We start from the raw sequence: 72,089 nt of genomic DNA on the forward strand, positions 1-72,089 counted from the left end.
TTCTTGCATCATGGAGTTTGCACTAAAATAGAGTAAGGGGAAGAGGGACATGGTGTGAGAAGTGAAAAACCTGCTTTTAAACTGTTGTTAGAGTTGCACAAAATGCCAGGGCACTAAGGCAGCATAGGATTTTGGAACAAGGTAAGAAACACGTGACAGGTGAGGTGCAGTAAGAGGAAATAATTGGGGACAAAGTCTTCTTGTAATGAAGTGTGGAAAAAACCATGACCACAAAGCCAACAAGTCACAGTATCACAGAATCTTGGAATGGCCTGGGTTGGAAGGGATCTTAAAGTTCATCCAATTCAAATCCCCTGCCATGGGCAGGGATACCTTCCATTGTCCCAGGTTGCTCCAAGCCCTGTCCAACCTGGCCTTGGACACTTCCAGGGATCCAGGGGCAGCCACAGCTTCTCTGGGCAACCAACATTTGCTGCCAGTATTGTTCATGTAATTTTAACAATTAACCTCTTGTTTCGCAGTTATGGAAGAATCCTAATTGGAACAGCGAAGATTTGCCACGTCATTTCAAGGTTTTAATGTCAACCTGCTGGTATTTCAGCAGTGTGAGACAAAGCTCACCCAGGCGTGGGGTGTAAATGGAAGTGATCATTTATTTTTGCTGCACAAAGGCCAGTGAAAAACTAACTTCAGATTTCCACGTTTGCTGGGAGCGGGGAACATCTCTGCATGAGCAGGTTCTCGTCTTCTCTGTCGCACGCCAGAATTTCGCTGCCTGCTTCATCATCACGCTGGCTTGTCTGACTCATCTCGGACCAATAGGAGCTTGAAATTATCCCCAGGTCCATTATGAAATCCGTAATAGGGCTGGGAAGATGCACTGAGGAGCAGGATGGGGGGGCAAAGCTTTTGTTCCACCCTGGCTCGGCGCAGCCCACCCTAAATTGCACCGTCACACCAAGCAAATAAACAAGAAGCAGCATTTCTGTGCTTCCTGCTTCTTGGGAATTTTTGTATTTCACATGTTTTGCTGCAGCAGAAAACACAGAGCTTAATCAGGCTTTTTTGTCTGAAATGTAATTGGAGTTTGGCTGTTTGCACCAGTTTTAACCACTTCAAACATGATATTGCAGACTCCTGCATTCACATGGACCCTGAGCTCAGAGGGCAGATGTGTTGCCTTTATTTGTGCTACAGACCCACTTTGGACTCAGAAATGCCTTCATTCAGTGAGGTGCTGTCCAGCAGGAGTAAAGAGATTGGAACGTGGCACTCCTGAAACAAGTTGTTTCTGTGGGTTGCTGCTGGCTCCCGGGGTTAACAGGGCACTGGAATGAAACGCTGAGAAGCCTCGTGTCTGTCCTCTGATCTGCCATCGCCCAGGGATGGTCATGCCAGGCTCATCCTCTCTGCTCCCTCAATACTAAAGAGAAATAAAATATTATTTACCATTGCAACTACTCTAAATGCAACAGAAAGTGGTACACTATGCACATAATTACTGTCTGGGGGCTCTAAGGCACAGTTTTTTTCCCAGAGAGGAGAGGAATAAAGTGTGTATTACTGCAAGAGATCAAAACCAGGGAGGACAGAACTATGGCAGAAAAAGAAATGCACACAAATAATTGGACTTAGCAGAAATGTGATATCTCAGACAAACAGATAGAGGAAGCACTTTGTGCAAAATAAATGAAATGGAGATACAAGGGAAACAAACACAAATAAAAATAGATGGCATCAGTGTAACAGGCTTAGACTTACCTAAGCTTATATGTATTGACTGTAATGGGGGGCTCTGACTTCACTCTGCATTTAAAACTGCAGGACTGGAACCTGTGTGTTCCAAATCATAACCTTGTAGGTCCTCACTGAGTCACAATATCCCCACAGGCACCAGATGATTCTGTTACCAGGTTTAGAGTCTCTCTGTAGTCTGGACAGTTTTGGGTTGCTTTGAGTCTGTTTTGAGCACAGAGATTTCCTCTTGTACCATCACAGCACCAGGAAAGGATGTATTGAAAATGAAGTGAGAGCTCCAAAACTTTTCAAACTCCTGTGGAAGACAATATATAGGGTAAGAATAGATAGAGCTTAGCAAGGAATGCTTAGCAACAATGGGAAGTTTGTCTTCTGAAAAAACCCACAACATTGATAATATGCGTCTATTTATAACACTTGGGAAGACACAAAGATTAAAAACCAGTTCTAAAAATACATTTCTAAAGAAAGTTCAGATTTCGGTTTCCTCCTGATTCTAGGAAAGATAAAAGTTTGTGAGTGTTACCAACCTCTATAAAGTTGGTTTTGGAGACTTTTTCTCTTTGTGTAGGAAGTGAAAGCTGAGAAACATTGAAGTGATCAGTGAAAGGGGAAGGGCTCATTCATTCTTCACACAAAACACTGGGAATGAACCCACTCAGGTGGATTCCTGCTCCCTGCTGTCCCTGCTTTGGGAAAACATTCATTACATCCTTTCATTCCAAAATTTTGAGCTTTTCTCCTCAGCGAGTCAAGGTTGCTCAGACATCAGGGATGCAGTCTGGGAAATAGCTCTGGAATACAAAGGAGTCAAACTTGCCCCTGGCTTTGCTTTCTCTGGGTGTCCAGAGAAAGAAGAACCTGGATTAATCCTGACTCCCGAGTCACCCGCAGCAGGAAGGTGACTCACCAGCACAGACGTACATCACCACTAATGCAGCCCCAAAAACGGGGTGATCCTCTGGGTCTACTTCAGCTTTGCTTCTGGGTGTAAATGGAATTTCCAAAGCCTCACAGTGAGCTTGATGCCAAAATCAGAGTTCCTCGGTCCTCTCCTACTGCTATAACCAGTCAGACAGAAGAACACTGCCATGGAGACACTCCCCTCCAAATCAGCCAAGTACACCAGCATTTTTGCTGGGAATATCCCAACAGATCCCCAGTTAACCAGCAGCCTCCTCAGGGAAGGCTTTTACCCCCAGAACCTTTTACCTCTTATGTTTTTGAAGCTCTTTAGATACTTCCTGCTGTCTTTCCTTATCTCTTTGTCTCTGGTCCAGCTTTCATCCTCCCACTCTCCCTGCAGTGTCCATGGCACTCTCTGGCCCAGAAGCTCCCTGCTTTGCCATGCCCTAGACTCCCAACAGATCCAGCAAACTGGCTGTGCTGGGATTCAGCTCTTTGGCACAGACACCTTGCAGCCTCCATCAAACAAATGAGGGATCCTGCTTTTCCACAGAAATATTCCCCAGCACAGCAGTGCTCTCCATAACAACCTCATCATGTTCAGAGGCAGATGCTCTAAATTAGCTGTGCTCTACAGACGGGAGCAGCATTGAGGTGGAGGAATGGAAAGAGAATGAGAAAAACTGAAACATTTTGCCAAAGGTCACATTTCAAACAACTTAATTTAGCTTCATTTTTAAGGGCTTCTTGCCACAAGACTCTGTAAGAGTCTTTTTTTCCTCTCTCTCTCTGTGTTTTTTGGTTTTTATTGGGGTTTTTTTGTATCATAGCAAGACAATGGAAGCATCAACAAATAGGCACTTAGGCTTGTAATTTCAGCTCTTCTCTCTTTTCCTTTTTTTCAGTGAGAAAAAGAAAGCAAGAAAACCTGGAAACAAGGCAAGTCTTCACAGCCCTGAGAACTGCTGAGACTGTTTAAACTCTACAAGCATTTAGCTTGCTTAGTTCTTTGTTTTGTTCATCAAGGATTAATTTTTGATTAAAGTTTTTCAAAAATAAGTTTAATTGAAATCAATCCTCCAAGCAATTTGTTGGAACTGTTTCCTGATCAAAACGAAATCAGAATAAATGACATCTGATCTAAAAATAATTACATCCAGCGATAATAAGTGTGTTCCCAGGAAAGTTTAACAATTTTCATGTAGTAAAAGACCAGGAACAAAGTCAACATGCTTTGAGCTAGTGTGAACACAGCCTTTTCAGACAGACACCACATAGATATGAAACTGGGGAAAATAGGATGTCTCTGAAATGAAAGACAGGTGCAAGAGAGAAGTCTGGCTGAAAGGAAATAGAGAATATGCATCACACGTGTTAAAAAATGGATAAAAAATCCATACCAGGATGGATGCCCTGGTTTGAAGATGCATTTATCTTGCACTTCCCCAGCATGGGGTGTTATTTACTCCTAAGACTGTCTAGTTTGTAAGAAAGAGGAAGAAGTAACCTCAGCTTCATTGAAACTCATAACTAAAACACCTCTCCACTTTCACCAAGCTGCTGTGCTGAAGCACCACTGAAACCTCACCTAAAAAATGCTTTCAAATATTACAAGAGACAGCTTTGTTTTCTTGCAGTGTTTCCCATGTTTTATGCACTTCCTTCAGCTGCTGGGGAGAGCTGAAAGCTGCCAGGTGAAATCACAACATGAAGTTAAAGGGAGCCAAGGCACTCCGTGAGAGGGAGCTCAGTGTGACTATTGCAAAGCAGCCCGTGAGGAGAAGTGTCACTGACTGTCAGAGGCATTCCAGCTCTTTGGGGCCCTGCACGTCTTTCTGCAACATGGATTGGCCATTTCCTACTTACTCCTTCCTTCAAGGCTCAGTCTGAAATGTATTCAATTCTGGCTGTGCTCACAATTTCACCTGACCAGGTTTTTAAGGGGGTTAAAAAAAAAGGAGAGAATTTTAATTTAAAAACTGCAAAGGCTTTCTCTCATGTAAAAAATACTTCAGAAAGCTTCAGTGAGGACTGAAAATCAATAGTGTTTTCTTTTTGCTAGGAATAATGGTTATTTCTGAGTAAAGCCCTGGTGCTGGAGAAGGCAGCTGTGGGAGACGTGCACATCTATCCCGTGGATTCACGAGGGCTTTGTCTTTGGCTCCCATTTACACAGCATTAAATTCTGCTGTGTTGACTTTGAGCTTGACACACCACTAAATCTTCAGTCCCCAAGCAGAACCCTCTCCAAATCATGGTGTTTCACTGGCTGCCTCAGACCACAAGTGTCACCTTCATTTGAAATTATCTTGTCCCAAGTGTGCTTAAAACATTCTCACAGTTTTTGATGAGGTTGGCCCTCGTTCCAAGGCCATGGCCAAGCCAAAGCCCCTGCAAGGGAGGGTTTTTTTTCCTGGCTGCTTCCAGGAGGGCCCTTTTCAGGTCTGCTCAGTCCCAAAGTAGGTCTGTTTTTATGCAAAAGCAATTTAACAGGATATGAGTTATGACTGAGAGGACCCATGCAGGTGTTCATGGGGTTTAATTAATGTGTTCACTTCACACCTTTAATTAATTTGTGACAACAGTCTCGAGTGTCACCGAGGCAAAGAAAGACAACTTTGCTGTCCAAGGCTCACAGGAAATATAAAGGATTTTGTGCCTTCTGGAGTGATGAGTCTGGGGGAACCGGGAGCACCTGGCCCAGGATGGTGTCTGGGAGCAGGAGTGACTGCACAGCAGTCTGCAGAGTTAGAATAAGTACAGAAATGATCAAAAATTAAATTAGAACCACTGTTTATCCAAAAAGTGACTCTTAAATATTCCCTGAAAGTGGGAATGGATCCTGTGGTATCAGTGAACCACCTCTGATAGATCATAGAATCAGGGGATTCCAGAATGGTTTGGGTTGGAAGGGAACTTAAAAATCATCTTTCCAATTCCCTGCCACGGGCAGGGACACCTTCCACTAGCCCAGGATGCTCCAAGCCCCATCCAACCCGGCCTTGGGCAATTCCAGGGATCCAGGGGCAGCCAGAGCTTCTCTGGGCACCCTGTGCCAGGGCCTCCCCACCCTCCCAGGGGACAATTCCTTCCCAATATCCCATCTCAGTGGGAAGCCATTCTCTTGTCCTGTCCCTCCAGGCCCTTGTAAACAGTCCCTCTCTTGCAGATCTCTACACCTTCATCTATTTGATGAAATGTGAGAGTGAATTCATTCTTTTTTTATCAACAGGCTCATTTTGCAGATTCCGCCTCAAACGCCTTTTTAATCTCTTCAGTTCAGTCTAGCAGTAAACTCAGTAAACTTCCAGAGCTGTGTGTCAGCATTTGTCTCCACACACAAATATGTGATTTGCTGATAAGGCAGATCGGAAGCTGGTTAATTGCATCGGATTTCTCCCTGAAAAGCCTTTTTAACTACCCTCAAATATCATCGAGGCTGAGGCTAAGTACATGTTTGAATATTTTCTTCAGTTCTCTGCTGACAAAACTGCTGATGTGGTTGTTCTAACATCTTATGATTGATCAAAAAAAAAAAAAAAAAAAGAAAGAAAAAAAAAGAGAATAGGCAAAATTTTAATCCTAACACAAACACACAGATGAGAGACGCTCCAAAGAAGGCAATTTCATACAGAACTGATTTTCATAAAGATTTTCAAGCATTTCCTCCTTCATCAGTGTTTGTTCCTAAGCATCAGACGCTAAAGTAAATTGAAGTCTCTCTTACTGACGTAATTCAACTTTATTTTGGTGGCTTTTGACCATCTTTTACCTTGTGATTTGTTCCCAGCAGTAAATATTTGGTGAACAGTTGTTCACTCAAAGATATTTTTTGTCTGTGGGATATCAGATTTGTCTTGCTTATTAATTTGCCCTGACACCTTAATCCTGAATAATTTCAGGGATTATCTTTGTTCACCAATCATAGAATCCCAGAATCCCAGAGTGGTTTGGGTTGGAAAGGACCTTAAAGCCCATCCAGTGCCACCCCCTGCCATGGGCAGGGACACCTTCCACCAGCCCAGGTTGCTCCAAACCCTGTCCAACCTGGCCTTGGACATTTCCAGGGATCCGGGGCAGATCATTTGGTCCATCCTTTCCCCTTTTCAAACACTCTCATAAAAGTTTCTGTTTTGTTGAACACAAAAGAGAACCAAATTTCATACAGAAGCCCTCAGACCCTCAGCTTCCATCACAGATTTGACTTCCTGGCTCTCATCAGTTTCTTTTGACATTGCAGACTTTTTTGGGTAAACAAAACAAGGACTAATTAACACTTTAGACTTTTTTCTGTCTTCTCTTCTGCCAGCATTTACCACCTCAGCACCAGACTGACAGCAAGGAAAACTTGCTTATTTGTGATGCATTCCATCTCTCATCCTGTAATCCTGGTGCAAAACTGCATTCCCTGGTGGAAAGGAGCACCGAAGGCACAAGAGAGAGTCCTCTTTGGCAGCTCTGCCCCCCCTTGAATGTCCTACACAAAAATCCCCAGTTTCCTCCCTTTCTCTGACATTTGATTTCCCTGTAACACAACTTTGAGACAGTAAATCTCATCAGCTCCGAAACCCACAGGATCAGGATCTACAGTGGCATCGATTGCTGCAGCTTTGTCACAATTCTGAATGTCTTTGTCCCCAAAAGCAGAGTTGTCAGCCTGTCTTGCACTGCCATAACATCTTCTCTCACCTGCTGGGATTCAGTACTCTCCATTTTATTTGCTGTGCCAACAGAGAGTTGAATTTGTGCTGCAAATAAGACCCCTACTTGACACAAAACTCATAAAAAGACGTGCAGACGGTTTAGCTCAGGAATATGTAGCTGGGAATGGAGAAATCCCAGTGGAAATGAGAGTCCAATGGGAGAGGGATGGGGTGAAGGACACGGGAACCTCACGAGCCAAGTCCCTGGCGTGGCTGGAGAGGAAGGACCCAGGGATGCAGAGTGCAGGAGAGCAAGCTGAGAGTAAAATGAATCTGTAATTAATTTATGGCCTTGGATTAATGGTGATGGATCAGCTGTGACACAGAATTAGAGCTGGAGATGCAAACTGAGATGGATCAGGATGCAGGGGGAATGTGACACAACAGAAGTGGGTGAATCATCCAACGAGACACAGGCCAGGAGGGGGTGGAAGCAGGGTAGGACTAGAAAACAAACTCCTGGAGAATACTAAGCTGCCAGTGTGAGAAAAGGAGTGGGAGACTGGAAGGAAGTGCTCAAGGTGGAAGAAAATGAGACATACAGAGCTTAGGAGACAAAATAAAAACAGAGAGGAATCATGGAAAACTTATTGTGTCACTCCCGTTTTTCCACTACTCTCATCCCACCAAAGAACTGGGTGAACATACATTTATGTGCTGAATTTAGCTTAATATTCAGCTTGTAATCTCACCAAGCAGATTGAAGACAGCTCAAACTCTACTTTCTTTAATGTTTTTTAACATTTTTTATTTGCTTTTCCTTTTATTTTTTTCCTTCATTTAAAACTTTTTCTCCTTTTCTTTGACCCAAAGACAAAAATTGCCACCCATCAGTACTGAGCAATCCACCCTCCATCTGGAGCAGAAAATTATGATTATTCACAAAAGTCACATGGTTGTTGTTCTGCTTGAATGTTCTGTTTGAATCCCAGTGGGAAAGATAGAAATAATTCTCTTATGGCTTTGGCTGGAATTGATCACTTCCTACTCCTAAATACGAGTCATACCCTGCAGTGACAATGATGGGAATGTTCACAACTTGTTCCCCAACTCTTTGCACACAGACTTTGTGTATACTCTTGACAGTACACAAATAAAATGTCCTTTCTTTCCTAATCTCCTTCCTAATAGCAGTAACAAGGATTTACTGTGGCATAAAACAAGAAAAAATGAAAATGTAACCTTCACCCCACCAGTTTGGCTGTCCAGGACCCAAAATTCATGTTGGTTGTGGGCACAGTGGGATTTTAAGCTGTGCAAATATATTGGAATCCATGCCACACAAGATAAGAAAAATCCAAATACAGGAAAGAAATATTTCAAATGGCAATGCTTAGCAACTCAGGAGAAAAATACTCATATTTAGAGGGTTTAAAACCTTTTCAAAAAGTTTTTAAACCTTAAGGAAAAGAATGAAAGCAAAGAATAAGACAAGAAGTCAAGCATTGGCTCATTCTGAAAAGCGACAGAGGCCAACATTTCCCTACCATGGGGGTAATGAAAAATCAGCCTAATTACATGGTAATTAGATACTATGTGTGTAATGCTGAGTACTCATGGGTTATGTATTTTGTGAACCCCCTCCAGCAGAATCTCCCAGCACCCAGGACAAGATACCCAAGAAAAAGTAAATGAGTAGAGGGGGAGTCACAAGATTTCCCTCTGTGTCACAGGAGATGCGTCACAGTCACCCACTGATCGACCAAAAATGCACTTGCCCTGTCACAGGGACAGCTGGAAAATAAACCTGCCCCAATATTTTTATTGCATGTTGTCATTGAACAGGAGCAGGGGACCTTGGGGGACAGGCAAATGGATCATTTTAATTAACACCTAATTGTGCTTGACACCTGAAATTCTGCTAAGCTTCTCCCCTGCCAGACCCAATAAGTGAAGGATGTCTGTGCAGCACTGTACTAACAGGCAGGAACTGGGAATTACTCCCAGCTGCAGGATGAAACTTTCTTGCCTCATTTTCCTGTGCAGAAAGCACGGGATTTTGGTTTTAAATCCTAAAATCAGGAAGACAGAGGACCAGATTTTCAGCTACCAAAACCCAGGAATGATTTCCACGGAAGTGAGGGTTTTCTCTGTGGCTAGAACAATCTAAAAGTTTCATAGGGAGCAAATCAGTCACTGATTAAAAAATACACATGCACCCCTATCTTCCTCTGTGGTGAGGAATTCAGCACAAATACCAAACCATTTTTTAAAATACGTCAATGTAACCTTGAGATGATGGGGGGAAAACCCACATTGCGAGGTTGAAAACTTGAGGAAGGTTTATTTCTATGTTCTCAGAAAGGTATAACATTAGCATTGTCCCACCTTCTATTGTTCTACTTGTATCATTAGCTTTTATTAGCACTGGATTGAGCACACCCTGCTTTATGACACTGCAATGTAAATCAAGGCAGAGCCTCCCCAGTGACTCATATAAGCCAGGAAGCTCCATATAAAAGAAAGCCTTGACAGATGGGAAGGCAACAGAAACTGCAGAAGGCTGTTAAACTTCTCTTTTCCCATTTTATACCAAAGTATACAGCTGGAGATGACAGCATTTTTATAGGTTAAATGCCAGTGAAAGAAAACTGGGGAGCATTGTGAGTTCTCCATCACCTGTTGGCCCCCTGAACTGCTCTTGACACAACAATCACACCACTTTAGTGATACCACCATCCCCAAAACCCCAGCTTCCCGTGCATCCCCATGTCCCAGTAATGCTGCTGTGAACCATCCTGATATCCATGTTGTCTGTTCCCTGGTGGGAACAGGGTTAAAGCAGGGATCCTACGACCTCTTCTGGAAGAAGCTGAGCTGAGGTGATGTCCCCGTGCCTTCCTCAGCTGAGAGGGGCTACAGGCACCCAATCCCACAAAAGGGCTCTGGCTCTCAGCACTCATGGGCACCCCTGTCCTTCCCCAGATATTTTAGCCAGCAGGGAAAGCTCAGAGCTGACAAAACCTCTGCAGATCGCCTTCATCCCAAGCCTAATGTGCCTCCTTTGCCCAAAATCAGAGTGAGAGGCACACAAGAAACACTGTCCCTCAGCAGAGCTCCAGCACAAGAAGCTCACCCTGGCTTTTCCTCCTCCAAGGGAAGACACCAAGGATATTTTAGGAAATGTTGCCTCAGCTGTGGTGGACCAAAGGTGCAAAATCCTTTAAAATGGCTTTGCCACCTACAGCTGTAGGTGGCAGCCTGAGTTTAACTTAATTACATTAATTAGTTTGACAATCCGAGAAGAAATGGTGGTTAGCAACTTTGGAGCAGAGGGGGATGTTAGCAAGGAAAGCAGTGATAAAATCGAATTCCCTTATGGAGAGAGCCTTGCAAGTAATTATCTGAGGTGTTGGCTGGCTGTGGGTAGTGCTGAAGAGCTAAATGTCTCTACTGGGTCCATGTTTCCTGAGGTAAAAGAGTTATTTTGGTGCCCAAACTCTCTTGAAGTCGTTTTACAGGGCTCAGCTTGTTCCAATCAGAGATGCTTTGCAAAAGTGCCCTCATATCAGGAAGGTTTGCTCCCAAAATGTGATTTTTTTTTCAGAGTTAGAGTTATTTTTAAGTATATATTTATATTATTTAAATATAAATTTTAAATTTATACTGAAAGGTTTAAAAGAAAACAAAAAAGCACCTAAGAGATAAGAGTCTGAATTTCAGCTGTGATGGGCCTGCTAACAATCCAAACGAGATTTGCAATAAACAAGCAATTTCTTGATGCTGTTTAAGCCTCATAAGCAGAAATCCTGCTGTTCTCCTGGGTAATTCCCAGAGAAGTGGTTCTTGAGATATTTTGTCTCCCTCAGTTACCCATCCCTAAGTTCTAATCACTGTCAGAGACAATGATTAAATTAGAAATAAATGGAGAGGCACATTGATATAACTAATTTTGTTTAAAATACCAGTTGGCTAAATTGTACAGTCCCCTCATGCTTGGACACTTCAATTGTTAGAAACCTCATGGACATGAATGAAAGACTATTTACAAGGGTCTGGAGTGACAGGACACAGGGAATGGCTTCCCACTGCCAGAGGGCAGGGATAGATGGGATATTGGGAAGGAATTGTTCCCTGGGAGGGTGCTGAGGCCCTGGCACAGGGTGCCCAGAGAAGCTCTGGCTGCCCCTGGATCCCTGGAAGTGTCCAAGACCAGGTTGGACAGGACGTGGAGCACCGTGGGCTAGTGGAAGGTGTCCCTGCCCGTGGCAGGGGGTGGATTTAGATTATCTTTAAGGTCCCTTCCATCCTACACCATTCTGGGATTCTAGGATATAACACCAAGCATCTAGGAGAAGTAATCAAAGACTAAAGAATATGAAAGCTGATCATAAAGTTATCAGCTTGATGCAAAATAGGAGACATTTAAATTTGCATTATTTTATCATGGCTGGAAAAGCCACGCAAGCTGGAAAATCAGCCAAGTTTTTTTCAGCTGTTTTGGTCTTCTCCCATCCCTAATTCTGTCCCTGAAATGCTCCACATGCACAGGGAATCAGGAGCCTTGAGGGCCCTGTGTTGTTCTGTTTGTGGTGAGCAGTGATTTCATGGGTATTATGCTCCCAGTGATGTGCCTGACTTTGGCTGCACAGGTTGATTTAAATAAATTATTTTTTTTACAGAAAATCTGTTTTCCCACATACCAGTCATTTAGATCACATACTTCCCAAACATTTTACCACCTCACTCACTGTGGTGTTTTAAAATACACAGTCAATAAGAAAAATAGTGGCTTCTTTTAAATTAAAAAAAAAAAAAAAAAAAAGGACAATCTAGTTAATTTCATTCAAATAGAGACACATGCAGGATTTTCCTCACCAGAACCACCCCGATAATTGTATTTCATCAGCCCCACCTGATGTTATAGAGCAAAAAGAGCTGGCACCAAGCATTTTGAAAATTCTCAGCTTCATGACAACAGATGCAGCAGATTTTCAGCAAGAACCAGGCCTGGGCTGGCCGTGCTGGGGGAACAGGAAGGTTTTATCTCCCTGAGGTTTTATCAGCTACAGAAGATCTTTGAGCCCCAGCTGAAAACTAACTGGAATCCTACCATGAAATTTAGTGAAAACTCAGCAGAATGAAAACTCCACTGAATGGAGCCTTTTCCCATTCCATGGTGAGGAGGCCTCAAGCGGGGTAGGATTTTTCTGGTCACGAAAATGCTGGGGGCTCAGGTCTGTTGGGCTTGTTTAGGGAAGGAGAGAGAAGCTAATAAAGAACCAGTTGCCAAGATGACAAGGAAATAATAGAGTTTCCAAAGAAATAGAATTTAGAACATCTGCTGCTCCCTCTGCAAATCCTCTGAAACAATCATTTAATCTGGGGACCATCTGAGGTTAGAACATTATTAAATAGAGCATGGCAAAAACACATCACAAGCTCTACAAAACTTTGGGAGGAAAATCTACCCTGAATTGGGACAAAAGGCAGAAGTTGAGATATTTCACACTTAAAGTTCCCCCAGGTTGTATTGGATCCTCTGAAACATTTAATTGCAACTGAATTAAAAAGATTTTGTTGGTATTATGTTTTATTTTTCTTATTGCTTTCCACTAAGAATTGGGTTTACGTCTTGAAAGAATTTGTTGAACAAATCAAAGAAACCTGAACACAGAACAGGAAATTCATCAAAAGAAAGTTTCAGTTTTTAACACAAAAAAAACAGTGATGAGCTTTAAACATTATCAAGATCCACATTGTCTCCATGAGGCTTCCAGCACCAAATAATTCAGCTTCCATACATTTTATTTTCATGGCACAGCAGAGGGCAAAACCTGTGCAGTTCATTGCCTGGATGCCTTGGGTCTGTTAAAACACAGATTATTAAATATTCAATTCCTGTTCCATAGAGAAACTAATTTTTGTGTAAATGAGGAGCCCAAATTACAGCAATTCGTGTGCATTTTCCCCCCAGTTTTACCAAGGCTCTGTTTTGTTCCAGTAACTCAATGGGAGTGGCAAACTGCTCCGAAACATCTTCCAGTTTAAGGAAGTTCTGCTGTGTCCTAGAAATCAAGGAGACAGCCCTTGGAGGGATTACCTTGTCCAAGACACAGTTAATCATCAAAAGGACAGACTTCTGCAATACCTCAAAGTCTTCCCAAAATGCACTGGCTGGGCTCCAGCTGGATCCCAAGATATTCCTGACTTTTCACTGGATCTGATGACTTTGCTACCCAACCACTCACTACGGTAGGAATTCCTGTTTTCACAACTCAACAGGAGTTTCCCATGTGCAGAAAGGTGTTTCCTGCTGCTCAATCTGACCCTGTGGAATACTCATTCACCAGGACCACCACCAGCAGCAGCATTTCCACCTTTCATTTGTATTTTTTGTGATATAAATGCATGGAAATCTGCTACAATATATTTAATTCAAAATTCCCACAGTGGGAAGAACAAGCTGGAACAAGGAAGGAAGAAGGTGGAAGAATGAACCCTGGAAGTTTCCAAGGCCAGGTTGGATGGGGTTTGGAGCAACTTGGGATAGTGGAAGGTGTCTCTGCCCATGGCAGGGGTGGAATTGATGGGCTTTAAGGTCCCTCCCAACTCAACCCAATCCGTAATTCCATTGGCTCCATCACCACACTCTGGAAGATCCATACTTTCCAAATAACTGAGGCTATCAAAAAGCTGAGTATCCAAAAGCAATGCTGACAAATTACATTTACAACTTCCTGGGAAGCAGCTTAAGTGCCCAGCTGAGACAACGAGAGGGGACATGTGGAAACTCCAATAAAAGAAAAGTCAGTGAAATGTCTCATTCTTTCTGGTAAGTGGATTACGAGTTCTGGTAAGAAAGCTGAGGTCAAGCTTGATGACTTTCAAAGGGAAAACATCACATTCTAGAAGCTTCTATGAAAGCTGAAGCCAATTTTTTTTAATTCTATAAACCTTTTTCTAATTCTTGTGAAATTAAAATAGAAACAAAGGGGGAAATATCAGTGAAAGTAGGAAAAGAATGAGTGTGATGAGATAATTAAGTGATTAAGCCCCAAGCTGTTCTTGGAACTGATCAGAAATTACTTGGAAAATATCGTTCCATAAATCCAGCTTCTCTTCACACCCTGTTGCACTCTGAAATTGTAATTTTCATTTTTTCCTATTATCTGCATTTTCATGGATAAGTTTTATTTGGCCTTTGGTTCTGAAAGCATTTGGTAAAATGCACGTGGTTTTCCATAATATTTTGTTAAGGAGGGAAAAAATCCACAACAACCAACCAAACACAGAAAAATCCCAAAGGAAGGGGTAAGGGGAATGGAGAAGGCGAAGGCGAAGGCGAAGGCGAAGAGAAGAGAAGAGAAGAGAAGAGAAGAGAAGAGAAGAGAAGAGAAGAGAAGAGAAGAGAAGAGAAGAGAAGAGAAGAGAAGAGAAGAGAAGAGAAGAGAAGAGAAGAGAAGAGAAGAGAAGAGAAGAGAAGAGAAGAGAAGAGAAGAGGAGAGAAGAGGAGAAGACCATCAAAGGAATGCATTAATTTTTCATTACTATGCCATTTTTCCAACTTTCTATAAATAAACTGTATAAAACATCAAAGGAAACACGGAGGAACTTATTCACTGTAATTTTATTCAAAGTGAACATATTTTAAAATTAAATTTGACAATTCCAAATTCCATCTTGAATGAAATTACAAATAGCAGCCCTTACAATATTATTCCAGACTCTGGACACTGTATTATGCAACCAGGCTAATTATGTGCTGGGCTACCATGATCCACGATTCCACAGTTTGGGATCCAAGAGACAACCTGTGATACAGTTCCCTGAAAATCTAATTTCCACTGTGCTGAATGAATGTCTTCAATGTGCTGGTCCAAGATTAGTATTAAATGAAAATTATATTGTTCAACTCAAGCTTTAGTGATTTCAAATTGCTGTTCCAAACAGAGAGAGTGTTCTCAGATAAATGGGGGCTTTAATTAAACATGTATGTATTAAGTTATTTCCTTAATTATAGTATCACCGTTGCCTCATATTGTTTTCCTGTGTATTAAATTCAGTTTCTCACATTACTGCATTATTAGATCAAACTGGTAATTGTCAGTTTTTCCTTTCTTCAGGCTTATCTAAGCTTGCAATGCTAAGTCTCACTTCACTTATCTCGTTCAACAAGGCAGTGATGAAAGCCTTGCAAAGGAACTTTGGGTTAATCAGGGCTTCCCTCCTATCTCTCAAGCTTGCAGAAACCTGGAGAGCTCCTGGCACATTCTCAGGGTCTGAAGGTATGGCTGATGCTAGAGCAGAATCCAAAATCTCCTCTCCTGGGTGTCCTGGCTGCTGCTCTGGGCTGGGAATGATGACAGAACAGAGAGGGGCTGAGCAGGGGATGCTCAGAACCCAGGCACAGCCTCCAGCTCACTGCAGGCTTTACAATTTCATTACTATTGCCAAGCTTCTTTTATCTTTTTTTTCCTGTTTTTACCCTCTTTGGGAAACTTTCAGAACTCTAATTTTTCGTTCAAAAATGCAGGAATGACCTCTCCCCCTTTTTTGTCAAATCACAGATATCCCATGGACAGAAAATCTCACCTTTGATCTGTTCTACCTCAGACAGAGCCAAAGCTACTGCAAAAAAATCAGTTTCATCTGGTTTAAGTATAAAATATTTAAAGGAGAGGAGAAGCTGTGGTTTTATTTAGCTCAAAGGTGGTCTGCTGAGATTCATTGATTTAGCTTCAGTAGTAAATAAGCCAAAGATTTCAGCAATCACTGAAGCCATTTCGACACTCATGTCTAGTGAAACCCCTTTCCCCCTGTCTCCAGTGGGACTCCTTAGGAGCCCTAACAAGCCTGAGCTGGCATTTTTCCATGCAGGAACAGTAAATCCAGCTTGTCAGGGGTGCTGACCTCGCCTTGCACAGCCCAGCATCCCATTACAGGGTATGCTGAAGGCTCAGTGTACACACAGTCCCGTGTGTAACCCTGATGGAGGCAGGGATTGGGATCTCCTGACTGAGGGAAAGCTCTGGAACAGCTCACGTGAGCTCTTCAGGCATGAGGGAGAACTTGGCCTTTCCAGGCACCTTCGTCGGGTTGATCAGAATGACTGAGAGTTTGTAAAGAAAGGAAGAATGCCCCTAATTTTAAATTAAGGAAGAATTTACCTGGTTTACTGAGCAGTAATTCTGTCACCTTGTATGAGAACAGAGGGTGTAACACCATGAGAGATTTATCTCTGCTGTGACTGTTAAGTATAAAAATCATGGAAGAGCCCAGGGTAGGATGAGCACCAAATTCTCCGGGTGAGATTCCACCCTTCCCCTCTCCTGGATAACTGGATGGCCCAGAGCTTGCAGGAAGGGATAATCCAAAGCAGCAGATAAGGAACTCGACAGGAATTACACTGGCAGGAGATGGCTGGAAGGACTAAAATTCACCTGATAGGGTGTCCAGAGCTGCTCTGAGCTCTCCTTGCAGCACCTGAGGTGTTCCTGCTTCCCAAAGTGCTGCTGATGGTGATTTCCAAAGCATTTAAATTCTCCGTGTAAAGGGGATGAGGAAAAACTGCACAGAATTGGAAGAGTAAAGTCTGCTTCACGACTGATTGACAGAACCAAAAAAAAACCCCAGCTTTTTTCTCACTTATTTACAAATCACCAAATTAGAGAGAAAAGGAGATTTATTGCCCTACTTGTTTTGATAATTTTACTCTCCTAGATACGTGAATTTACTAGAACATTTTCCTTCTTTCTCTTTTTTACATTAAAAAAAATTGAAGGGAATGACAGAGAATCTAAAAATATGTCAATGTCTTTCCTTCATCAAGCAACCGTGAATATACATGACCATATTATATTACTATTTCCAGCTTCTTTGATTTATGTTATGGATAACATGTTTATAGAAAGCTAATCTCCACAAGCAGCAGAAAAAAAGAGAAACTGAAGAAAAACAAAAAATCACACCACCAGCAGCAGGAAAATCAAATATCACCTAAATTAAACTAATCTCCAAAGTAGGCCAGACAAAAACTGTAAAGCATCCAGGATTTCTGAGGCACTTTATTACAAAACAGATTTTTTAAATATCAAGATTGGTGAAAACACAATTTATAAAGAAACGCAGACAAAACATTATCAAGGGTGAGGTCTTCAAATCAGGGTGAACGGAATTAAGCTGTCCTAGGAAAACTGATCCAACATCCAATTATTGATATTTATCACATTTGATTTCATGTCAGTGACTCCTAATCACATCCCCAAAAAATTAATTCAATCAGAGCGAGCTGTTTCCAGCATGACAGACATGGCACTCGACAAATTGCTGCTCATAAAGGTTTGCTGATGATGCTGAATTGTTTTTGACTGCCTTTGAATTGGGGCTTTGTTTGTTCTGGTTTGTGCCACGAGACTCAGCTGAGCCCAGGCTGTCAGTGCTGCTGGCTTTGGCAGACCCACCAGAAGTGCTGTAGGTAAAAGAGTCTAAATGGCCCAAATGTTGCAGGTACAGATTTTTGGGGTGGATCAGACCTCAGTCCAGTCCTCGGTGCAATCTAAAGAACATTCTTGCCCTCGGCTCACTGATCCCAAAGACAGACAGCATCATTAGTGCTGTCTAATGAACCTTAGTCCCAATGATTAGCACAGACCTAATGACCCCCAAGCAAGCAGGCATGAAGCATGGCAGTTATTGTGTCCCTTTTAATGACTTTGCTTCCTGTTTTCCCAGCCCTTCTCCTTTTTAGAATGGCCATGAAGTTCTGATCTGCCATAGCCACTTCCAACCCAAAAATTCCAGCTTTGCATTCCTGTCTCTTCCACAGCTGATAAAGGACAACAGGAATTGTCAGTGCAGTGAGGTTTGGCCTTGTCACTTCTCCCCTGACTCAAGGCACATCCTCATGCTATGAGGACCCCTCTGCTCTATGATCACTGGAGTTTGTTGTTACACCACCATGTCTTTAAGAGTGAAAACAAACCCAGCCATCAGCAGGTTCCCAGAAGTGGCATAACCTTCTCAGACTCTGAAGTGAAGCTGGGGCTGCCCCTGGATCCCTGGAAGTGTCCAAGGCCAGATTGGACAGAGCCTGGAGCAGCCTGGGCTAGTGGAAGGTGTCCCTGCCCGTGGCAGGGGGATGGTTCCATGACTCCTCAGAGTTCAAAGGGACTATTCGGTGTTTCTGTGAGCCCTGTACCAAGCAGAGACTTTGCCCTGACAGTGGCACTTCACTGAGGGCAGTGGCTTGTCAGGATTTGTTTACCCCATTGTTGATACACTTGTGTAACACTATATTCCATTGCAGAAACCAAAATTATTGCCAGCAATTATTCACTGAATCTTCACCAACTATTCACAGCATCAATTTGATTCAATCAATCACTTCAATTACTCTCATAATCTCTTTGAGGGGATATCTCCCTGTCCCCATTATTCTCCCAAGCCCCTGAATCATGACACGTAGTTTTTTCCTAATGCAATAGATGCCTTATTTATTCCACTGCCTCTGTATATATGACATGCACACTGTTCAGAGAATTGCATTGTTGTCACTGCAAATAATGATCTAAATGCATTCCAGGACTTCATCTATATTTCCCTGAGTGTTTTATAATGTGCAGGAGGCAGGGGGAAAGATCTTCAAGTTATTTTTGAGGAAATATATATCACTGTGTGGTGGGGATGTCTTCAGGCAGCACTTGTTCCCAGAATTCTTTCATTTATATTTTCTGCTGTGTTTATGTGCTCTGTCTTAATGCTTCTTCACCTACTTTGGATATTAGCAAGTGGAGTAAGAGATGTTTTTATGAGCCTTATCCTGTGAAACAAATACAAGTTAAAAATTGATACACAATATTTATTTATATTTCAGTGCACAAAGAACAAAGTCTGATTTCCAGAGCGCTCAGAAATGAAACCTTTAGAAATATAGACTGAGTCCTCATGGCCACACAAAGAGCAATTTCTGTTTGTTAGGATTATGAGGAAATTTCAGCTCCTCCAAATAAATATATTACGGTGGGAAACTGAGCAATTTTCTCATTCATTTTTTTAAAAATAATATTGTTATTCTGGAAATATCTCTTTTTATGGCTTTGTAAGAGATAACATCAAAGCAGATGGAACGCGTGCCATAATCATTGATTATTAACATGAAATATTCTGTAAAGAAGAAACTACTGGCTTTAAAAATGTTTCAACAAATACTTTTAACTGCAGTTTTCACTGGGAAAAGAGCCATGAGCCACTGTTGAGAGAGGAAATTTTCCCCACCTGCACCAGTCTGGAAATGTGGTGTTGTTTCTCCTCCCAAACCTTCCATAAACCTCAGCTGGACCCTAAAACACTCTCTGGGTCCAATCTGAAATAAATGAGCAACACATGCTATTGGTTCCTTCACAGCATATTTTGCTGACAGCTCTGTAAAATTAAGTATAAATTAATACCAACATTCCCAGATTCAAATCATAAAACCTAATTAAATAGATAATTTCAGGCCTACCCATACTGATTAGGCTGTTTAAACTTGCTTACTTCCTGTAGCAGATATTCCAGAAAGATTAGGGAAGTACATATAATTTTTTTTTTTAAAGGAAAATTTCAGAACGTTCCTACACTTCTTCCTTTCGCTGTGAGGGTGGGCAGGCCCTGGCACAGGGTGCCCAGAGCAGCTGTGGCTGCCCCTGGATCCCTGGAAGTGTTCAAAGCCAGGTTGGAGCAACCTGGGCTAGTGGAAGGTGTCCCTGTCCATGGCAGGGGGTGGCACTGGATGAGCTTTAATGATCCTTCCAATCATTAATCAAATCCTATGCTGGGATTCTATGAAATTTAAATCACAGCATTGCTCCCAAGACCTTTCTTCCCCAAATTCTATCCTGTTTACTCCCCACTGGGCAATGTCAGGATTTTTTCCTGTTCCCTTTGTTTGCTACCCACTGAGAAAGAGTCCTTTCTCCTCTCCCATTGCCACTGGCTCAGGATGAATGTTTCAGATTTTATCACCTCCAGTACTGAAGGAACTAGGTGAATGAAAATGTGCTTTTGTTCTCGTTTTTTAGGCATTATATCAGGGAAGAAGGGAGCTGCTTGTCTACTGACAGAAACTAAGTGCTCCTATCTGTTGTAGCCTGCTCTCTTATCTGCTGCCTTCTATTGTTTCCAGAAAAACCCTCTTGTAATGGGCAAGGAACTCGATAAAAAGCACAGAACAAGGGCTGGCCTAATTCAAAAGGACATTTTTCTGTCCCTGGATGTTAAAGCCATGACCCTGTTTGTGAACGATGAGACATGAATGAGGTGTGTAGATGTTCATTGTGTCGCCACAGTGCAGAGAATATCCGTAATTTTGTCAGATAGCCTGAGGGATAAGAGCCACGGACATGCTCCCGGCATGTCTAGTCCTAAAGAGAACAGAAGCTGCTGCACCTTCCACTTTCATACATGAAATCCCTAATGCCAAGGCTGAAACAATTCTTTCTTCCCCCTACATCTCCCCCGGATGCAGCTTGTTCACATTTGAACTCCTTCTGCCCAGGTGTGCTGAGCTGGAAAAACAAACCCATCTGGAAAGATCACAGACTGCAGGTTGGGCAGGGTTCAGTGCCCTGTTCATTGCAGGTTGCTTGTGTCTAGGGAGGAAACATATCCAAGCCTGGAGGAAAAGAAGCTGCAGATCAGAGTTATATTTGGGGAAATACCCCCACATCCTGGCTGCCCCTGGATCCCTGGAAGTGTCCAAGGCCAGGTGGACAGGGCTTGAAGCACCCTGGGCTAGTGGAAGGTGTCCCTGCCCATGGCAGGGGGTGGCACTGGATGACATTGAAGGTCCCTTCAACCCAAACTGTTCTGTCATTCCATGATTCGATAAAAGGAGAGAAAACAGAAATCCCTCCAGAAGCAGAACAGGTACTTGGGGTTTTTAATTGTCTTATCATATATTATATTTAACATCTAGTATTGCATAACACAGTATTAAATTATAGTAAGCATAATAATTATACATGTTATCATTTAAAATGGCTTTATTAAAGTCATTATTTGTCATTAATCATTCTAGTGGTACCTAGAGTCAATCTCACTGCTGCCAAAGATAGGATATCATAAATTGAGGTGTTTCAGGCCAGTCCATTGAGCTCAAACCCCCAGGACCAGCTGCACCATCCCTTGCTGAGCGACTTTAATCACAGTGTGCAGACAGACACCTCTAGAGCTGCAAAAAGGTCTCCAACAGATCCCTGACACCTTGGTGGGCAGGGGACCAAACCTCTCCATGCCTCAGCCTCCTGCAAAGTGCCATAATATTCTTTTCCCCCCTGTTTTATGAAGTTGTTGCTGTTTGTGAGCAAAGCCAACTTCCTGCAGCTGGTCTTCAGCAGTTGGTTGTGACCGGGGTGGGTGAGTGGTGCTGCCAACACCTCAAATGACAAGTGAAAGTTCAGACATCTGGCACTGGCTGCTCACAGGCACATTTCCTTCCTGAAATGATAACACACAGGTGATAGAAATAAAACAAAAGGAAGCAAAACTGACGCTTGCTATTGTACTTCCAAATGAAAGCATTACTTCAGGGAAGGGACTCTGCTCTGAGGCAGCAGCTCCTGAAAATGGCTGTTGGAAAAGAACTTTCCATTTGAAACAATAATCACATCTCTACCTGTGACTGAACTGACAATGAAACAAACGGCCTTGAGACAGTCATAAACCTAAGACAGATTAATTTGTCTGGAGATGATACTGTTTTCCTACACTGCCCTTGCAGCACTGAATTATGCATCATTTCATTTATCAGATTTCCTCCCTCTCGCTGCCATCCCTGCAGCACAACCACAGTGCCTAAACTGCACTGATTTCCAGCAGGATGGAAAACACACAATGGATTTTCTTATCACGCCTCTCGCTGTCCCAAACCCAACAAAGCCCTGCTTTCCCACTCATTTCTTACCACTTTTACTGTTTTCCTGCCGCAGCTCTGCTCTGTATTTGTCCTGCATGATAAAATTTCCTAATTGCAAGGAGCAAGTCAACCATAATTATTACGTTTTTGCTAAGATTATTTTCCAGAGGTGTTCCAGCTCTTATGAAAATGAGAAACTTGGGCTGCCTGGTTATATATTTGCACGGTTGCCTCCAATGACAGGGATTCTGCTGAGCTGTGCAGAAAGAAAGAGAATGCTGTCAGTGCCAATGTGCCTTCAAATTATCAGGAGCCGCCAGGCTCAGGGGCATGCACAAGGGACAGGACACAAGGATGTGCCATTTCCTGCTGGTATTTGTCCTTCCCCTCCTCCAAAACCCCCTCTGTCAACCCAAAAGAGGGTGCTGCCATAGCAGAGAGGGACCAAGAGAGGCTTTTTTTGGAACCACACACTGCTGGGTCCTTCTGCTTTACTCTCCTGTCCTGATGCACATGAAGTCAAGGGGAGGGCTTAGAGAGCTCTTGGAACAAAAAAGAAGCCATTTCTTCACTCAAAGGGTTGTCAACCCCCCCAGGGCAGTGGTGGAGTCCCCATGCCTGGAAGTGCCCACAAAATGTGTAGAGGTGTCACTTAGTGCTGTGGGTTACCGGGGGCATGGGGGATTTGAGCAGAGGTTGGACTTGAAGGTCTTGAGGTCTTTTCCAACATTAATGATTCCCTGACTCACTGAGATGAGCTCCCAAGGCCCCAGTATGTGGCACAGACTGGGATTGTTGGCCAAAGAGTTTTACCCCAAATTCGATGGCATTTCTGATGGAGATGCTGCAGCACACCAAATCTTCAGTTAAAGAACATTAAAAAATCATAATTAAGCAGAGTAACCATATTTAAAGCTCCCATTCAACCATCTGAGAGAAGAGTTGTCAATGCAAGGACATTGGTTTTACCCTTCTCTCTGGATGTCTCAGATGGAATTGGTGCCCGGAAAAAACAGGAGCAACTTTCTGCTGAAAGAAAGGATTTAGTGAATCCCCTAGAAAAAATTAACCTGATGCTTTCAGCACACAAAACATAGATATTATACCCCTTAGGAATAAAAACCTTCAATGAAGAAAGACTTCAATGAATATTTGTAGGAATTTTTATCTGTTTTCCCGATAAAAAGAGCTTTTCCCTCTTTAACATTCCCAAATATGTAGGTTTGCAAATAAAGCCAACAAAATGGAACCTATTCAGAATGAAAATGTTCACTGGGAGTTCATCTGTGGAATGATAAGGCATAAAACTCAGCATCTGTATATTTGGATGCATCTTATTTACACTCAGGGAAGACACTGGGAATGTCATAAAATCCTGGGAAAAAAAAAAAAAAAAAAAAAAAAAAGAGCCCTAAATGGCCTTAGAGTCGTGTGAAATTTAGAAGAAAACTGCCCAAAATTTAGTACCTGGAATGCAAATTCATTGCAAAAATATGCAACATCCTTTTCCAGTCACATCAAATATGCAAAAATATGGTTGCAAATTGAAAGTAAAGCAAAACACAGATGCACCATAAATTTCATTTTGGTACCATTATGAGGAGCAAAAGCCTGAGAAGATTTTTGCATTTTTATTTTCTCCATTCAATTTATTCACCTCTTTTTACTATGAATGAGAGACCCATTAAAATATTAAAAGATATTTAGTAGGTGATCTAAAATGATTAAAAACAGGATTTAAAAAAGCATTTCCAGTGCTTGTCAGCATCAGGTTTTTTATCAAATTTAATACAAAATAGCTAATGAGGGCAACTCAGCCCCAGTAACGTTGTTCAAAATGCAAACTTGATTTTCAAAATCCTCCCCTCCATATTTAATAGGGTGATGATTACAAGAAAAGTGATGCTCCAATATGTTAATTCCCTCTCTGTTTTTCTGCTGATGTTACTCTTCATTTGAAGAAAACTGTCACCCTCTCTTCCCCAGCAGATCAAAGAGAGGCATCCAGTTTGTACCAGATGCCATCATACAAAATTACATTTAAGAAATCTCCAAAGTAATTAAAAACCTCTGTATAAAACTTCTCAAAGAGGAAGACACACTGTACCAATTCACCCCTCTAAACAACTTCTGGGGAGGTGACAAAATGTGACTTAAAGCTTATGCCACACATGCCACCTCCTTCCTTTGAAGTCCTAATTAATTATCTTTCCTGAGGAGCACAATAAACAGGAGGCTGCTTTTGCATACTGAGATATCTGGGTTCCTCATCCCACTGAGGCCAAGCAAGACCATGGAATTCTAGTGAGCAGGTGGATCTTGGACAAAGAATTCCAGGAGGAGAATGAGACTGGCTCAGGTCCACGATGCTGGATTTATTTTGGGGACATTTCTCTTTGTGTACCTTTGCAATCAACAAAACGGGACTTGCTGCCCCCAGCCTGGAAAGAAATCAGGGAAAGAGTGGGGGCCTTTGTCTGTGCTGGGAATGTGTGGATGCCAAAGGCCAGAGGAGATGGGAAATAGATGGACCAGCCCTTGTTGTGATCCCCAAATCCAGCCCAAAACAGCAGAAAGAAGAAACCTGGGTGCTGGAGAAAAAAAGCTTCTGTCCCAGAATGGAATCCTGGTGAATTTACCTTGTAATACTGTGGGGTTTTCCTATAACTTTATTTAGGTTTTGAACAAACCCATTTTTGTGTGGTGCTAAAGCACAGAGTTCATGCAGAGGGCAAGGGGTGGTCCAGTACCAGCCAGGCCACACCAGTACCTGAAAGATAGCAAAGGCTGGTCCGTACCTCAGAGTCCAGTTATCATCCTCATCTTCCTTCCCCACTTCCCAAACTCCAGTTATCATCCCTACCTTCCTTTCCCACACCTCAGAGTGCAATTACCCTCCTTACCTTCCTTCCCCACCCCTCAGAGTCCAGCCATCATCCATCATCCTTGCCTGTCCCACCTCTCAGAGTCCAGCCATCATCCTTACCTTCACTCTTGGAATTGCTCCAAATTTCCCTCCCCTGGGCACCCAGGAGGCCAGGAGCAGGTGCAGGCACCCTGAGCCCCTGACATGAACAGCCCTGTGTGTGTTGTGTCCCAGTTCCACGGGACATCAGCTGTCACCAGCGTGTCACCACAACCTCAATCAAGCCCCAGGAGCTGCCTGCCAAGGTGAGGTTCTCTCCACTGCCTGCTTTTATTAAACAATTCACGAAGGTAGGAATTCGCTCCAGAGCACAAAAGACACGAATTGAAATGCATCCAGCTGCTCCTGGTGCCAGGAATATGACTCTGAGCAGCTTCCACTGTTTATAGACTTGAAAAAGATGAAAACATCCGGTCTGACACGGAAAGAGGCTGCCAAATCCGTCCTGGAGAGCAAGTAATGGAGATGGTATTCATTAACCCTTCTCAGCTGGCTTTTTTAATAAAATGAGAGAGATCTCGGTCCAGCCTCCAAGCAAGATTTATCTATTTCTAAATGACAAAGAAATGGAAAACACAAGGAACTTGGCAAACTATTTCTTTGAGTACCTTGGCAGCTTGTCATTGATAATGGAATTGTTGTGTGATCTTCAGTCATTTGCAATTTAATTTACCCACAAAACCTACCACTTCTCCTTGCACATATTTCTCCACAATGTGCCTATTTACCTTCCCAAACCAGGAAGAAATACATTAGATGATTTAAAGGGTAGCCCTTAATGCAATTTAAAGCCTTGCAAATTGATTTTCCTTAATGAACTTTATATCCTGACATCCTGTCGTTTTTCCTCTAGTACATTCAATTAGGCTATAATCAGTTATTAAGGGTTAGATAATGGGAACGTGACATCATCCACACGAGGCAGAAATTTTTGTGAGAGATTAATTAAAATCTAATTTTCATGCAAGGCTAGACCATCTGGGCCAAAAGGTGCCTATGATAATTGCAAGGGGGGGAAAAATAAAAAAGGAGAAAAAAATTCCTGGAAAATCCAAAATGGGGAAAGGAAGAACACTTGGCTTGGGTCGATGATGAGATGAGAGGGAAGTTGAGAGAGAAGATGTTCCTCTTGGGGGTATAAGAGAGAGAACCTTTGTGCTGTCTTCATCGAAACCACGGCAGCATCGTGAATCGAAGCGTTTCAGCAAAGGAGCTGAACACATTTCTTTGGGGATGAAAAGCCAGAGCCATTCATGTTCTCCTTTCAGGTAGAAACACTCTTTAATAGCAGTAGTAGCAGTGCTTAAAGCAGAGAGGCTTTTGTGGCTTTGTTAATATTAACTTGTGATAGAGGGGAGCTTTGGGCTCCAAATACATCTCTAATCTCAGCGGAGAACACAGCTCAGCAGTTCCATTTGCCCCATATCAAAGAAGGAAAAATGTTGTTATTCTGCCAAGAAAATGGATCTATTTATCTGATGCAATGTTCTCTGCAGCACAGGGTTTGTTTCTTCTTGCCTCTGGTTTTTGGGTTTTTTTTTTGAAATGGGCATACTGTAACCATTCTTAAAACAAACTGGAATAGAAGGGTTATATCAACCACGAAGAACTTTCTAGCAACAATATCCAAACTGCTGCAGTAATTTTGGAGGCTCTCATATTTCAGAACTAAAAAAGCCCTGCAGCTCAAGAAAAACAGCCAACATAATACTTCTTCACACCCATTATTGCTTTTCAAAGCAGCACCTCCAAAGCAATCCAGCCCATGAGCAATTTTGGGACACTGCCTCTAGGAAAGGTGAAAAGACGTTTCAAAGCCTACAAATCCCCTCTGCTCATGCAGCTTATCCTGGAGTGACACACCTCGTGTGCCTCCCTGGCCTCATCTGCTCATTCTGGTGGAGTTTGTCTCCATTGATGGCCAGGAAAACAAGAGCCAAACCTGAGGGTCAGAATGTGCCTCTTTTTGGGGTGTGAGGGTTGAGTTGGTTCTTTTTTGGTCTTTCAGCTCTTTGTTGGTTCTTTTTTTGAAGGATTAAAAGCAAAACTCAAACTTTTGTCCAGGTTTTCTCTTATCAGATGGCTTTGAGTGTGCTGGAAAACTCCTGTTCTCAAAACAATTCAGAGAAGCTACAGCTTTCATTTGATTTAAAAAATGTATTCTCGACATTATATTTTTTCCCCTTTAACTTTCCAGGCTTTCTCTTCTCCCCAAACCTTCCAAGCATCCCAGTAACCATCTATAACCATAGTCTTAATTAAGAAAGAACGTGGCTTGGATCATTATTCCAAGTCTGTTTGGAGGAATTGTTACCCGGTTGTAAGTGAGGTTTTCAATGACTATATTTTTTCCCCAGAGATAAGGCAATTAACGCTGTTTCCCATAAAATCCACCTTCCCCCCACTGCCTCGGTGGAGGTGTGCAGAAGTGAGAACAAATCAATACCAGAATCTATTCCCAGGAAAAGGGAACAAATATATCTTTATAATTACAATATGTAACACATTCCACAGCTGCATGCCTCTTGTGGATACTTCTGATCTGAATGTAAATACATGTTTTATGCCGAGGATAATTTCAAAGAGGAGCTGGGAGCACACATGGAACGATCCAGTGCTTTCTGTGTGCTTTTATATCTATGAGCCAAGCTATTCATATTTTCTATGCATTCCCATGATATACAGAAGAGCAGCCTGTGCTGTAATGTATGGTGCAATGGAAATATAAAATAAAAACCACTTAACTGGCCAAGAACCTGCACTTTCTCCTTAAATCCATGCTCTTTATAGACCTATCTCAGTTACTGGTTAGGACAGACAAAGAATAGATCACCTAGGGGAGACATCAAGATTTAATGTGAGGTTGTCCCAAGTGCCACAGAAAAAAAACCCCAGATTTCTTTACTGATTTCACGTTTACTCTGAACTGAACCCATGATTCAGCAGTGGGTGTGCTTGGATATTTTTAGGACAAGCCTGAGAAACTTGTTCAATATTCACTTAGGTGTGCAAACATTGCTCCTGTCCATTCCCCCAAAACTGAATTCTCTCAATCCATGTAAACACCAAATGAGCAAAATCTGTCTTTGCTGTTTCCGAGTTTCCTTGCCTGACAGTTCCACTCATTTACAAGTTTGCTTAGCCTCTTCCCAACCTCTCCTAAGTCACACCACCTGGAAAACTCCCCTTCCAGACCAGTTCATGCTTGCCAGCCAGAGGGGTCATGGACCGTGGGCACAGGCGTTAAATACCCCCAGACCAACTCCCAGACCTTTCTATTTCATCTACAGAATGAAAATAACTCTGGGGTAAATATGCAAGGCATTTAACACTTTGAGAGAAATTGCTGTTCTCTATAATTATTTTTTAATTTACCCTCTGCTGGATGGGAACTGAGGCCCTTGTCTCCTCGTCAGCACAAACTTTGCATTTCTTGATCTGCATCTGGGGCTTGCTAAAAAATGAGCATCTTGATTACAGCTCTGCCCTTCCCCTGCTCATCTCCAGCTGCTGCCTCTCCTTGTGCATTTCCAAAAACTGAAAGGCAGAACCATTTACTTCCTTATTTCTATGATTTATTTTGCTCATGTGGGTTGTCTCACTTCCTTTTGCAGCTCCCTGAATATCTCTGAAAGGAGGGAGAAGTGCCCGGCTGTGCCCCAGGGCAGGTGCAGGACCAGGGAGGGAGCGACAGCTGGGGCAGTGCCACCACCACAGTGACAGCAACGAGCTCCAAAGTGCAGCTTTTATAGTTCTCCACTCCTACCTCTTGCTCAGAGAAGTGAAGTTTGTAGAATCCATGAGGGGTGGAAATTGGGGATGAGGAAATAATGGCAAACAGCTTTTTGTGTGGTCTCAGTGATCCTAATCCTTCACGAATACATCCTCTGTTGGGTGAAACACACTTCAGGGAGTTGTGGCTCCCAGAGGTATTCCTGATTGCTTTTCCCAGCTCTCCCAAGAAGAGCTTGGCTGCCTTCCACAAACCCATCTTTTCCTTTTCAGTCAAAACACTGGGATGTGCCCCCTCTCCACTCACAAGAAGATGGATCTTATGTTTCCTCTTCCTTTCACTTCTATTCCTGAGCTACAGCCACAGCAAAGCCCAGGCAGGGAGCCACTTTTGTGATCTGCAGAAAACCATTCCACCATGCAAGGCTGACCCAGCTTCTGGCTGAAGTAGGTTGACAAAGAACAAAAGTGGCTCAAACCAAACAAAAATCCAGAATGAAACCTTGCTGCTCCTCTCTTTATCTTACCCTTTCATCTCACCTTATTCTAGTAACCTTGAAGCTTTGTGAGAGCCTCTGGAACACAAATAAACACAAAAATAGCAGAGTGCTACCTGGTAGAGAAATTCAAATAACGATGTTGGGTTTTCTGTGGAAAATTTAATTCGAGGCTGCAAGTGAGAGCAAACCCCTGCTCAAAGATCATTCACCTTCAGCCAGGAAGTTTTGCACATCAAACAGCATCAGCCAAAAGACATTTTTTGCATGGCCAAACTCCCCACTTTGTGAATCACCCTGCAGCGGCTCAGCTGAAGCTGGTGCTCCCACGGTGTTATCACCATTTGCCTCTCTCCACCCCCAGAGCACACCAGAAGTTCACAAACCGCCATAAAAAACACTATTCCCACATCCTTAAGTCCTACCTGTTCTCCCACATATCAGCTTTGTACTTGTGCAGAACCCTTTTTTTTGCTCTTTCAGTGTCACTTTTCCTCTCACAACAAAAAAGTTGCTCTCTCCAGAGTTGGATTCTGGTAGATGTTTCCATCCCAGGGATCCCGGTTTTCCCTGGTGCTGTTCCAAGGCTCGGCAGGATGGCTGGTTTTTAATCAGCCCAGCAAGTCACTTGGGTCCCTTAGAGCCTAGCCCAGATTTACTTTAGGATTTTCAGTGTTGATGAAAGCACAAGTGGGAAGGAGCAAAGCTTCTGCTGCCTTTGTAATTAATCACAGGTTAAAGTGCTGTATGAATTATACAGGCCCCGGGAGAGCCATCACTTTTGGAATTTCCAGCAAAGCACACAACTTGAGACATACTTCGCTTTGTGTATTTGGCTAATAGAAGCATTAGTCACTGAGCATTTTTATTATTTTTTTCAAAGTTTTGAAATAACCTCGCTAATGTGGGGAGGATGATTGTGTAACACGAGCTCTACCTTTAGAGCTTGGAGAAAATTTGGTGCTGTGTGAATTTAGACATACTGGCAACAGCTACAACAGAAAATTCAGACATCATGTTTTTCAAACCAAGCACTCAGAGGGTTTTTGACAGGGGGTGGGTGGGAGAGTCAGTCACTCAGCGCTGAATTTGCAGTGAGGGGTGTGGGGGAGGGAAGCAGTACAGCCAACTGCAACTCCTACAAATTTATCAACAAATATCCCCACAGCCTTTAACATCCTTCCTGCTCTGACTCCAGAGCCATCCCATTGTTCACAGCACAGGGAGAGACAACAGCTTCATGCACATCACCCTCACAAGCAATCCTTCCAAAAGTGTTAAATCCCCCGTACATGCCAGTTCACAGATCCTAGGGAGATTGTTTTGCTTCTTATGAAGTACTTTGAGATTCAAAAAAAAAGAAATAGTAAAAAAAAAACGATTCAGAAAGGTAATTTCACTTAAATAGAAATTTATTTTATTATAACTAATAGGAACTGAAGAGGAATCATAGAACAGCCTGAGTTGGAAGGGATCTTAAATCTTTTAATTCTACCCCCTGCCATGGTCAGGGACACCTTCCACTAGCCCAGACTCCTCCAAGCCCCATCCAGCCTGGCCTTGGACACTTCCAGGGATCCAGGGGCAGCCACAGCTTCTCTGGGCACCCTGTGCCAGGGCCTCCCCACCCTCACAGGGATTCCTGCATTATGTTTTTATTAACAGTACAGAAGAATTGTTGTCATTCTTTCTTTTCTCTTTCTTATGACCAGCAGCTTTTTGCTTTAATTAGACTTTCTTCTTAAATTGTTTTAAAGCACAGGGAAGGTAAAAACATTGGCAATAATATTTCAATGGGATTTCAAATAGTAAAGCATGAAAAGAAGACATATGGAATTACTTTGTCTTTCAATTGCCTTTAACAAAATGCTGCTTCTTCAGTGGATTGGTTCATGTGTGGGTTACAAAAGGAATTCAAGAGATAATCGTGAGTCAGTAATACCAGGTCTGGTCCCATGGCTTTAAGGTTGCTTAATGAGTTTAAAGAAAAGAGGATGTAAAAGAGATGTGACTACAGCTGAAATTTCCAAGTAGCTCCAGACATACTTAATGGAGGAACTTGGGCCCCAGTGAATGCCAATAAATCTATTTTCTTTTAAAGAAAAAATTACGAAACATTTAAAGGACATCAATCACACTTTTCTTAGCAGTGTTAGAGAGTGACAATTAAAGATGCCCTGTTGTGCTGTAGCACACCTTAAATCATATTTCAGAGCCTGAGCCACTATCTGAATTTTTTACTAAAACTACTACTTCATTGCAGGATGTCTTGGGGTCACCTTATGATGTGGAATTAAAACCTAAGGTTAGAAATAAATTTTGTTTTACACTAGTGAAATGATCAAATATTCTTTTTCAAAGCTTGTTTTCATATTTACTGTAAATGCTCTTAGAATAAGTTAAAATTTTAAACTAAAAAGCTACTAAATGAGGTTTTTAATTTACAGGAAGAGAGTAATGGAAATTTCCAAGCTTGACCATTTCAATAACTGTACAAACAAACAAGGACAAAAAAGAAAGGAAGACTGAATAAGACCAGATTTTGCAGCAGACAGCTTAGACTTAAAAAAAAAAAAATCATGTTTTTCATCCACATTTCATGACATCAGCATCAGTTGATGCTGTGAGTGGGGGTGCGGGAATGCATCTCCTCCTCACCAAAATCTAACAGTGACACTTTCTTCAGCTTCTGACAAAAAGATAAATATTGTCCAAGTCACTCTCTTTCGGGCAGTGTGGTTATCCCAGTTCTCAGCTTCTTTGCTTTTTGTATAAACACATCTCTCCCATTTATCTGCCTATAAATACCAGATTCCTACCCAGTGAAGAGCATCTGGAGGCACCTTTCCTGCAAGACTTGCAGAAAAAAGGGATTAATTCCAGTTCATTTCCATTCATGGCACCGAGCCATGCCCCTGGTTGAAAAGCTTTTTGTCTATTTGTCTTCTTTCTTTTTCCAAAACCTTAAAACCTAAATCCAATTTGTTGCTTTGTGCATTCCTGAAAAGGTGGGAGTTGTGCAAAACCCCCTGGAGATTCCTGTGGGGCCAGAGCACACCTCAAGACTGGTTTGTGTGGCCCAGGCAGAGGAGAGGGCACCTGGAAGTGCCCAAGGCCAGGTTGGACGGGGCTTGGAGCAACCCAGGATAGTGGAAGGTGTCCCTGCCCACGGCAGGGGTGGCACTGGATGGGCTTTGAGGTCCCTTCCAACCCAAACCACTCTGGGATTCTGGGTCCTAGGGACATTGTAGACACCCCCACAGTCTCATTTGATGCCCAAATGCCATTTGGATGAATGGCAGCTCTTTTATGATGAATATTTCTTTGCCACACGGAGCTGAAAGATTAATGCAAGTCCTGAAGGTCATCTTGCAAAGGCAGTCACTGCATTTCTTCTCTTTATTGTGGGCAATTCCATGGACAATTCTCTTTGATGAGCCTATTTTTTTCCAGAAGGAATAAATGAGATACTTCTGGTGCATCCCTAGCAAACAGCAAGGCCACAACGAGGAAATGTCAGACCCAAACTTTCAGCTACAAACCACAGCTATTTCCCTTTCCCAAAGTACCCATAGACAGAATAAATCCAGTTGCTGCTGCTCACCCATCTCCCAAGGGCCACATGTGAACCATGCTTCCTAAAGATTGACAGGAAAAGGGGGTTGGAGGCTCAGTGATCTTCCAGAGAGGGAGCTTGGGAAACTGAGGTTGTCATTCAGGCTTTTCCAATATACCCTATGTCTTCAGCTGCTTAATATGCCCAGGAAAATGAGCTTCCTGCTGCTCTGCATTTCCAGTACAACTTGGACTTGGTGCTTAGCAGAGAAACACAAATTAATGGAATTCTTAAAAGTGTGTTTTATCTCTTTAAGATGCCCAGCGAGATTTTTAAAAAGCCAAATATCCCAGCAAGTTAAATCATTATTTGTCTTCTGGAGTAATTTGCTGTAGTTTTCCAAAGCAAGTCTGTAAAACTTTCTCTAATCATTGCTTTTTTTCTTTAGAAGCTGCTCTTTTCCACCTGCTTCCATTTTAACATGTCCTCAATATCAGTTATTTTTACTTTGGTTCTAAGAGGCAAATAACGAGGATGAACAATAAGTCTTCCTTTCACAAACAAAAATATGATATTGCTAGTGGAAGAAAACACAGAAAATTGCCAGAGAAATAAAATCCCAGTAAGTGTTTTCATTTGTCAAATTTGCTCAGCGAGAAGGTCCTCAGTAAAGAAAATACAATCCATAAAGCCAGCATCAATTATCGTGGAGTGGAGGCATTCGGCTGCTTTTGCTCCTAATTTTTGCATATTGGAAAAGGATGATTACACACTCTCCATCACCAGGGAACAGGCCAATCCATACAAACATCACCAATCCCCAGCTCCTTCTGGGCATTGTGGAAATCTGTAAATTCTGCAAACTTGTAAACCTGCTGAAACAAGAAACTGAATTAATCTAAAGCACTGCCTCAGTGCAGCTGATGTTCCTGGAAAACATAAGATGACTTGTTAGCTGTGTATTAGTTCCTAGTAAAGATATGGGGAAAATTGGGATTTATTTGGAGTTCTTCAGTTCCCATTGTGGCAAACCACTGCCAGTCTGTGCCAATGAATACAGGAAATAAAGGAAATCAGGAAGGAAGCTGATGGCAAGGATCTAACTCAAAGGAAGACAACATAAAGTGATGACTAGGGGTGGAAATCACAAGAACTAGGGATTTGTTTATATAAATTCATGGAAATCACTAAAAAAAAACCAAAAAGACCAAGACCAAAACCAAACTGAGCAAAAAAGTAAACCAGTAAAAAAAACCCCAAGCAAACAAACCCAAAACCCAAAACATATTATAAAGAACAAGCAAAACAAACAAACAAAGGAAAAAATCCCTAAAGAGGAAGCAAGGGGAAAGCAGTAAACATGTTGATGGAGAGCCACAAAAAATCTTAAGAAAGCTCAGAAGTTTGGTAGATTTTGATCACTTCTTGCTTAAAATTAAGCTAAAAATTAGGGGCTTTAGCTATGCCATACTTGGTCTTTCAGAATGCACCTTCATTCTCACCCTCTTTCCTTTAAATTTGTGATGCTGAGCTCAACCCCTTTCTTAAAATACACACATGTGGCTTCTGGATGCCATCAAGTGCTGGAAGCCAATCTGCTCACAGAATCCCAGAACCACTGAGGTTGGGAAAGCCCTCCGAGACCATCGAGTCCAACCTGCGCCCAATCCCCACCTTGTCACCAGCCCAGAGTGCCACTTCCAGTCCTTCCTTGGACATCTCCAGGGATGGGGACTCCAACACCTCCCTGGGCAGCCCCTTCCAAGGCCTGAGCACCCTTTCCATGGAGAAATTCCTCGTGGTGTCCAACCTGAGCCTCCCCTGGCCCAGCCTGAGGCCGTTCCCTCTCCTCCTGTCCCTGTTCCCTGGAGCAGAGCCCGACCCCCCCGGCTGCCCCCTCCTGTCAGGGAGTTGTGCAGAGCCACCAGGTCCCCCCTGAGCCTCCTTTGCTCCAGGCTGAGCCCCTTTCCCAGCTCCCTCAGCCACTCCTGGGGCTCCAGCCCCTTCCCCAGCTCCGTTCCCTTCCCTGGACACGCTCCAGCCCCTCAAGGTCTCTCTGGCCATGAGGGCCCAGAACTGGACACAGCACTCAAGGGGCCTCAGCAGTGCCAGCACAGGGGACAGGCACTGCCCTGGGGCTGTGGCCACAGCAGGGCTGGAACAAGCCTGGTTTCCTTCTTGGCCATCTGGACATACTCTGGCACTCACTCTGAACTCAAGAGTTTATTATTATCTAAAATAGAATAGGAATCTCTCCAGTAGATGTACAGGACAATGAAAAGCAATTTGCAATTGTTCCCAGCATCTCTTTATCACTGCTGGAGGCACAGGCTACTATTGAAATCCTAAGACTCACAAGATGAATCCTGTGTGGAAATATTCCAAAGATTGTTCCCGGAGAGGTTTTCTAATGTACTACAAATGTGCGGCGTTGCTCACCACTTTCCTCCACTGTAGTAATCCACTTCCCACTGACCTACAGATCCAATTAATTTGCAGCTAATGGAACTCTGTGTTCAAAGGAATTCTGAGTACTACTCGAAATTCCCAGATGAGGCTGACAGCCAACTATCTTGGAAGGGCTGATAAGCAGCAGGAACACAGGGGCTACTCGTGGTGCATAATTTTGCTTCTCACATATGCTGCTGGTGTTTGGCACACAAGTTGTATTTTAAGTTCCTTAAAAGGATTCGGTGCTGGGTTTCATTCCTTTGTTCCATCTCATGGAATTTCAGTGGCTCAACCCTGAAATGACCCTGAGCACCTTATTTGATCCAGATCCAACTCCATCTCTGAGCTTGCTCCAGATCTTGCTCTTTCTCTGAGTTTTCTCCCGATCTAACTCCCCTGTTTGCCCCCCTGCTGAGAGCAGTGAAGCTGGAGTCCATTGCAGGGCAGACTTCCTCAAGACCTACTTTGAGGGAAAACTTGGTGTAAATTAGGTGGTTCCTCCTCTGGCTGCACAGTTTGAGCCAGGTCCTTGGTTTAGTCTCTTGTTTTGTGGCTGGGATCCCAAGGTAAGGATGGAAACATCCTTTTTTTTCTGGCTGCATCTCTTCTTGGGCTGCCTGAGAGGGAGTGTGTGGTGTGCCACAGGGCAACTGATGGGCACTTCCCAGTCCGCCCCAAGCGATTGAATTGGTGGGGCTGGTTCATGCCTGGTTTAAGGCAACAAGCAGCAATAGAACCTGCATTCCCTGTAGGGATCAGGCAGGACCACTGGGCAGGTTTGGGGAGTCTGACTGGATCCCCTGGAGCCACCACTGCACCAGCTCTGTCACCACCTGGGAAGTGACGGCCTGTCCTGAGAAAAGATTCCACACAGAAGCATTTAGCTACTCAAAAAATTCCAGCAAAATCGTTTCGGGGGTTTTGCCTGCAAAGTACCCCCAGCAAAGACTGTGGCCATGGGCTCCCCTTCCCATCCATCTACGCCAGCTCCTCCCTTGCAGCAGCAGATGGGAACAATTGGTGTCTTCAGACAAGGCAGCAGCGATGGAGCTGCACTGCAGACATAAAATAAATCTCTGCCACAGCACCAGAGCAGGTAAGGCAGAAAGATATCCATAGAAACTGCTGTTCCCTGCACAGAGCTGTCCCCCACACGCTGGTGCTCAGAAGATCTTCCTAAGCCACACTGGCCATAAATGCAGCAGCTCTGACAGGTCCAGTATGAACCATTCCTCGTTTTTTCCCGGTGAAAGGGTTGAGGTGTTTCATCTTCTGGTGTGAGATTTGCCCAAAGGAAAACTTTTCCGACTAAGGAAGCATTGCAGTTCTGTAGCTGCATATTTTAAGCCTGGTTCCTAAGTATTCAAGTCATTATAAATCCCCTGACTTCAGCAGAGCTGTGCAGAGTTATGCCAGCTATGAATCTGCCTGTTCCCCCCTTAAGTACTTCCCAAGCATTAAAATCCTTTCAGAAATAAGTCATGCAGGTGATGTTTGCCCACACATAAATCAATTAAGACGTGGAAGGTTGTCTGCAGGCATGGGGATGGGAGGGGAACATGGGGGAAGAGAAAGGGATATTTCCCTTTTTAATTTTCCAGGTAGTTTTTTCCCTTCAGGGCATCCTGTCTTTGGTGAACAGCATTCTGTGTGCCCAGAGCTATTCATTCTGTAACACTCACACTGCCAAAGGTTCATCAGGATTTATAGCACATATCCTTAAGGTTGGATTAATTGTGTATTGCTTCATGGAATGGGAGCTTTGCAACCTGGGGTCCTTACATGATAAATGACCTTTTTTAGGCTGTGGTCAAACCACAGTTTGAACCACCACTCTCTAATCTTCCCAATGAACTGACTGGTTTATTTTTATTTTAATTTTTTTTTTCCTGAAATAGGCTGCCAATGAAAGTCATCAGCCTTTCAAAAATCCACCCTCCACATTCAGATTTTGAAAAAATAATTAGAACTATGAATTCTTACAACTCACTGATGTCCTCCCGAATCTGCTCTTAAGTGTTTATTGTCAAGTGATGGCTTTGGTACTAATAATTCTTAAATATGCCCAAGACTTCAGCAAAATGAGCTCTTTACCAGTAAAATATCAGTGGGTGCACTGATTTCACAGCCAAAAGCTGAAAATCAAAGGGTTATTTTAGGATTATTATTTTCTATGCCAAAACAATTATAAAGATTAACAGTTCATATCTAATCAAAGTTTAAAATGCATTGAAATGTAGAAAAAATGTAAGAAAAAAGTAGATGCCAGTTAGGCCCAGAGAAATCTGAGTTAACAGGGGGCAGAGTTTCATAAGAAGGCAGTTTCCCTGCCAGGCATGGACTACTCCTGACCAATATCCAAAATGAAGGAAACGAGATCTCAAAGCTTAATTTATAACTAAACTGCACCCAGCTGCTCACTCACTACAGTCAAATAAAATGACTTTAAATGGGAATAAATATTTGCTTTGCATCACATGAATCTGCCTTACAGCTCTTTCACTGACAGTGTAAGAATAAGAGAGATTTTCCATTATTATTTGCTTCCAGTTTTACATATCCATCATAAATTTGCTACCGAGCCCATAAATCTCTCACCTGATAATAACGTTTTTCAGTAGATACTCCTCTGAGCTCATATTTGGTGAGATATCATACACAAACACTGCAAGTAGACAAAAATAAATCCACAACAGGTGTAAAACTTGGGAAAAAATAGCACTGTGCTCAAGAAAGGCATTTAGGTAGAAGTTACAGATTTCCTTGTTGAGGAAATTGCTCCTATAGGTCAGTGGCTGAAAATTCACAGAGCCTTAATTAAAATTTCAGGTTGAAATTTTTCCATGGCTTCCTCTCCCTTGCACCTTAAACATGAGCATAAGGACACAAGGAACAAGAGTAAAGGTGAAGGAAGAATTCTAAAAGTATTTTTGGTCTAGAGGCACTTGTACCACAAATGAAGCCTTCTCTTTTCCTCTGTCACACTTTTAACCTGGTTCTGAAAAACTTGAGACTAAAGGAGGGCTGGATAAAGGAAAAAATTTCTGAGGCTTCAGTTTTATCTCGCAGAGAACTTAACCAACCAAAAAGACAGAGGCATAAAATCACAGTCCTCAGCTCCATGCCCTTGATATTGATTCAGTTCACACGAATCTGCAGTGAGCTCCTTCATTCCTCAGCATTCTTGTGAATGTGTGAATAGCTCAGGCCTGTTTTGATAAAATGGCCCTGCTAACCCTGATAGCTGCAGAGAAAAGCTCTGAAATGTTACCCAAGTGAATCCTAAATTTTTCAGAATCTAATGATGAATAAAAGAGCCCGGCATGTTTATTAGATTTCGTCATTCTCCAACACTTGGGCTCAGCAGTAGCATGACCATAAAAACAGCATTTACCAAGCTTATGGAAAGAGAAATAAATTATTTGTGAAAAGGTGAGGCCCCTTCTAGGCTCAGGTGCCACCTCAGCCATCTTTGACCGTGCCCCTTGCACGTGCTCTGGCCAGGTACGTGACCCAGTTCTGTCAGTGTGAGTCAAACACAAGGAGAGATTCCAGGGTGTTGCCCAAAATCCCAAAGCTCTCTGCCCCAGTGGACGTTCCTGCCAGCGTGAGTGACCTTCCTGATGGTTGTGACAGTCCCAAGATTCTTGCACTGGTTTGTGGCTCATGTATCAGGACAATCATTGCCTGTGCAGTTCATCAAACACAACCTTGGCTTCCCTTCGAGCTCTGGGCAAAGACACAGTTCTCATTCTGCTGAGGGCAACTTGCCACTAAGAATGTCACACTTCACATTCAAAAGGCCAAAATCTCCTTTTCCCACTGTTCATAAACTCATATTCAACAGTAATCCTGAGCAAGGGCTGTGTTTTACTGCAGCCTGGACATGGCCAATGAGGCCTGGAGTGTGGCGAGCACCTCGAAGTGATTCCATAAAGCAGCATGTGATTAAAGCCCAGCAGAGAGCTATTCTGCCCCTCAGAAACAGCAATCCTGCAACAATTCCTGCTTTGGTTTTACCTCTGCACCTCCCAGATACGTCTGGAAAACTGAAATTCACACACCACAAATCCCACAAGATTTTCTGCTCAGGGTTGTAGCCAGGGGAGGTTTGAGCAGCTCATACACACCCAGAGGTGCACGTGAAGCTGCTGATGCTCCTCCAAACCCACAACTCCCACAAATCATAACAATGCTGCTTTAAATTCTGGAAGCATCTCCATCCAGAACGATGCCTGCTAATCTCAGAGGAGTTCTGAGAGCCATCGTTATTGCAATTGTCTGTGGGGGTCTGTCTGAGGAGTTCGGCAGCTCTGCAGCACCGTTCCTTGGCCAACAGCACCATCTGCCTCCAAGAACTGCACACAGGAGCACACTGTGCTTCTTCTGTGTTCCCTGGCACTCTCTGCTCCTTTCTGCAAACCTATTCACTCACGGCTGTGTTACCACAAGGTCTCTGCTGGGTGTGAACCAGAGTTTGGAAACCTGGAGCCGAGGTTTTCAACCTCCAAAGCTCACAAAGCACCCTGAAATGTCCAGCACAGTCCGAGCTGTCACTGGGAAACCAGCAGCACAAATCAGGCACTGCAGAAGCCAGGGCTTTGTCCCTGTATGTGCCTGGCTGGAAACAAGATAAGTCCTGCCTAGTAAACACGAGTCCTGGTTATCCTTTTCTGTGCCACAGAACTGTCTGAGTTGGAAGGGAGCTTTTAAATGTCGTGTGACCCAGCTCCCCTGCAATGAGCAGGGGCATCTTCAGCTCCAACAGGTTGCTCACATCAGTGTGAAATGTAGTTCTTGCGAAGTATTCAATCAGCTTTAGAGCACTGAACTGAAAAATCCTGCATTTCTCTTCCCATTAATTTGCAGTGAAATCTTGGTTACTCAAACGAGTGGTTTGGGGGTGGTTTCAGGGTTTGCCCTAGCTAGGAGCACAGAAGGATGTTTGTGCTAGAAGATGCAAACTTGTGTCAGAAGGCACAAATATATAGCTTGTTAATTGTTTGGATTAATTTGCTGGATTTGGTGGATTAATTTGTTAATTAATTTGCTGGACTTTCTGCAGAATATATCTGTTCACAGCAACAAGCAAAGGTAATTCCTTGGGGGAAACTCTCAGGTTGATCTTTAGGAAGTGCTCCAACAAAACAGTTGCAAAACGGCTGCAGCACCATAACCACAGTAATGAAAAATGCAGCAGCATCTCTGGGTGGAGTAATGACCCCCAGAGACCTGGGATTTCAGCTGGAGTGTCAGAGTGTGCTGCAGCCTGAGGTGACCATTCCCACCTCTTGAGAAGAAGTGCAGATGATCCCTGCTTTAAATTCAGCTATGCCAGACCTCCCTCCATAGGTTGACATGGGAACAAGTACAGACAATAATTTCTTGACATCCTTTAATATTGCCCATGGAAATGGGAAGAGGGGAAAGCCTGAACCAAAGCATGTGTGAGGACATTCAGCAGGGGCCTGAACTCCTGTCCAAAATTCAGTGCAGTGTCTGTAAATAAATAAATTAACATGTAAAGTTGAACTCTTATCAATCTCATTAGGAGTCACTTATTCATACAGCTCCACCACCTGCACTGCAGTCATGGCTTAGTGATACACAAAATAAGACACAAAATACAGACCTATCCCTTGCCCTCTGATTAGATTTTAGATATTTTTGCACTTTCCAGCCTGCAAAAAGAGCAAATGGAAAATGGACATAATCAAAATCTCTTCATGTTCACAAGTGTGACAAGATGCTGAATCCTGTCAAAGCTCTGAAGTGCCACAGCCCTTCTGGAAGTCTACCCTTAGAACCAGAAAGAGGCCTTTTAACCTCAAAATGAGATTAAAAGTTGTCACAGTTAACCTTTCTTGAAACACAGACAGCACAAAGGGGACACAAAGCAACTAAAAGGGCTCACAGAAAACTGTCTCCACCTCCTGTTGTCCCCTGTTGCTGGGTGAGCCCTTCCCTTCAGGGTCACCATCATCCCACCAACCTTGCAGCATCCCCCTGATACTGAGGAAAATCTTTTGTTCCTTCTTTTCTCAAGTCTGGCTTTGCAACTGCTCCCAAGTCTCTTCTGGAAAGCACGAGGAATTCAAAGCCTAAATATTCTTATATTTAAAGAATATTCTTTAAAAATATAAAAAGGTGCTTAGGGTCATTTTTGCAAAGCAGATTTTACAATATAAATTAACAAGTAGGGGATTATAACAGGGTGAAGCATAATCTCTGAATGCCTTTAGAATATTGGCCTGGCTGTGTGTAACCAGGAGCACCCAGCACCTCTCAGGACTGGACTCAGCTCTCACCCAGGTGTTTTCAGAAAGCTGAGATTTGTTTCTTGGTGACAGGAAGAATTTAAAATGCACTCCTGGGTCGCCTCAGAGAATGGGGTCCAGCCCCTTTTCTCCATCACAATTATTGCATATTGTAAGGAAATGTTGGGAAACCTGATTAAATATTTTATAGCTCAGTCCATTTAGCAGTCTGAGTGTCTGAACCACTGCAAATGAATAAGGAGGGCTTGCCTGTACGAGGGGGTTGAGCAGAGCCTAACTTGGATTCTTTCACCTTCAGTTCTCACCTGGCGTTTTCTTTTTAAACCACCACAACCTTATTTAAATCCATGCTCTCCCTCCTCCACTGCTATGGCCTTAGACTGCAGGTAATTCCCTGATTCCAGCCCCAGGTGAGAGGTTCAAATGATGGTCTTGACCCTCTGTGGTAGGAGCAGGGGAGACCTGAGGGAGGGGAAACCTTCTGCACCCCCCTGCTGCCTCCTGGTGTGATGAGATCAGGGTAAGGCAGAGTCTCCTTCCTCCAGTGCTTGGTTTTGTGGCACTGAAGCACATAACACATTTCTGTGCCAGGTGTTCCTGTTCTCCTGAATCACAGCCCACTTAGAATCATGGAATTGTTATGCTTGGAAAAGCCCTCTAAGATCATCGAGTCCAACCCGTTAACCCAGCATTGCCATGTTCCCACTAAACCACGTCCCCAAGTACCACATCCATGTGTTTATTGAACACCTCCAAGGATGACATGGGGACTTCATCCTGTTCCCATTGAGGTCCCTGAAGATCTCCCACCTGGAGATCATTTTCCCATACATGAGAGAGCCCTCTTTCTGAAAAGCAATAAACTAAAACAATCCCCACTGCTGAAGGTAGATGTATTCCTAATATAGGGTCCTCCTGCACTGTGGGGAGAGAAGGCATCTATCTGTTACACAGCTGCCAAAATGTATCGGAGAAAATTTAACAGAAAAGCATTTATTGCAATGAAGCATATACAGCATTCCCAATAAAAAATAAGGGGAAGAGGGAAGCTAGCAAGCATGCACAGCCTGGGGAAGAGGCTGTACTGCTTGGGGACTCGCTGGTTTGGGTTTCCAGGCACTGAGGGATGTTTTAGAGGGACTGGGAGCAGCAGTTACTGATTCAGCACCGCCACACGCAGGAGGGATGCGGCGGGCAGGGAGACGCCGGCTCTCCCTCCGGATCCGTGAAGTACAGCTCCCTCTCTCCCTGCAGAAAGGGTTTATTAAAGCTGTCGGCCTGCTTTGAAATAATGACAGGTGTTACACAAATCAGCAGCCTTAGCTCCTCACTTAGCAAAGGGCCAGAGCCTGGGCTAACAGCACAAAGTGAAATACAAAAAAGAAAAAAACCATAACAAAACCGGATGGGAATGTCCAGCAATGCGGAAAAAAAAAAAAATAAACCTAATTTTCTGTTGTTTTTAAGGCACTGGGAGATGTAGGCAGCGATTTTAATGTAATAGAAATAAATACTATAGATATTTTCCTTTACAACCCGCTGAGTTCAACAGACAAGAGAAATTTCCATTTACCTCATCCGTGCAAGGTATTTTTCCCTAATGTCTGTAACTGGTTAGGAAAATTATGACAACTGTAGGCAGAATCTAACAGAGCCTGAGAAGAAAAACAAAATCTTTTCACAAGGAGGAGACAGACTGCAGAGGTTTTTTGGCAGAGGTTTGCAGTCTGAAACATTCTCAGCCAGCTACTCTGCCATGCTGCTCTTCCCTTTCACAGGCTGCTTTTGGTGTCCAGTCAGGGCAGTTATAGCACTGATAGACAATGAGTTATAAAAAATAAATCCTGTGCAGTCCTGCCAGGACTGGCATTGAGCAGCTGAAGCAATGCCTGTGGTCTGACACACCCTTCTGCACTGGTCTGAGAGCAGAGAACCCTAGAATGCTGGAATGGTTTGGGTTGGAAGGGACCATAAAGATCATCCCATTCCAACCCCTGCCATGGGCAGGGACATTTTCCTCTACCCCAGGGTGCTCCAAGCCCCATCCAACCTGGCCGTGGACACTTCCAGGGATCCAGGGGCAGCCACAGCTTCTCTGGGCACCCTGTGCCAGGGCCTCAGCACCCTCACAGGGAAGGACTTCATCCCAATATGCCATCTAACCCTGCCCTCCTGCAGCTTAAAGGCATTCCCCCTTGTCCTGTCACTCCATCCTTTGTCCCAGTTCCCTCCCCAGCTCTCTTGCAGGCTGCCCAAGTGTGAATATCCCAGAACCCTGGGACTCCATTGCACCACCCACCAGAAACTGCTCCCCAGCACCCAGGGGGCATATTCATACTGTACCCGTGGGATTTCAATGGCATTATTCAAACACTTTGAGGTCTCAAAGTATTTCTGAATGCCTTGCAAGGACACAGGTAGCTCTGGTTTGTGAAGGATGTAAAAGCAAACCCATAGGCTCCCATCCGGAGATTTCCAGCACACAGAGCAAATGGTCCTGGCTGCAGAAACCCTTCCACTCCCTGACCAAGCTCATATGTCCTGATGCACCAAGGATAACAGAGGGAATCAGGGAGAGGTGAGCAGAGCACACACAGGGAGAAGGGCACAGCCCATGTGAGGACTCTCCCTCAGCAGGAGCTCCACAATTTATTCCAGTGTTCTCCTGTGCCCATCACTCGGGTTGGACTCTGCCCCTGGAAGCAGCTGCAGGAGGTGGTGAAGCACCACCACAAATGGAGGTGAAACCTCTTAGGATCACAGAATTGTAAAGACAAGAATTTAACATCATCAAGTCCAGACACCAACCCAGCACCACCCCCATGTTCACCACTAAACCTTGTCCCCATGTGTCACATCCACACATTTTTTTAACACCTTCAGGGATGGTGATTCCCCCACTGCCCTGGGCAGCCTGTGCCAGTGCTTGACAACCCTTTCGGTGAAGAATATTTTCCAATTTATATTCCATATATATAAATATCCAATCTAAACCTCCCCTGGGGTAACTTCAGGCTGCTTCCTCTCATCCTGTCTCATCTCACCCTTTCCACCACCTTGGACAAGGCACCACGAAGAAGTTGTATACAAAATAAAGCTTTATCCATCCTCTTAAATCACCTGCTTTTCTGCTGATGGAATACCTCAGCCATCATTGCTGTGCTCCTCAGGCAAAATCAGCAAAAACCAGAGCACACGCTTCATCTGAACCTATTTACAAGCTCCAAGAGGAGCTTCCCATCTTGAACAAAGCTCTTTTCCCACACAGAATTTAACTATCCTGCACAAACTTCTTCCATCAGAAAGCGGGCTTTAGCTGCTCAGTTAAAAGGGTTTCATGTCCTATTTCCCAGTTAGAGGATTTTTAGCAGTAGTAACAGCAGTTGTAGGAAATAAGTCTGGTTTCCAATTCAGAATAACCAGCCTTGCCTTTTAAAGGATTTGAGTGAAAAACAGTTGCTGGTGGCTTAATTGTGCCTGATTTCCTAAAATCCAGAGCATAAGTTTCTGTTATAAGAGGGAAACAGTGAAAAAATAAAAACTATTCCTTTAATTACATTCAAAACTCCACCTAAATCAGCAGGAATCTTACTGAAGTGCAGAACTTTACCTCCAAAAGTCACATGTGTGTAGAGGGAAGGCCCTGAGTTTACCTCACAAAATGCTTCATTCTGTCTTGAACTCCCTACCACTGTGAGATATTCAAGAAAGATACTCTCCCCCCACAAAAATTTCCATGAGTAACCCTGGGATAGGTGTCCCAGAAGTTATTTTTTGTGACAGGGGCAAGGATAAAACCCTGAGGCAGAGCATCCAGTCCCCCTAACCTGGTACAGCAAGCTGGGCCCCTGGAGCTGCTGAGCTCTCTTCTTATCTGGGCTGTTTAACATTGCTAAGGCAAGGCTATCTGCAAATCTTGATGCAGCCATCTTAAAAAATATCATTAATCTTTAGAAATACCATAAAATATTGGTTAAATGTTGGACTCGATCTTGGAGGCCTTTTCCAACCTAAATGATTCTGTGACTCTGTGGTGTTATGTGACTTCACACATTGTGAGGGACTGAAATCCTTATCACTGAGAAGGTGCAGCACAATTCCCTCACCATTTACCTCCAAGAGGCTTCTGATGTCTCAAAACTGCTGTGTCTGTGCACAAGGAGGTGCCATGGTTGGGAGCAGTGGCTGCTGAAAAGCTCCATGGATTTTCCTTGAGAAAGGACACGAGCAAGTTCAATCTCCCTCCCTCAAGGATCAATACTGGCACCAATACTGCTCAATGAGTTTATTAAATGACCTGGCTGCTGGGGTAGAGTGCACTCCCATCAGCTTCACCCATGATTCATCACTGGGCAGAGCTGTGGATGTGCTGGCAGCTCTGGCCACCTTCAGCGAGACTTCAACTGGATGGAAAAATGGGCCAGGGCGAATGGCCTGAAATTCAATAAAGACAATAAAGGAAAGTGCAAACTCCTGCCCCAGGGGTGGGATAAGCTCAGCACAGGCTGGGGCTGAAAGCAGCTTGGCAGAGAAGGAACTGGGGGTCAGGGTGGACGCCAGGCTGGACATGAGCCAGCACTGTGGCCGAGCAGCAAAGGAGGCCAGTGGGGCCTGGGCTGCACTGGGAATGCTGCCAGCACCTCCAGGAGGGGAAATTCTCCCTCTTCTTAGCATTGGAGAGGCCACACTTGGAGCACGTGTCCAGATCTGGGCTCCAGCACACCAGAGAGAGTCCAGTGAAGGGCACAAATACTGTCCAGGGACTGGAGCATCTGGCCATGGCTTCTGCCACTGCTCAGGTTCAGCTATCAGATAGACAAGACTATACAGTTCTCAAAAATGTGCAGCAAGAGCCAATGGACATGAGCAGAAACAAAGGAAATCTTTATTAGATCAGGCCACATGTCACAAAGAAACCCATCATACTGATATGCTTCACAAAATGTGTCCTAAGGGTCTGTGCCCATGGTCACAGAACATCTCTAAAACCCCTGTTCTCATTTTTTTATACTTGGTTGCTGCGTGTCTTTTAAAAATCTGACTCTATGGAGCTAATTTTATAAAATCCACGAGAATAACATTACGGTGAAACAATTCTTCCTAACTTCTGAATACCCATCTGTCTCGGTTTTTAAATACAGGTGTCTGCTAAGGAAGGCAGAAGCCTCCCTTGGAGTGGCAGATATAACCCCTTTCCCTCTGAGTTATTATAATTTTGAAATCAAGGGTCTTTAGGCAAAGATGTGGGAAATAGGAATAACAGTCCTTTACTATTATATATATAACCAGTCAAACAAACAACAATAACTATGGCAGTAACAGCAAACAATCACAAACCCAGTCCCAGCCTTCTCGGCTGTCAGGCCCTTTCCCCTCGGGTGCAGTTCCGCTCGCAGCCGGCAGGGGCGCTGGCGGCTCCCGGTGAGCAGGGCAGGTGCGATGGTTCCCCCGTGGCTGCAGGGGGCGCTCCGGAGCGAGCTCGGGGAGCACGCAGCACCGGTGGCCTGGGATCCCGGGAAGGGATGGGACAAAAAGCTTCACAAACCCCTGGGCAGCCGATCCTGGACTCCCGGAACAGCAGGCTGGAATGGCAGGCTGGAGCGGCAGGCACAAACACAAATCCCGGGTGGCAGACGAGATGTATCCAAAAGGGGAACCCCCCGGGGCTCCAGGCAGGCAGGGTGAGCACGGCTACAACGCAGCGAAGGCTCGAAGCAGCAGCGGGGCAGGGCGGCCACAGCCCGGCCTCCAGCAGGGCAGGGAAAGCAGCCTTGGGATCCTGGTGTTGTTTCCAGCAGAAAGAAAGACGCTGAAAACGGGAACCAGCAGCCTTCTCTGCAGCTTCTCTCTCCAGACGCTGAGAGCGAACTGAACTCACACCCAGATGAAAAACAAAAGTCTGGGCAGGCCCTTTTGTCTTTCTTAAGTACGGCCATCTTCTCTTAAGTACGGCCATTTATCTCCTAGCAACATGCATATGGGAAAAATTCCTTTAACAGGAAAAAAACTAGGACTAAACTAAAACCCCGACACCATCCTAGATGACCACAGTAAGAATCTCTTCAATGCTTATCCAGGAAACTGTTGCCTCAATATTTTAACCAAAGGAGTAGATTTGGATATTAACTCAACACCAAATAATTTCCCCACTGAAGTGGGTGAGCTGATCCAAGTGCAATGACCTCTGATTTATCCCTTTGACTCTGATCTAGATGTCCCTTAAACACCACCTTTCCTAGTTATACACTATGGTACATCCCAGCCTGTTTCTGTCTGAGCTGAGTTTTGTGAGAAGATGGAAATGAGGCCGAATTTCAGAGAATGATGATATGAGGTACCCAGCAGTAAAATTAGATCAGGCACCACACTAAGTCAGGAGGTGCAGTTCAATAACTGGCAGGCAAAAACAATGACATTTTTAAGAACAGAGAAGGGTGTGTTTGCCACAATTTTTCACTTTCCCCTCACATGAATTCTCAATATTTTGGATACATTTGCACAGTAAAAAAAAAAAAAAAAAAAAAAAAAATCACACTGAAGAACTGACACAGATTTTTTTTTCCTTTGGCATTTTAAGAATAAGAGAATTGTCAATCTCACTTGTGGAGAGCCCCAGCTGTCCTTTAATATCCAGCAGCATGAATAAGGGAGAATATGCAAAATATGAGGTTTATTCTTATAAGAAAATTGCCCTGAAGATGAAAAGTTTTTTCTTCACTTAAAATTGTGCTGCAATTGAGTTTAAAAACTGGGTTGTCAATTTAAGCTTCTTTTGTTTTCTTTTAAACACAGATACATCAGAAACACAGACTGAATTACCAGTAGATACTCCATTCTCTGACAGAAGCAGAAGTTTTTAAGATGAAAATAAAGAAATCAATGTGAACATAGAGTTAAAGTGGTTAAAAGTAGATGTGGTTACACACATGGTCACATTGAGTTAAGTTAGTCCTGATTTAGCACTCTGGCTTTGCACAGGCTGACTTAAAGCCAGTCAAAATACATAGTTATTAATATTTCAGCTTAATTCTGGTTTGTCAGGTGGCAGAAGACACCAGAACCTGCTCAAAAGACAAAGACTCCCAGCGAGCCCACAAGGGCGAGTCCCCAAGAGCTGCCCCACTCTCATTATCAGTGCTCTCTGTGTTCCTCTCCCTTCCAAGCTGAGAATACCAATCAGCCTTAATGCTTGGCAGGAATTATTCAGCCTGTTTGGTAAAACTGCCTTCGAGCCACATATAGGCTGTGACAAAGTTTTCTAATTAAACAGTTTCATTAAGCAGCAGAGCGTACCTTTGTAAATCCCACAGCTGCCAGCTCAGGGCCCAATCCTCCTCCCACTGAACTCCAGAGGAGCAGGATCCCTGTATTTACATTTCTCCGTGTATGGGAGATTTTAGGAATCAATAAGCAAAAGTTATTCTAAGTCTGAAAAAACATGCATTCTCTTTGGGATTCTCTGGGCAAATTGCTTATTGATTTTTTTCCAGCACATACTGCTGATTTTCATAGGCCTCAGATTGTTTGGAGGTTTTTCTGGCATTGTGTCATGTAATCATAAAAATTCTCCTCTGATACTATGGATATCACCCAAATTTATACTGTGTCTGAGTCAATATGAATGGAGGTTGTCTCAGAACCCCAAGGTTATAAGGTTGGTGTTGCTGGGGAGTACACGGCACTCATTAAATGAAATCCATCCCACTACACCATCTCTGTCTGAACCAGACACACTGGGATGCCCCAGAGAACTGTCCACCTATAACATCCTGACCTCAACGAAGGCTGAAAACATTCAAAAAACCCCCCACATTTTGAGTATGTTGACTCTTACTCAAATGTCATGTTCGTTCCTGCAGAGGTGAAAGGCCAAAACTGCTGTGGTGTGAGGCAGGAAGGCCCAAGGGGCAGCCGGATTCAGGCCCTGGACAATTCCCACTCTTTCCTGAGCAAACCCTCTGGAAGCAGTAATCAGTTCCTCACTTTCAGTCCCTCCTGCCTGTCCCTAACACCTCTGCAGAGCTGCCTGTGAGCATTTCCACCCAAACTGACACCTTGTCATTGTGCATTCCAAAGACGTGTCCTGTGTGCCTCCCTCCAGGCCTTTGACAAGCCCAAGGAAAGCCCGTGGAAAGACTGTCATCAGGGAATGGCACATGAAATCATTTAGTGACAACGAGAATCACAATGCAGAAGCCTTGAACACTCTAATTAACCTTCCAGGAGAGGGTCTCCTCCTCCCTGTGTTTTTAAAATAAATGGGAACAGCTCACAGGTCAATGGCAATCTCCCCACCAGGCAGGGGGGTCGGGTGACTCAGGGAGAATTTTAAGGCTGTAACTGAATGCAAGTAATAGGTTGAGAGAAAGTACATCTGCCACTGCTCATCACGAGTAAGGAGAACAGTTTCTCAGAGCTACAACTTCCCATCGCATTCTTCCAAGTTATGCAAAACACTTATTTTAATTTTCCATAATTCTTTCATGAGAGAAATCTACCAAGTTTTTGCCAGCAAGAAAAGTTTGTGTTTAAGGAGATTTTTTTTTCCACCTTGCTCATTTAAAAGGACAGAGAAAAAGACTTCTTTTCCCTTAACAACATCTTTGGAGTGGCCCTCCAGCAACTGTCTGTGCACCTCTGCAGATTGCTTCATCCAGAGAGAGCTGTCACATAGGGAGAGTTAATGCATCAGACAGAGACAAGCTGCAGTGACCCACACGCTCTCACATATAAATAATATAGAATATGAGCTGTTTGTGTGAGCACAGAGATTTCTGCAGGGCACTTTAATATTTTGTTTACATCTGAAAGTAAATACAGTTCTTTAAACAGCTGCCTCATGGTCCCCAGCTGTCCGTAAATATGAAAAGCAAGTGACATTTGTTTCAAAACAGCCAATAAATTATATATCTAGAACAAAAACCTAGTAACTCTGCTCAGATTGGTACTGCAGTGAAAACTTCAGCCAGAGTACAGAACTGCACTGTGCATCCATGGGAAACATTTCCACTTCCCCACTAACCACCTGTCTGGACCCTGAGGTGGGAAGAGGTCAGGGACACTTTTCCATGGACACTTTGCCCATGCTGTCCTATGTCCAAGTGCAGAGGGTCACCAAGCATCCAGCATTCCCCTGGACCCTCCTTGCAGCTCAAATCCTTCTTTGACCTCTCCCAGCCCTTCTCCACTGTGTTGGGATGGCATGACCAGGTTTTGGGAGTGAGGGGGCTATGGGGGTGGCTTCTGTGAGCAGCTGCCAGAAGCTTTCCCAGCATCCAGCAGATCTGATTCCAGACATCTACAGGACAGACCCACATGCAGAAGGAAGGACAGGAGCTGCTCCAGGTGCTGGAGCTGAGAATCCTCTGAGATTCCGTGGGGCAGCCCATGGTGAGGCAGCTGTGCCCCTGCAGCCCACAGAGGGCACAGGGGGGCAGAGATGCCCCTGCAGCCCCTGGAGGAGCCCCCACCAGAGCAGCAGATGCCCAAAAGAAGCTGTGAAGTCATGAGAAGTTCATGGAGGAGCAGGGTCCTGGTAGGGACCTGCAGAGCCCTGCAGGGAGGAGCCCTGCACGCTGGAGCAGGTTGTCTGGTATTTGTGACCCTGTGGGGGACCCAGACTGGAGCAGGATGTGCCTGAAGGACTGATCCCATGGAAGAGTGACCCACATGGTAGCAATTTGTGGACAACTGTTGCCTTTGGGACGGACTCATGTTGGAGAAGTTCCTGGAAAACTGTCTCCACGAGGAGCAGAGAGGGAGCAGGGGCAGGACTCATAAAAGCCCAGAACAGCTTGGATTGGAACGGATCTTAAAACTTGTCCCATGGGTAGGGACCTTCTACTACCCCAGGTTGCTCAGAGTTTTACACACCTAAACACTGTCTGGTTTTTTCCAGCTACAGCAACAGTTACATAAAGAGAGATATAAACCTTTCCTGTCCTGACTTTGATGATATTAAAACACACTCATTTTGAGTGGGCTGACTTGTCAAGCTTTCTAGATCATTCCCAAGCCTCCTCATTATTTACCACTTCATCAGCCCTCTGTCATCTCCACACTTTATCTGCATTGAGTTTGCCCTGCTTCTAGATAAAAAATATTCAAGAGCTTCTGCCTACTCCTAATCCAGGCAGACCTCAGCTCTGGGAAGAAAAAATCAGAAAAAAATCTGATGGTTGTTCTGTGGTAGCAACATCTTGAGCTCTGCCAGTCAGGTTTCAATCCAATTAATGAGAACTTCCCTGACATGGTATCCTTGCTCTTTTACAGAATGTCAAGCAGACCGGGTTAAATGCCTTACAAAAGTCTGTTGGATTAAGTATATCAAGCTCCCCACTTCCTTTGCCACGTACATTTGTAATCTCCTCATGACTGAACAAGTCCAGAGTCTATTTCCATAAACCACGTGCTCTCGTGATCGTTCTATTCCTGTCCCCTCATTCCGTATTAATTGAATAACATATTAGATCCACAGCTGATGTCATGCTACCCAAGCTGGAAATGCTCAGATGACATGTGGACTGTTATGTGGAGCATCGTTCTTCCTGAATATTTCATTGTGTTTCCATTTCTGAGTCACTAGTAGAGATTTTATCACCTCCATCTTCTAGTGGGTCTGTAAAGGTTCCATCTTCCAAAGCTACCTAAGAAAATCCTGCTGCCAGCTGTGGCTCTTTCTCAGTGTTTTTAGATGCCACATCACACTGCCAGCTAATTTCCTTTTTTTGTCCCTTTTTGTGTTGCTTTTTTCCCTTTTTATTTCCTTCACCTCTCCATTGAACACCCTTCCTCCCCGATCGCTGCATTGTGGCATTTCGATGGGAAGGCTCCAAACTCCATTCTCATTTTACTCTTTCAGATTTTCCTGACAACCTATTTTTATCTTTTAACTTCTTCCACTTGAAGAACTTTACCTTTCCATTAAGTACATAGGGACTGCCTCCTGTCTGCACCATCAAACCACTTCAGGATCCTCAGCAACCAACAACTCCCATTTCACAGAGTGATTTGTCTCCATTCCTCATCAAAAAAAGTCCCAAACGGAGGTGCACTGAGGAAGATACAACAGCCTTCGTGTTAGGGAATAATTTCTGACAGTTTGAGAAGACTGCAAGGGGCAACCAAAGGCCTCTTTTGTGCCACAGGATAATTTTGCATCATTTGTCTGTGCACCATCCTTCCGGAACAGGAAATTGAGCTGGGTTGTCCACAGGACTGGATCTGAAAGCACTGTGGGCTTGTGAGAGGCAGAGGGATTGAGCCTCTCCTCTTCCCAGGATTGTCCCATTGGCACAAATTCTTGTCAATGCATTTTCAGACAGTGAGGCACGGCTGAATATGGAAAAGTTGGCCCATCTGCACACCCCATTTTCCTAAGCACAGCTTTTCAACCCTATCCAGGCCAATGAAAAAGAAAAGAAAAAGCCTAAATCAAGAACTCAGCATCCTGAAGATCACCCTGAAGGCCACTGTTCCTTGTCCCAGTGCAGATGGGATCTGTGTACCTTCCTATTCCTAGAGGAAACCAAAATCAATCATTCCTTGAGATGACATCTCATTAATCTGATACGAACTCCCAAACCGTTACTGCAGTCAGTATACGAGTAGAGTCTAAAGAGCGTTCCAGCCTCCTCCTCCTCCAGCAAACTTCCCTTGGAATCTCTGAAATTGGGGTAGGTCCAAAGATCAGGGACGTTTTAAATAATAGGAAAAGTGCAAAGAGAGTTGAATTTTTAAAAAACAGGTATTTGAATGTCTGATTCCCCTAACCCATGCTACACTCAGCAGTGCTGTCAGCACCGTGTGTTAAGTACTAAAAAGGATTAATTTGGTGGAGCTGTGAACTGGCATTGGTGTCACCACCTCCAGTGACAATGTCACCCTGGGATGGGGGTTGTGTCCTTCTGGAAACTCTGGCACAGAGCATCAAGGACAACTCACGGAATGTTTGCAAAGCCTCCCTCCCTTCCTGGTGTCACCAATTTCCATGGAAAAACCTCCTGAGCACCTTGTTTATATTAATACAAAACCTATTGTCACAGCATCTGGGTCAGAGGAGTTCACACCTCCTTCTCCTGCAGCTTCCCCTCTTCTGCTCATGGTTCTGTAGGAACATGGGCAGAGGACAAGCCCACCTTCCACTAAGTTTGCTGAATTAGGCTGGTATCTTGGAAATGGTTGTAAGCTTTTCCCCTTTTCTTCTTTATCTGTCACTGCAGAGACAGCCTGGGAGAAGAGATTTCATTTCTGAGGCTGGCCAGCAGTAAGTTTTGTCCTGAACTATATTTATTTTTGTGTTTCCAAAAGTTTCCAGTCAGAGTATCAAGTTTAGTTCTTATCAGATAATTACACAGCACTTGCCTCCTGAGGCAATTTTAAATCAATCTCAGGAAAGGCAGTAACTATACACTGTAGATAATTATAGTCCATTAAAGTACCTTAAGACTAGATTCAGAGATCACTAATCACACAAGGTCATAAATGTACTGCACCTTTCCGTGCTGGTGTCTGAATTTTGATATGTAGCCCTTTTGCAGGAAAAAAATATTTTCTAGCGTTTTTTATTGAGCAAAATATCAGATGCAAATAGCAAACTAATTAAAACCATGCTAAATTATTGCCCTAAAAGTTATCTCAGTTCTCACCAGTCAGTCACAGAGAGAGAACCGAGCATAAAGCAAGACTGCCATTTTAAAGATACTCTTGACAAAACATGTCATATTTTATAGTTAAAATAATGTCTAACCAAACGCCTTCCTTACTCCAGGAAAAGGGCTCCTTTAATTGCTGTGAGAGAAGTGTGAAGTGTGCCTGACAAGGATTTGATTAAATGAAGAAGCTCCTGGCGCATTGCACTGAGCAGAAATTCTCCAATTCAGTGTTTTCTCTGTGGCAAAACATCATTTTTGCTCAAAACACGTCAAATCCATTAAGGCAATCAAAGCCAATCTCTGCCAGGTCAGGTTCTCCCCAGCTGCAGCACTCCCAGTTCTGTGCTCACAGCTGGGCTGTGCCGTGGCTGCTCAGTGCCTTCTGCCTGGTGATCACCAGTGACAGCCCTGGGGCTGCTGCTCCCCTGTGGCCTTGCCACCGTGCCAGGGGTCAGTCCAAGCACTGCCACGCCACCAGACTCTGAGGCAGGAGGTCCCAGCCCTGACTTGTCCACAGAACAACCACAGCCGGGTTTAGAGATGACCCTTGGACAGGTTTATCCACGTTTGGCCTGGAGACTTTTAACTCTATGTAAACCAGTCTGGGGAAAACGTAATGGCATAAAACTCCAAATGACTTCAACTAAGGTCAGCACCAGGTCTTTTGTGTCATGACAAGATGGCTTATCTAAGACATTTCACCCTTATCTTTGTTTTCTGGGTACACTGTGTGAGATTTTCTCATGCCAGCCATACTTAGTTCCTTTTGCAGGGTCCAACCCCTGCTGCCTCTCAGCCTGCACAAGGATGCACTCCAAGCACTGCCCACCACCCTCAGGCTGACACTTGGCACTTCAGCTTAACTAAACTTCAGTTTGCCTGTCAGATCTGCTCCTAGGGCCAACTCTCATGGGTGCATTTTATGAGCAGCACACAGAGCAATGGCTGCAGTGTCCCAGGAGGGATATCCACAGGCCACCCCTGCCCTTGGGACAAGAGATGGAGTGACAGGACAAGGGGGAATGGCTTCCCACTGCCAGAGGGCAGGGATGGATGAGATATTGGGAAGAAATTCTCCCCTGTGAGGGTCCTGAGGCCCTGGCTCAGCCTCACAGAGAAACTGTGGCTGCCCCTGGATCCCTGGAAGTGTCCAAGTCCAGGCTGGACAGGCCTTGGAGCAAGCTGGGCTAGTGGAAGGTGTCCCCATCCATGGCAGGGGGATTGGAAATTGATCTTTAAGGTCCCTTCCCACCCAAACCATTCTGTGGTTTGTGGATGGTATCTTTTCAGCTTTATACCGGCTAGCGCTTGTATTTCAATGCCTTAGAAAGCCTCGAGCAGCCCAGAGAGGCAGCACAGGCGATCTAGCACCTTAATAGCTCTAAAATCGGTACCTGTATCAGCTGCAGAGCAAATACCATCAGCAGAAGCAAAGAGGGAGAAATATAGCTCCCTGCTCGCTCAATTTCCTGCAGTTAGAAGCCTTAAAAAAGAGAGAGACAACCACAGATGTTCACAGGAAAAGCTGAGCTGAGAGAGGGTGGAGCCTCCCCTCGACTATCCTTTATTCGGAGAAGAGGGAAGGGGAGGACCTGGGGTGACCGGCCAATCAGACACTGTTAAAGAGTTTGAGTTACATTGGTTTTGCCCGCGCTTCGAACAAAGGAGCTCGGAGCACGTGGCTGGAGCACGTGTCTTTGGGAGGGGGAGGGGAAGTTCAGAACAGGCAGCAACAGTGGTTCTACGAAAAGACAATGGAAAGTAAAGATTTACCCTACAATCATAAGCAAACCTTGACCTGATGCAGTTGTAACCCAGCCCTGCTGATTCCACAGTTGGTGGAATCCAGTTGATCCCATGGTTGGTGGCTCCTTGGATCTCACTAGAGTGAAATCCCTGCTCAGAGGAGATATCAGACAGTGCAGGCAGGTCTGGATTACCACAAGACCAAGTCAAGTGTTTCAGGATCTCCAGCTGATCTTTTAAAGGCCTCTGCTTTCTACAGATACTTTAAACTTTTTGTTCCCATACAAGATGAAAGCAAATATTAACAAAGAAGAATTTGCCTTGGGATAAATAATCTGCTTGTGCAATGGTTCCACATATTGGCATCACAAAAAAACAGTAAGTGCTTCTATATGACATGAAATAATCTAGTGCCACTTGGCCCAAGACACCCTGTACTGGGGGCTTTTCAGACCTGTGTGATTGTCATTTCTAAAGTTGTCTATAAGTTATTTCTCCTGACTCTGGCTGCACAAAGTAGTCTGACACCAAGTACTAGCCCTCCAGAAAAAATTGCACGCTTTTTCCAAAGCCCCACCTCTGTAGATGAGTTATAGTCAGAGTTAACATTTCTTCTAATATTTGATGTCAAAACAACAACAACAGGGGGTTTACAAGGGTTCTTCCAGGGTTTCAGGAAACTGCCCACAGCTGGACCAGAAACAATAATTATAAACATAAAAACCCCAGAAAATATATTTACCTGCCTCACCCAGCATAGCACATTCATTAGGGCAAAGTCAGTATCTCTGAAGTACTTTAAATTCCCTTCTTTTGACTCACAGAATCTACCTTCCTAATGATGCAAGAAAACTCTGGGTGCTTCCACAGAAGGAAACTTTCCCCAGAGCCATGAAGGCAGGTTTTCTGCTCCATCCTGTGCTTCCAGACCTGATCCCTCAGAATTCCCTGCATGGCCCGTCATGAGGAGATTCATCTCACCCGGCACCAGGCAGTTCATCTGAGCTGGTTGCTCACACTGCTGCTATTAGAGATTTCTCACACTAGAGAGAAACTGGCACTCTCAGAGAGTAATCACCTAATTTCCTTAGACATCCCCTGCAGAATGAGATTAATTTGTGGCACAGTAGCTTCCTAACCTCAGTCAGAATCTGTGAAGTGTTCATGCAGAAATACCCAAAAACTGCTGACTTCTTTCACATGCAGAGAGCTGGCTCATTAATTTTTGGCTTGCACATAATTAAAGACACTAAGGAAGCTTGAAATGACACGGATTCCATATTCCTACAGCCAACACAGAGAACATGACAGCATTTTCACCCAAAATGCCTGCTTTTGGGGCTGGTATAAATGGGTTGTAAACACAGAGTACATGAAATAACTCATTGTTGTAAAGGTCAGAAGACAGAAATCCTTGCACAAGGCAAAGATCTGCATGCAAGATTTTGAAACAATGAAGAGAATCTAGGGGTTTATGTTTTCTAGTAATTCAATAGCTCTCACACACACTTAACATTGCAAACATGAGCAGCTCCCCTCGTCAGGGAAGCTGCTCAACAGTCCACTCAGGTTTGCAGAGAAGTCATTGTAGGATTGGGAGCCGAGTTACCACAGTGTCAACAGAGGAACACAGAGAAATCAATTGATTAGATTTCTTTTTTTATAATCTGAATTCTCTCAGAAATTGCTAACTGATTTAACTTTCAAAGCTGGGCTTTAGGAAGCTCATCTGGAATATATTATTAATCAGGAGTATTGTAAATGTTACATGGTAATGACTGAAGCCCTCGGTGAGATCAGGGTTGCCTTGTGTTTGCTTCATAGAACTCAGTAGGGAAAAAAAATCCCAATCCCTAAAACATTTACAGTCTTTGAGAGACAAGGCAGAAAAAAGGCAGAGGAAACACAGACACAATTAAGTAGTAAGTCTATGAGTAAACAGCAGGTCCATGATGAAATCAGCAGCAGAATCGATGCCTCACATCCCAGATCAGTACCTTGTACACAAAATCATTATATTCTAATTAAAAATCTTTATCTGTAATAGTTGAACGCAGCGTAAACCTGAGCTGAGCCTGGTTTCTAGAAGAATACTGGCTCAAAACAATATTCCGGAGAAAATTCTAAGCACAAGGAGGAAAGTCTCCTGGGAACAGAATTTATCATCATGTGCTGAGCATTAAAGAAATCACCAGCATGGCCTGAACGAGGCTCCAGTGAATCAAGCAGGAGGCCTCACGGTGGAAGCTGCTCCCTGGAAACTCGGGAAAACCTGGCTTTTCCATGACGTTCATTGTGTTACACTCCAGAGTTATGTTTCAGTCACATTTAGATTTCCTCTGCAATGCCTTAACTGTAGATTTTCAAACAAGTCAAGACCCAGGGGACCAGCACAAAAGCCCATCACTTCCCAAACTGTCCTACTGGAGTGACACCTGGAGTAGAGCTCCACAACAAACGTTCATTTCCATGACAATGCCAATCAATTAGGGGAACAATCCACTTGGCGTTGTTAATCCCCCATTTGTGATCCTATTGATGTGAACGAGCAGTGCCACCAGACAGAGCTCAGGAAAGCACAAAAAAATCCTCCCAGAACACGCTATGGTCTAAAAAATATAAATAATACACTGCATATTGAAATACAGGCAAAAAGTAAGAGTCAGATCTCGCAGGAGTGAAGTGTGCACTGAGCTGTGGAATCACTGAGAGTAACCAGGAGCATCGTGAAGGCCTTCCAAGACTTTGGACAAAATCCAATGAGTTTTGGTGATTTTTACTTGGATCTAGCTAAGAAACTGAGGAGAGAAATTCAAGCCCATCTTCCCCCGTGCCTTTGCTCATGACTCATTTTTGTGAGTGACCCAAGGAGGAAAAAAAAGAAAGAAAAAACCCAAACCACAGATAATATCTATACAATGCACTCATTTACCCAGAGGTGGGAATGTTCCATTCCCCTGCTCTACCCAAGTGAAATCAAGGTTATTCTTCTATTGGGCCAGGAAAGATGATCTCCAACACAAACCAGGAAAATCCTTCAGGATACTCAGCACAAGGAGAGGGAAAGCAAATTGGAGCCTGACTTTGCAAAGCAGTGCCTGACACATTCCTGTGAGTCCTGCCTGGCCCCAGTCCTTGTGACAAAATCTATTTAGAAATTTCAGCTAATTACTGTATAATTTAAATATTTTTACAGGAAAGAAGGATCCATTCTTCCCTGGGCCCATCTTTCATACAGCAGGGAAGAGCCCTGCAAACTCCTCCTGTTTGTACAATCAAATTCATGTTTGCTGAGACTGCACTAAAGGCGGGTCACCACCCTTCCTTCTTTTTTTCCCTGCTCAAAGGCAAGCAGGGAGCTGACACCGTGGAGAGATAACAGTATTTAGCACGGACACCTCCCTTTCAAAAGACACTGATTTCATGCAGAGAGCTAGACAATCTCCATTTCCATCATATTTCATTTCAATACTCCCTGTGTAATGGAATCTTGGTTAGTTTAATATCACAGCACTGGTAAATGAAACTCTCATCTCAGTCAGTAAGAACAATGTTTGGTTTTGGCCTAGAGCGGGGAAGAGTGATTGAAGCACTTGGGAATTCATTTCAAAGGCTGTGGAATGCATTTATATGGCCACATCCTCTCTTCCCTCAGACACCCACAAACAGCAAGGTCTGTAGGGTGCAGGTTTTGAAAGCATGCGTTAGCAATTGTCAGAAACTAAATGGCAGCCTAAAGGGATGATTAATTAGGAGAACAGCCAGCAAATTGGCACAAATGGCAAACATGAATAACACTTGTCTCAACAAGCATTTACAATTTCCTTTCATACCGTCATAGTCCAAAAAAGACGCAGCACCGGGACAACTTTCCAAGGTTTTAATCACTTTGATTGGATCATTCAGACAGTTCTTGATCCACTTTAATTCCATCAGACAGCAATATCCCCCCCCCCGCCCCCGCACAATCCAGTGGCAGAGTAGTTAAAAACTGAGAAGGTGCGAACGGGAACAGGAGGGGAGAGAAGCTGGGGAGATGTGTATCACCTACAGCCACACTGCATCCCATGGTAGGGACAGGAAAAGGGCATTATTTAGTGACCAGGATAATCTTTTCCATGTTGGACAATTCATAGAAGGCAGAGCTACTCGACCTTGTGGATGAGGAAGTGCAGGTGATCTGTAGGAGTACCCCACTCTGACCAAACATCAAAGACTGAATTCCTCCCATTAATACTGGATTACTGGGAAAATCACTCTTTGCAAAGGTCTCTTAACCCCATTTAAAAAAGATCACGACAAAGAAAGGTCAGATTTGCTCACGTCCATCCACCAAACTTCCTTAGGCATGGCCTCCTGGAGCTGTGAGGCAGCCTTTCCTTCTTCCCAGAGTCACATCAGACAGACACTTTCCTCTGAGTCCAAGGGACGGGAAATTGCTGGCATAATATTTCTCTTAAACAGTTCAATACATCAAAGTAAGCCAATTTTTGTAGTCTTGTACTTCTGACAAGCCCCATATATTAATAAAGGGAAGCACCCGCCTGCTGCTTGAACACATCTTCAGAGTGCTCTGGTTTTATCACTCAAGTACTCAGTTATGTCTTCACTGAGGATGAGTTTTGAGGAAAAAACCAAAACACAAAAAGTTGGAACAAGGCATGAGTTTTAGCAGCACTTAAATTGAGCAGTTTTACTTTCTAATCGCATTTATTGAGTTCCAAGACCCTATGATCTCATACAAGAGTTGTGATCAAGCTCATTTAAAAGTATTAAATAATCAAATAAATGCTAGTATTAACTTAGATTATAATAACTAAATACATCTTCTTTACTCCTGAAGTGGGGTGTAGCCAATAGGAGCCACCAGTATCTTTGCTGTCTAGGAATTACTGGCTGGGCAACATTTATTGAGCATCAGGAAAAACCAGCAGAGAATATTCTTAATACCCAATTGCAGTAGAAAACACCAATGTGAGTATTATAAAAAAAAAAAAGTGGAGTGGTATGGGGTAGATCTCTTATCTCATTGTCAAAGTAACTAAAATTGTTCCTCAAATAATCTCAGCATTTATTCACAGTAAAGATACGTTTGAACATTTCCAGTCATTCCTTTCCAATGCAGGGTTTGTCTCAGGTCAGTAGCACTCAGATACACAGGAAACCCCTATTTTTAAAACTATTTTAAGGTTTGTCTTTTCCCAAGAAAATGCAAAATGTAAAAGCTTTGATCATTATGCTATTGTGGCTCACTTTTTGGTACCTATTTAGTTGATTTTTTAAGACACAATAAACACTTTGGCCAGTTCAGCACTGCAGTAAATAAGATACTCCTTGCTGTGAATAAATATCCAAACATTGTTAATATTTCCATGGTGGAAATAAATGCTTCCTATGCTGCTGAAAGTATCTTTAACAAGATTGATGAGACCAGGAGCCTGCTGCTCCCACAGCACAGCTACTCCAAGTTGTAAAGCCATGGGGTGTCCTGCTCCTGGATGGGCTCTTTGGGCTCTGTATTTTCTTGTCTTCAGGCCATGGTTGCCACCACCTTTGAGGCATTTACCTGACAAACAAAGGTGACAACTTGGCAAACCAGTCTGGCTGCAAAGTTACAGCACTGTGATAACAGCCAGCCCTGATGAATGGGCTCCTGAGGGAATCAGGCTGGGTTTAAACATAAAATATTTCACAATAAAAGCTTGCAAGGCAAACCATGATTTAAAGAGAGGGAGAAAATCTAATCCTGATGAGCTCGATATGCATTAAATATACTGCGGCTTTCAGAGCTTCCCAGAAATGCCTTTTAGCATATAAACCATCATGGAATCCTGGGATAGTTTGGGTGGGAAGGGACTTCAAAGACCTCATCCTACCCTCTGCTGTGGGCAGGGACACTTTCCACTGGCCCAGGGTGCTCCAAGCCCCATCCAGCCTGGCCTTGGACACTTCCAGGGATCCAGGGGCAGCCACAGCTTCTCTGGGCACCCTGTGCCAGGGCCTCCCCACCCTCACAGGGAACAATTCCTTCCCAATATTCCATCTAAACCTACCCTTCCGCAACTTAAAGGCATTCCCCATTGTCCTGTCACTCCATCCTTTGTCCCCAGTCCCTCTCCAACTCTCCTGGAGCCCCTTTAGGCACCGGAAGGCACTCTAAGGTCTCCCCAGAGACTTCTCCAGGCTGAACAACCCAGAAACTTAAGGCATATGGGATGAATACAGCTAAAAAGAGAAACAAACCCAAAAATATCATGCAAACACCTGGAAAAGAGAAGCAAAGGATTCCTTCAAAGTGTGTTTTCATTACGGAGAACATACAGAAAGGATTTTACACTGTCCAGATTAATTTCAGGGGAGGAGAGTTGGGTTTGGAGTTTTTTTAAGGGAACATAATAAAGTACATATAAAACCGTGTTCTGCCTTTCATAGGATCTGAAGGGCAAAGACCTTGTGAAATAAAGAGAAATGAGAAGCAATCACACTACAGCAATGACCTTAGATAGTGCTCTTTATTTGTTTGGGGTTTCCTATTATTTTCTGTAATAAGTCTAACAGTGTCTAAATGAAACATTGTTTAAAATCTTATGGTATTAATTCTCAATGAAAAAAACAGTCACTGGCACTGGAAGCCTTCTGCCACCTGGCAAGGACTCAGAATTTTAACAGGAATCTGAATTGGGTCTCATTACCTGAAAGAAGCCACTGGGTGAAGTTTCTTTTCTCTGAAATCCTGGCTCCTGCAAGGCCCATGGAGGAAGCAGAGTGCAAAGGAGCTGAGCCACCCTCACAGCTGAGATGTGGAACCCACACTGCTGCTCAGGCCTCCTGCTTCCCAAAAGCAGAAGTTACAGAAAGAAGTCGTCCTAGAATGAAATCCTGATATGGGATGCATGGAGAAGTTTTGGTGGTTTGATTTTTCTGGGACCTTCCCATCTGCAGTGGAACAAACCTGTGCTTAGCACGGTGTTATTTGTATTTTGCTCAAAAACAAAGCAGTGCACAGCCTTTGTGTCTTTCAGAGCAGAAAATTCCATAATTTAATTCCAAAGACTACAATTGCCAGAGCTGCAGCGAGCTGAAACCATTCCAGCAACCAGAGCTAATCCTGTAAAAAACATGGAATATAAAAATAGCAGCCCTTCAGATGAAGGGAAAGTCAGTGCAGAGAGAACTGGCCACTGCTTTACAGGCATTTTATTGCAACACCTGTTGTAGGGCAGTGGCTTCATTTCTGCATCAATACCAGCACAAATTGATCAAATCTAGAGGTCTGATAAAGCAAAACATATTCTGTATGAAACACACCAAAGACAGGAGGGGTTGGATAGAGATCAGAAAATCCACAGTTCACCTGACTACCCAAAACCTCATTTAGATCAAGCCTAAACTTGTTTTGTAAATTTTATTTTATTTTATTTTATTTTATTTTATTTTATTTTATTTTATTTTATTTTATTTTATTCACAAAACAGATCTGAAACCTCTTTGTGGACACTGGTCTTTAGCTGAAAACACTACCAGCCTCTTTACCCATCTTACCCTTCTACACAATTTTCCTGAAACTGTAAAGGCAAGGAGAAGAAAAGGCAAATAATAGTTATTCAAATATAAAAAAAAAGAGTCTATCCTAAAATCCAGGATTTTTCCTTGCACTGGAATCTGTCCTAATTGTAAACAAAGAGTTACAGTCCCAGTTTTAAAATTTTGTTGCCTGTACTTTGCATGTATAAGGATTCCATAATTCCTGCGTCCTTGGAGTCCGTGAGAGTTTGTCAGACTCTCTGCTTTCTTTAGAGAGAAACAGTTCCAGATGTAACAGCTGAATTTATAACACTGACTTGATATGAAAGATGTGAAAACAATGACCAGGCTGCCATAGAGGAGAAGATGAAGAAAGGGAGCCTTAAAAACGAAAGGAATAAAATCACAGCTGTTGCAGACACGTGGGGCAGGCCTGGCTCATAGCTTTTAATGCTTCATGTGCACAAGGCTAAGTGCTTTCACCCAAAAGGCAACATAAGAGGCTCCCTCTGGATAAAAAAGTCAATGATTTTTTTTTTTTAGAAAGCATTAAGGAACAATGAATCATTTCCTAAAGAAGTATTTCTGCCTGGAAAAAGCAGGGAAAGATTTGGAATATTCTTCATGAATGCAGGATTTAATAAATTCCTCCATGAAGTCCTTTATAGACTCTCCTAAAACCAAGTACTTTCCATGTGACAGGTCACTCAATTCGTCGATAAAGGGATTAATTTTGCAATATAAATTGTATTTAGCTGCCTTACCTCCCCTGAACTGCACTGTCCATCAAAATTAACCCTCCTTGGTACAAGGCAGAGGTTTCTGTGACTCCCTTAGTGCTGTGCTGAGCTCTTCAGGAGAAGAACTGGACCAAGAGTTTCATGGACATCTCATGCTTTTATAGGGAGGTGGTGGAGTTTCCATCCTTGGAGATAAAGAATAAAGAATAAAAAGCATAATGAATTGGAGAAAGCTACAATGACTTCAAAATTAGCTGTGCTGTGAGTGAGGGAAGGAGAAGATGACCCCAGGAGCCCCTCCTGAGTTAAAGAATTGGAGTTAATAGAAATAGAAATAATAAAATTATTCTGTTTAATAGAATAATAAATAAAACAACTTAACTTACTAACTAAAGAGTAAGCTCAAATACAAGACATAAATAACTGAATAAAGTGAAATTCTATTATTCTGAGAAGCAGCTACAAAATTATGTGCTCTTTGAAGTACAAAATTGAGCTTTACTACATGAAACAACTCCATTTTTCATGTAGGCCACAAATTATATTCTTAAGTACCTAAGACAGGTGATAACAAATTAGATTCCCACTCACAGGAAAACCTGCTCTCCCTTCTCTACAGCCGCAGATGCTCATTTTAAAATGCTTTGGTTTAAGCACACATTTAAAACCAATTTACAGGTAAGTTGGGAAAGAATGCATGAGTTATAAAAGAGCATTGGAAAAGAGCAGGGAGGTGGTGCAGTCCCCATTCCTGGAGGCATCCAAGGAAAAACTGGATGTGGCACTTGGTGATTTGGTTGGGTTGGCGAGGTGGGGATCTGTCACGGGTTGGACTCCATGGTCTGGGAGGGTTTTTCTGACCTCAGTGATTCTGGGATTCTGTGTCTAAGGATAGAGTTTGGGGTTTGGGAAAGTGCCCACAGCATGCTGTGCAGGCCTTCTGGCAGCTCTGTGAGCCCCAGCTGGGTGGTTATGCCTCATGGTGTGGACACAGCCCCAAGAGCCTCGAAGCTGCACTGCCATCCCAAGTGCAAACCCTGAGGGACACAAGGAACACAACTGCCAGCTCAAATCATGTCTGCTCCACTGAGCCCACAGCCTCTCCCTGCTGGGGTGGCTCCCCCAGCCCACAGCCTCATTTAGCAAAGGTCATTGTGGGTACAAACCTCTGCTCACAACAGGAATTACACAATTCCATGAAACTGCGGGTTTATTCCCATCCCTGAGAACACAGCTGCCTGAAACACCATCCAGGAAAAAATGCTCTGGGATATTTTTCAATCCTCTCAAGCAATGTTCCCCTGACATCCAAGAAAATAACCTGAACCCTTCAAGTTACTGTCTTCCCCCAGGTTTTCTGAATATTTTATAAGAATTCCATAACAAGATTGGAAATGTCCGTGCATAAAGAATTGCGGTATTGATTTAGTTCCCAAAGTTATAAAATATAAACCAGGTACCAAAGAACAACCGTTCTCAACCTTTCGGTTGTTATATTTTGTATTCCATTTCATCTTCACAGCCTGATGCAACATTTATTTGTATTATTGGCAAAAATCTTTGCTGTATCCTGGGAGTTCATTATGGGAGTTTTCAGGATACCAGCTATAAAAACTTTTCTCCTGGATTCATAATTCACTAACAAAATAGCAGTGATGAGTCGAATGATGATTTGTACATATTTTGAGTGTCCAAAAAGTATTATTTATCAGTTTTGTATGAGGAGCAACCAGCACACAGGTAAAGTACTTCACAGGCTTAGACTGAGAGGGTTTGATGCAGTTTTGCTGCTTTTCAAAAGGAAAAGTTTTCAAAGTACTAAAACTGCATATAAATGCAATAAAAACAAAAAAAATAAACATAGAGTTGACAGATGTTCTGTGTGTTAAAATCTACCGGGCTACATTCCTTCCTGGGGAGGTCAGTAAAATTACTGTGTGCAATGAATTTGCTTCTTGTACCAACCCCCTTATTTTGAGTACACAACTTGTAACTCACGAGTTCAGCTCCTTTAGCTGCTGAAACAGGGACTGGCAGGCTCAGCCCTTCTGTCTCACAGCTACCCACCCATCCCAGTACCTGCTGGGAAAAGAACAGGACATGTGAGCAAACGCACAGCGAGATGAACTCCCCAGGAGATGCCACCACGTCCTGCCCCACCAGCTGCCAAGAGTGGAAAACCCCACATTTTCCCACCAAACTCACTTGGTTTTCCTTGCTCTCCCTCCACATGTTTTTCCCCTCCGTTTTTTTTTTTTTTTTTTTTTTTTTTGGTTGGTTGGTTGGTTGGTTGGTTGGTTGGTTTTGTTTTGTTTCAAACATCATCTTTTCCGGGTCTGTCCTCAGCATCCAGGGAGGCACAAGGCTGCAGTCCTGGGACTTAATGGATGCAGAACTGGGAGGCTGCATGGGCAGAAAGCAGTGATATCAAAACTTTCCTCCCCCCTTCCAGTCTTCCCCCTCTTCCTAAGATGCCTTAGGATTTAGCTCTTATTTTTTCAAATCCTGTACTGGTTTACTGTGTAACTCAAAAACTCCATGGCCTGTTAGCTACTGTTCTCTCATCCTGGTTCAACATAACAAACCCTCTCTGGGCCTGAACTCAAGGGCACCTTGTTGTCCCAGGCCCCAAAATATGGGAACTAAAGCCTCTGACAGGAGGAGCAAACTTGGGGTAATTACATCACTACCTGAAATTATAATCGGAGAATTAACCTTGATATGCAAATGGACCAAACTTAGAAAAGTGTGAAAAACCTGTGACCCAGCGTGCATCTTGGGTGGAGCCCCTTGGAGGCTTTTGACTGCCCAGGGTGTACCTTTGAAGGCCCTTAAAATAAATAACTGCTTTCATTCTCTAATCTTGTCTAGCCTCTGTTTTCAGGTAGGCACTTCGAGGCATCACCAGCAATCTTTCTTGTCCCACCTGAATCCCCACTGATTTCTTCTATTTCTTTCCAGCCCCAATTTCCCTCTGACCCTTCCTACCCCATCCCTCAGCATCCCTTTCTAAGGGATATTCTTGCTGGTCCAGCAAAGCTGAATTTTGCCTGGGTGCTGAGTGCTCCCAGCCAAGGTTTCTCAGGACTACTTGACCCACAAAAAGTAAGTTTAATTGGAAAGCTCTTTGTGCAGCTCACAAAATACTTGTGGAAGGCTCCTAAAGCCCAAGTCCTGCCTCCTAATCATGTCCATACAGCCTTGCAGTATTTATCTATTCACTATAGGCATATTTATCTATTCACAATGGGAAAATGCAAAAGGAAAAGTCCTATGTGATTAGACCTGTCTGTCGGAAAAGGCTGTGCTGTACTTTAAAAACTGCCAAAATAAGTGTAGTTGCCAGGATGTTTATTACCATGAATCCTTTTAACAAGTAACACCCACCTTGCTGTGAAATTTTTCACTAAAACTGCTGAAAATGCACCAAAGCACAGAAGAAAGGAAAAGGGGAAACTGTGGAATTCTGAGGCAGCACAGGAATGTCCCCCACAAGGGTCAATGACTCATTGCCCCCTCCCCTTTTCACAGCCTTGTCTGAGACCATCAGTAAAGTTAAAATGCCCCGAATACCTGGATCATTTTTAACCCAGGATGAGCTGAGGATGTGACATTACTGCAGGCTGACATGGAACAAAAATTAAGGACAAAAAAAGAGTAAAACTGGGCTGTTCAAAGCCTGAATAGATCACTTTTTGTTTGGCCTAAGCAATGCTTAACTCCAGTTCTATGCTACTATGAACAAAAAGAGCATAAACTGGTACGTTTTTAGCAAATAAAAATAACAACCAGTATTAAGCTCTCCATTTGTAGTCACTTGTGCCGTATGGTGTGCGCCGAAGCCGGGGAACAAGATGAATGTTCAATCATATTTCAGCACAACTGGAGACAGCTGATGGAAATTGAGGATCTGATCCAGCAGATAAAAAAGAAAGTGGCAGATTCAGATTTTCTTTGTGGAAGTTAACATCTCACTTGGGCTCCCGTGTCCCTCTTAAACAAGGCGAGATGGAAAAGCACGTCAAGTCTATTAAGCTTTTGTGCAGAGAAACATTGCAATCCACAATGTCTGTGCCCTCAATTGCTGAAAATGTCAGAAAACTGTCAGGTTTTATGGCTGCTGAAAAACAAAACAATAATAATACAGCTTCTGCAAGATCTGATTTCCATCTGACATGCTGATAAGGCAGGCTGAGCCAAGATGAGACCAGCCTAGAAATGACAAGGGAACAGCAAGTTCTGCCACTCACTGAGCTCTGCAACAACACACAGCCCTCCTCAGAGTTATTAAGGGGATGATTTAATTAGATCCAAAATATGTTCCAAACTACCCTTTTGAAACAGTCCTGTCCAGCTTGTTTCACTGATGCAGGTGTTCTTCAGAGGCCTAAAATTACATAGCTGTGATTCTTTTTGTCTTTTTAAACATCATGTGTTGTATTATTGCTGTTCTAAAGTTTTTCTTGTTAATGTTTTAATTTTTATTTCAGATACTTTGGAAATTTTTGAAATACAATGCCCATGAGACAAGCTGCTGCTTGAGCTTCATTTTATTTTTGGCAGAAAAACATACCACCATAAACACAAATAAAAATAAATCATATGGATTTGACTCCTGAGCTTAATACCTCTGAAGGATGTGTGATGCAAGGTTTTCCACATATTGCAGAGCTTCAGGGGCATTTGGACAATGCTCCCAGGCACAGGGTGGGATTTTTGGGGTGTCTGCGCAGGGCCAGGGGTTGGACTCCATGATCCTGGTGGGTCTCTTCCAGCTCAGGATATTCCATGATTCCATGAAAACATAAAAGGAAGGCAGATTTTTTTTTTTTCAAAAGTGCTCTACAAGGAGAGGGAAAAACACAAGCAATTCAGTAGGCTGCAAATGGCTTTAAAGTCTATACTCTGAGAACAGCACAAGAAAATCTCTCCCTCAGCAGGAAATCCTTGTCTGGCAGATCCACGATGCTCTGCAGGATGTGTTACAGCACCCTGAGCAACGCTGGGGAGCGGGACAGGCTCGGGCTGCAGGTGGAGCAGCAGAGGCAGAAGGGTCAGAGGTGCCCAAACTACGGGCACAGGATCCAAATCTGTGCTCTGACTGTCCCCAAGGGAACATCCTGGAACACACTGTCCCTGAACAGATCCTGAACAGCAGAAATCTGCCCCAAACACCTGCAGTTACACCTCCATACCCATCCCAAAGTCTAGATACAAGGAGATAAGCACCAAGGGCCAGGTAACACCCCCCACTGGTAACTCTTCTGATCTGACAGGTCTGAAACAGACCCAGGTCTCAGACAGGATTGAATGGCTTTAAACTGACAGGGAGTGGGTTTAGATAGGCTATTGGGAAGAATTTCTTCCCTGTGAGGGTGGGCAGGCCCTGGCACAGGGTGCCCAGAGAAGCTGTGGCTGCCCCATCCCTGGAAGTGTCCAAGGCCAGTGCCTGGGATAGTGGAAGGTGTCCCTGCAGGCATTTACCTGGAAGGAGTAGAAATAGGCAATGGTTTCATTCTCTGCCCTCACAACAGAAGAGATTGTACAAAATTAATAATTTTATTTAAAAGCAAAACTAAACCAGCCACCAAAGCCTTCCCTTCCCCACCAGGGTAAATTTTAAGTCACGGAAGAGGGATCTTGCATCATGTTTCCTTGAGCTTATTCTGATAATTGCTTAAATAAGAAGGACTAAAACCCTTCAGAAGAGTTTTTCTCCCCTCCTGATTTTCATTTTAAAGGGTAAATTAAAAGTCAATATTCACATCTAGCAGCACAACAAACATTTTGTTGTGTGCACAGCTTGGAAAGATTCTCAGTAGGCTGCAGCACACAGGATTTGCCTTTCAGATGAGGATTTTGTGTTTGTTGGAATATATCCTTTAATAAAGTTAGAAAGACTGCTTCAATTATTTGTCAGTCATGATTAGCCCTGACACAACCATGCAATCAACAAGCTAACAAGTTCAGCATCTTCAGTGCTGTATTATAACCAGAACTGCTTAAGCAATTTAAGTAATACCTTGCCTGAATACCTTCATTAGAGGTGAAACAGTCAAACTTTCATTTTGTCTATTATAGACTCCATTTAACCATGTTCATTTACAAACCCAGCCCTGTTACTTCTAATATCAGCAGAAATAAGTTCATGTTCAGTAAAAGCCACTAACCTCCACGGGGAAGTAACTGAGGGTGGAAAAGTGTTTTTATACTAATCTGAAGCCTTGGCTGAGGTTATAACAGTCCATTAAATCAATTTGGTGCCTCTTTGTCAAGAAAGATCTGAACCCAGAAGCCTCCTCTGAAGGGCAGCCAGAGCATCAGGCTTTGTGTGAATTCTGTCGCTTGAGCTGAGTGCTTTGGTCACTGTACAATGACAAAAAATGAATTACTGAAGGGGCCCAACCTCTTAGCTGCAACTACATAACACTTTCAGCTAGAAATTAAATGAGAAAATAATAAGATAGTATTGAGAGCACAGAGAAATGAGATTAAATTAGTCTTCCCAGGGAGTTATTAAGCAAAGAGGTAAGGTCAGGTGGGCTTTTGCTGACCAGAACAATAGTAGGGAGCTCTAAAAACCATACAACAGCAGAGCTCAAGACTGGTGGCAAGACAAAGGCAGCACTATGTGCTAATAAATAGTCAGGGCAAGCAATTACATTGTGTCACAGAGAGAAGTGATTGCAATGAGCCCTGAGATTTCAGGCCTCCTGAATTCAGTGATAAGACCTAAGAAAATTCCACAAGCAGTGAGTGGGTGTCATGTACTGCCAATGATCCAGCAAAAACACCATTACTGGGCTGCCTTGGACTCCAGAAGCTGCAAATGCAGATCCTGATGTGCTATGCTGAAGTCATCAGGCTGGATTTGGAGCCTGTGTGCCCAAGATCACATTGGAGGTTTCTGGAAAACAAGATGCTCGGTCCTTATAAAATCATAAAAGCACAGAATAGTTTGGTTGGAAGGGACCTTAAAGCCCATCCAGTTCCAGTCCCTGTGATACATAGAAATTGGTCCCATCCAAGTTAAAGGGAGGTGATTTCCCTTGTTAAATTTTTGTCCTGATCAGTCTAAGCACAGCTCTAAGTCATGTGAATCCCTACCACACAATGGTGCTCCCTCTCCCAAGGCATCTGTCACAGCCAGGAACAACTGAGTGCTGCAAAAGTTACAGCTTGAGATTCCTTGGGGTCATCTCTGTCACCGCTTTCAAAAGCATTGCTAAGGAGGTTTATATACCTGCTATTAAACTGCTCTTTTAGTCTGCAAAGCAAATCTCCAAATGACACCCAGGGGTTCCACATTTAATGTTTCACAGTTTGCTCAGTCTGTGGGTAAAACGATATTTTCATACTGCTGGACACAGAGACCAGCAAAAAGTGATGAGCACTGCAGTGCTCTGTCTGCTGGCACTGTCAGAAACAGCCTGATGCAGTCCCCAAACTCTGCCTTTCTGCAAACTGTTCTATTTTTCAGTCCCTGTAACCTTTCTTCTTGCCCCCACAGATGTACAGACACAAATACAATATTTAGTCCTGCACTTTTCTGACGATGCACTGCTACAAAAATAGAATAAAGCTCCCCTACCCACCAAAACAAAAGGCCTTAAAAATAAAAAAATACTTCTCGGGTAGTTTCGATGTATTTCTCTCTAGGGTTCTGCATTGGGGAGGAAAATCCATCCAGCTGGAAAGCTCTGCCCCTGTTCCCTTCACAAGACCAGCAGCCCTAAGGCAGCAAAGGACACTCAGTTCTGGCACAATTTCCCCCATACACCCTTGGCTAGTCCCTGTTCTTCCTTATTCCCTCCCAGATCCC

The sequence above is a fragment of the Aphelocoma coerulescens genome, chromosome 8 (assembly GCF_041296385.1).
Source record: "Aphelocoma coerulescens isolate FSJ_1873_10779 chromosome 8, UR_Acoe_1.0, whole genome shotgun sequence".
Taxonomy (NCBI): Eukaryota; Metazoa; Chordata; class Aves; order Passeriformes; family Corvidae; genus Aphelocoma; species Aphelocoma coerulescens.